The sequence below is a fragment of the Chlamydotis macqueenii genome, chromosome 6 (assembly GCF_036417535.1).
Source record: "Chlamydotis macqueenii isolate bChlMac1 chromosome 6, bChlMac1.mat, whole genome shotgun sequence".
NCBI lineage: Eukaryota > Metazoa > Chordata > Aves > Otidiformes > Otididae > Chlamydotis > Chlamydotis macqueenii.
In genome coordinates this window covers 28,913,064-28,983,347 of record NC_141561.1, presented here as the reverse complement: position 1 = coordinate 28,983,347, position 70,284 = coordinate 28,913,064, and the positions used below count along the sequence as shown (strand labels likewise).

Below are 70,284 nucleotides of genomic sequence, written 5' to 3'. Positions count from 1 at the left end.
CTTTTCCTTCGGGCAGCCGGCTTTAGCTGATGTGAAGTGTTGGTGGGCAAATCATCCAGAGAAGTGTCGCAATGCTTCTGGGCTGTTAGCAAGAGCGAGTGAAGAGCAGCAAGAGCTTTCCTTGCTGACCCTTTTCACGTGGGAGAGTAGCTGGACATTTGCCGGTTTAGTGCCTTGTTTCTTCTGCGCAGATTGCACAAAGCTCTTTGCGGCTTTCGCGGTTCGAGTTGTGCATCGCCGGAGCTCTGCGGGAAAGAGCGAGAGAAGAGCCGCCAAAGCTCTGAGTGCGGCCAGCTCGCGTGTAGCCGCGATGATGCGCTGTTCGCCGGTTGGAGGGCGACCGCCTTCTGCGCGGCTGGTTCGAAGTTGACCGTAACTGCCAGCGTGCTAGCTGTGTTAGGACATTGAAGAGGCTGACGCGTGTGTGTCCGTATAGCTGCTAGAAAGCGTACGTGAAGAGCAGGAAGGGCTTTCAGAGCAGCCGGTTCTCGTCTTGGACAGTCGCCACACATCCGCACTTTTAGTGCCTCACCGCCCCAGACAGCTTGAAAAACACGGCTGTAGCTATGCCAGCGCAAGCTGTTCAGGAAAGCACAGAGACGCCATGTTCGTGTGCCTTTAGCGCTGCTCGCAAGAAGCCTCCGGAGCAGGCACTTCTCGTGCGGCAACAACCGTGCCTTCTGCGATCTTTCCTAGCCTCTTTTCCTCCGGGCAGCCGGCTTGAGCTGATGTGAAGTGTTGGTGGGAAATCATCCAGAGAACCGAAGAGTCGCAATGCTTCTGGTCTTTTACCAAGAGCGAGTGAAGAGCAGCAAGAGCTTTCCTTGCTGACCCTTTTCACGTGGGAGATTAGCTAGACATTTGCCGGTTTAGTGCCTTGTTTCTTCTGCGCAGCTTGCACAAAGCTCATTGCGGCTTTCGCGGTTCGAGTTGTGCATCGCCGGAGCTCTGCGGGAAAGAGCGAGAGAAGAGCCGCGAAAGCTCCGAGTGCGGCCAGCTCGCGTGTGGCCGAATGATGCGCTGTTCGCCGGTTGGAGGGCGACTGCCTTCTGCGCGGCTGGTTCCAAGTTGACGGTAACTGCCAGCGTGCTAGCTGTGTAGGACAGTGAAGAGGCTGACACGTGTGTGTCCGTAGATTTGCTAGAAAGCGTACGTGAAGAGCAGGAAGGGCTTTCAGAGCAGCCGGTTCTCGTCTTGGACGGTCGCCACACATCCGCACTTTTAGTGCCTCACCGCCCCGGACAGCTTGGAAAACACGGCTGTAGCTGTCCCAGCGCAAGCTGTTCAGGAAAGCACAGAGACGCGATGTTCGTGTGCCTTTAGCGCTGCTCGCAAGAAGCCTCCGGAGCAGGCACTTCTCGTGCGGCAACAACCGTGCCTGCTACGATCTTTCCTAGCCTCTTTTCCTCCGGGCAGCCGGCTTGAGCTGATGTGAAGTGTTGGTGGGCAAATCATCCAGAGAAGCGAAGAGTCGCAATGCTTCTGGTCTTTTACCAAGAGCGAGTGAAGAGCAGCAAGAGCTTTCCTTGCTGACCCTTTTCACGTGGGAGAGTAGCTAGACATTTGCCGGTTTAGTGCCTTGTTTCGTCTGCGCAGCTTGCACAAAGCTCATTGCGGCTTTCGCGGTTCGAGTTGTGCATCGCTGGAGCTCTGCGGGAAAGAGCGAGAGAAGAGCCGCGAAAGCTCCGAGTGCGGCCAGCTCGCGTGTGGCCGCGATGATGCGCTGTTCGTCGGTTGGAGGGCGACTGCCTTCTGCGCGGCTGGTTCCAAGTTGACGGTAACTGCCAGCGTGCTAGCTGTGTAGGACAGTGAAGAGGCTGACGCGTATGTGTCCGTAGATCTGCTAGAAAGGGTACGTGAAGAGCAGGAAGGGCTTTCAGAGCAGCCGGTTCTCGTCTTGGACAGTCGCCACACATCCGCACTTTTATTGCCTTAGCGCCCCGGATAGCTTGGAAAACACGGCTGTAGCTGTCCCAGCGCAAGCTGTTCAGGAAAGCACAGAGACGCCATGTTCGTGTGCCTTTAGCGCTGCTCGCAAGAAGCCTCCGGAGCAGGCACTTCTCGTGCGGCAACAACCGTGCCTGCTACGATCTTTCCTAGCCTCTTTTCCTCCGGGCAGCCGGCTTGAGCTGATGTGAAGTGTTGGTGGGCAAATCATCCAGAGAAGCGAAGAGTCGCAATGCTTCTGGTCTTTTACCAAGAGCGAGTGAAGAGCAGCAAGAGCTTTCCTTGCTGACCCTTTTCACGTGGGAGATTAGCTAGACATTTGCCGGTTTAGTGCCTTGTTTCGTCTGCGCAGCTTGCACAAAGCTCATTGCGGCTTTCGCGGTTCGAGTTGTGCATCGCTGGAGCTCTGCGGGAAAGAGCGAGAGAAGAGCCGCGAAAGCTCCGAGTGCGGCCAGCTCGCGTGTGGCCGCGATGATGCGCTGTTCGTCGGTTGGAGGGCGACTGCCTTCTGCGCGGCTGGTTCCAAGTTGACCGTAACTGCCAGCGTGCTAGCTGTGTAGGACAGTGAAGAGGCTCGACGTGTGTTGTCCGTAGAGCTGCTAGAAAGCGTACGTGAAGAGCAGGAAGGTCTTTCAGAGCAGCCGGTTCTCGTCTTGGACAGTCGCTACACATCCGCACTTTTAGTGCCTCAGAACCCCGGACAGCTTGCAAAACACGGCTGTAACTGTCCCAGCGCAAGCTGTTCAGGAAAGCACAGAGACGCCATGTTTGTGTGCCTTTAGCGCTGCTCGCAAGAAGCCTCCGGAGCAGGCACTTCTCGTGCGGCAACAACCGTGCCTTCTGCGATCTTTCCTAGCCTCTTTTTCTCCGGGCATCCGGCTTGAGCTGATGTGAAGTGTTGGTGGGAAATCATCCAGAGAAGCGAAGAGTCGCAATGCTTCTGGTCTTTTACCAAGAGCGAGTGAAGAGCAGCAAGAGCTTTCCTTGCTGACCCTTTTCACGTGGGAGATTAGCTAGACATTTGCCGGTTTAGTGCCTTGTTTCTTCTGCGCAGCTTGCACAAAGCTCATTGCGGCTTTCGCGGTTCGAGTTGTGCATCCCCGGAGCTCTGCGGGAAAGAGCGAGAGAAGAGCCGCCAAAGCTCCGAGTGCGGCCAGCTCGCGTGTGGCCGCGATGATGCGCTGTTCGTCGGTTGGAGGGCGACTGCCTTCTGCGCGGCTGGTTCCAAGTTGACCGTAACTGCCAGCGTGCTAGCTGTGTAGGACAGTGAAGAGGCTCGACGTGTGTTGTCCGTAGAGCTGCTAGAAAGCGTACGTGAAGAGCAGGAAGGTCTTTCAGAGCAGCCGGTTCTCGTCTTGGACAGTCGCTACACATCCGCACTTTTAGTGCCTCAGAACCCCGGACAGCTTGCAAAACACGGCTGTAACTGTCCCAGCGCAAGCTGTTCAGGAAAGCACAGAGACGCCATGTTTGTGTGCCTTTAGCGCTGCTCGCAAGAAGCCTCCGGAGCAGGCACTTCTCGTGCGGCAACAACCGTGCCTTCTGCGATCTTTCCTAGCCTCTTTTCCTCCGGGCAGCCGGCTTGAGCTGATGTGAAGTGTTGGTGGGAAATCATCCAGAGAACCGAAGAGTCGCAATGCTTCTGGTCTTTTACCAAGAGCGAGTGAAGAGCAGCAAGAGCTTTCCTTGCTGACCCTTTTCACGTGGGAGATTAGCTAGACATTTGCCGGTTTAGTGCCTTGTTTCTTCTGCGCAGCTTGCACAAAGCTCATTGCGGCTTTCGCGGTTCGAGTTGTGCATCGCCGGAGCTCTGCGGGAAAGAGCGAGAGAAGAGCCGCGAAAGCTCCGAGTGCGGCCAGCTCGCGTGTGGCCGAATGATGCGCTGTTCGCCGGTTGGAGGGCGACTGCCTTCTGCGCGGCTGCTTCCAAGTTGACGGTAACTGCCAGCGTGCTAGCTGTGTAGGACAGTGAAGAGGCTGACACGTGTGTGTCCGTAGATTTGCTAGAAAGCGTACGTGAAGAGCAGGAAGGGCTTTCAGAGCAGCCGGTTCTCGTCTTGGACGGTCGCCACACATCCGCACTTTTAGTGCCTCACCGCCCCGGACAGCTTGGAAAACACGGCTGTAGCTGTCCCAGCGCAAGCTGTTCAGGAAAGCACAGAGACGCGATGTTCGTGTGCCTTTAGCGCTGCTCGCAAGAAGCCTCCGGAGCAGGCACTTCTCGTGCGGCAACAACCGTGCCTGCTACGATCTTTCCTAGCCTCTTTTCCTCCGGGCAGCCGGCTTGAGCTGATGTGAAGTGTTGGTGGGCAAATCATCCAGAGAAGCGAAGAGTCGCAATGCTTCTGGTCTTTTACCAAGAGCGAGTGAAGAGCAGCAAGAGCTTTCCTTGCTGACCCTTTTCACGTGGGAGAGTAGCTAGACATTTGCCGGTTTAGTGCCTTGTTTCGTCTGCGCAGCTTGCACAAAGCTCATTGCGGCTTTCGCGGTTCGAGTTGTGCATCGCTGGAGCTCTGCGGGAAAGAGCGAGAGAAGAGCCGCGAAAGCTCCGAGTGCGGCCAGCTCGCGTGTGGCCGCGATGATGCGCTGTTCGTCGGTTGGAGGGCGACTGCCTTCTGCGCGGCTGGTTCCAAGTTGACGGTAACTGCCAGCGTGCTAGCTGTGTAGGACAGTGAAGAGGCTGACGCGTATGTGTCCGTAGATCTGCTAGAAAGGGTACGTGAAGAGCAGGAAGGGCTTTCAGAGCAGCCGGTTCTCGTCTTGGACAGTCGCCACACATCCGCACTTTTATTGCCTTAGCGCCCCGGATAGCTTGGAAAACACGGCTGTAGCTGTCCCAGCGCAAGCTGTTCAGGAAAGCACAGAGACGCCATGTTCGTGTGCCTTTAGCGCTGCTCGCAAGAAGCCTCCGGAGCAGGCACTTCTCGTGCGGCAACAACCGTGCCTGCTACGATCTTTCCTAGCCTCTTTTCCTCCGGGCAGCCGGCTTGAGCTGATGTGAAGTGTTGGTGGGCAAATCATCCAGAGAAGCGAAGAGTCGCAATGCTTCTGGTCTTTTACCAAGAGCGAGTGAAGAGCAGCAAGAGCTTTCCTTGCTGACCCTTTTCACGTGGGAGATTAGCTAGACATTTGCCGGTTTAGTGCCTTGTTTCGTCTGCGCAGCTTGCACAAAGCTCATTGCGGCTTTCGCGGTTCGAGTTGTGCATCGCTGGAGCTCTGCGGGAAAGAGCGAGAGAAGAGCCGCGAAAGCTCCGAGTGCGGCCAGCTCGCGTGTGGCCGCGATGATGCGCTGTTCGTCGGTTGGAGGGCGACTGCCTTCTGCGCGGCTGGTTCCAAGTTGACCGTAACTGCCAGCGTGCTAGCTGTGTAGGACAGTGAAGAGGCTCGACGTGTGTTGTCCGTAGAGCTGCTAGAAAGCGTACGTGAAGAGCAGGAAGGTCTTTCAGAGCAGCCGGTTCTCGTCTTGGACAGTCGCTACACATCCGCACTTTTAGTGCCTCAGAACCCCGGACAGCTTGCAAAACACGGCTGTAACTGTCCCAGCGCAAGCTGTTCAGGAAAGCACAGAGACGCCATGTTTGTGTGCCTTTAGCGCTGCTCGCAAGAAGCCTCCGGAGCAGGCACTTCTCGTGCGGCAACAACCGTGCCTTCTGCGATCTTTCCTAGCCTCTTTTCCTCCGGGCAGCCGGCTTGAGCTGATGTGAAGTGTTGGTGGGAAATCATCCAGAGAAGCGAAGAGTCGCAATGCTTCTGGTCTTTTACCAAGAGCGAGTGAAGAGCAGCAAGAGCTTTCCTTGCTGACCCTTTTCACGTGGGAGATTAGCTAGACATTTGCCGGTTTAGTGCCTTGTTTCTTCTGCGCAGCTTGCACAAAGCTCATTGCGGCTTTCGCGGTTCGAGTTGTGCATCCCCGGAGCTCTGCGGGAAAGAGCGAGAGAAGAGCCGCGAAAGCTCCGAGTGCGGCCAGCTCGCGTGTGGCCGCGATGATGCGCTGTTCGTCGGTTGGAGGGCGACTGCCTTCTGCGTGGCTGGTTTCAAGTTGACGGTAACTGCCAGCGTGCTAGCTGTGTAGGACAGTGAAGAGGCTGACGCGTGTGTGTCCGTAGAGCTGCTAGAAAGCGTACGTGAAGAGCAGGAAGGTCTTTCAGAGCAGCCGGTTCTCGTCTTGGACGGTCGCCACACATCCGCACTTTTAGTGCCTCACCGCCCCGGACAGCTTGGAAAACACGGCTGTAGCTGTCCCAGCGCAAGCTGTTCAGGAAAGCACAGAGACGCCATGTTCGTGTGCCTTTAGCGCTGCTCGCAAGAAGCCTCCGGAGCAGGCACTTCTCGTGCGGCAACAACCGTGCCTGCTACGATCTTTCCTAGCCTCTTTTCCTCCGGGCAGCCGGCTTGAGCTGATGTGAAGTGTTGGTGGGCAAATCATCCAGAGAAGCGAAGAGTCGCAATGCTTCTGGTCTTTTACCAAGAGCGAGTGAAGAGCAGCAAGAGCTTTCCTTGCTGACCCTTTTCACGTGGGAGAGTAGCTAGACATTTGCCGGTTTAGTGCCTTGTTTCGTCTGCGCAGCTTGCACAAAGCTCATTGCGGCTTTCGCGGTTCGAGTTGTGCATCGCTGGAGCTCTGCGGGAAAGAGCGAGAGAAGAGCCGCGAAAGCTCCGAGTGCGGCCAGCTCGCGTGTGGCCGCGATGATGCGCTGTTCGTCGGTTGGAGGGCGACTGCCTTCTGCGCGGCTGGTTCCAAGTTGACGGTAACTGCCAGCGTGCTAGCTGTGTAGGACAGTGAAGAGGCTGACGCGTATGTGTCCGTAGATCTGCTAGAAAGGGTACGTGAAGAGCAGGAAGGGCTTTCAGAGCAGCCGGTTCTCGTCTTGGACGGTCGCCACACATCCGCACTTTTAGTGCCTCACCGCCCCGGACAGCTTGGAAAACACGGCTGTAGCTGTCCCAGCGCAAGCTGTTCAGGAAAGCACAGAGACGCCATGTTCGTGTGCCTTTAGCGCTGCTCGCAAGAAGCCTCCGGAGCAGGCACTTCTCGTGCGGCAACAACCGTGCCTGCTACGATCTTTCCTAGCCTCTTTTCCTCCGGGCAGCCGGCTTGAGCTGATGTGAAGTGTTGGTGGGCAAATCATCCAGAGAAGCGAAGAGTCGCAATGCTTCTGGTCTTTTACCAAGAGCGAGTGAAGAGCAGCAAGAGCTTTCCTTGCTGACCCTTTTCACGTGGGAGATTAGCTAGACATTTGCCGGTTTAGTGCCTTGTTTCGTCTGCGCAGCTTGCACAAAGCTCATTGCGGCTTTCGCGGTTCGAGTTGTGCATCGCTGGAGCTCTGCGGGAAAGAGCGAGAGAAGAGCCGCGAAAGCTCCGAGTGCGGCCAGCTCGCGTGTGGCCGCGATGATGCGCTGTTCGTCGGTTGGAGGGCGACTGCCTTCTGCGCGGCTGGTTCCAAGTTGACCGTAACTGCCAGCGTGCTAGCTGTGTAGGACAGTGAAGAGGCTCGACGTGTGTTGTCCGTAGAGCTGCTAGAAAGCGTACGTGAAGAGCAGGAAGGTCTTTCAGAGCAGCCGGTTCTCGTCTTGGACAGTCGCTACACATCCGCACTTTTAGTGCCTCAGAACCCCGGACAGCTTGCAAAACACGGCTGTAACTGTCCCAGCGCAAGCTGTTCAGGAAAGCACAGAGACGCCATGTTTGTGTGCCTTTAGCGCTGCTCGCAAGAAGCCTCCGGAGCAGGCACTTCTCGTGCGGCAACAACCGTGCCTTCTGCGATCTTTCCTAGCCTCTTTTCCTCCGGGCAGCCGGCTTGAGCTGATGTGAAGTGTTGGTGGGAAATCATCCAGAGAAGCGAAGAGTCGCAATGCTTCTGGTCTTTTACCAAGAGCGAGTGAAGAGCAGCAAGAGCTTTCCTTGCTGACCCTTTTCACGTGGGAGATTAGCTAGACATTTGCCGGTTTAGTGCCTTGTTTCTTCTGCGCAGCTTGCACAAAGCTCATTGCGGCTTTCGCGGTTCGAGTTGTGCATCCCCGGAGCTCTGCGGGAAAGAGCGAGAGAAGAGCCGCGAAAGCTCCGAGTGCGGCCAGCTCGCGTGTGGCCGCGATGATGCGCTGTTCGTCGGTTGGAGGGCGACTGCCTTCTGCGTGGCTGGTTTCAAGTTGACGGTAACTGCCAGCGTGCTAGCTGTGTAGGACAGTGAAGAGGCTGACGCGTGTGTGTCCGTAGAGCTGCTAGAAAGCGTACGTGAAGAGCAGGAAGGTCTTTCAGAGCAGCCGGTTCTCGTCTTGGACGGTCGCCACACATCCGCACTTTTAGTGCCTCACCGCCCCGGACAGCTTGGAAAACACGGCTGTAGCTGTCCCAGCGCAAGCTGTTCAGGAAAGCACAGAGACGCCATGTTCGTGTGCCTTTAGCGCTGCTCGCAAGAAGCCTCCGGAGCAGGCACTTCTCGTGCGGCAACAACCGTGCCTGCTACGATCTTTCCTAGCCTCTTTTCCTCCGGGCAGCCGGCTTGAGCTGATGTGAAGTGTTGGTGGGCAAATCATCCAGAGAAGCGAAGAGTCGCAATGCTTCTGGGCTTTTACCAAGAGCGAGTGAAGAGCAGCAAGAGCTTTCCTTGCTGACCCTTTTCACGTGGGAGATTAGCTAGACATTTGCCGGTTTAGTGCCTTGTTTCGTCTGCGCAGCTTGCACAAAGCTCATTGCGGCTTTCGCGGTTCGAGTTGTGCATCGCTGGAGCTCTGCGGGAAAGAGCGAGAGAAGAGCCGCGAAAGCTCCGAGTGCGGCCAGCTCGCGTGTGGCCGCGATGATGCGCTGTTCGTCGGTTGGAGGGCGACTGCCTTCTGCGCGGCTGGTTCCAAGTTGACCGTAACTGCCAGCGTGCTAGCTGTGTAGGACAGTGAAGAGGCTCGACGTGTGTTGTCCGTAGAGCTGCTAGAAAGCGTACGTGAAGAGCAGGAAGGTCTTTCAGAGCAGCCGGTTCTCGTCTTGGACAGTCGCTACACATCCGCACTTTTAGTGCCTCAGAACCCCGGACAGCTTGCAAAACACGGCTGTAACTGTCCCAGCGCAAGCTGTTCAGGAAAGCACAGAGACGCCATGTTTGTGTGCCTTTAGCGCTGCTCGCAAGAAGCCTCCGGAGCAGGCACTTCTCGTGCGGCAACAACCGTGCCTTCTGCGATCTTTCCTAGCCTCTTTTCCTCCGGGCAGCCGGCTTTAGCTGATGTGAAGTGTTGGTGGGAAATCATCCAGAGAAGCGAAGAGTCGCAATGCTTCTGGTCTTTTACCAAGAGCGAGTGAAGAGCAGCAAGAGCTTTCCTTGCTGACCCTTTTCACGTGGGAGATTAGCTAGACATTTGCCGGTTTAGTGCCTTGTTTCTTCTGCGCAGCTTGCACAAAGCTCATTGCGGCTTTCGCGGTTCGAGTTGTGCATCGCCGGAGCTCTGCGGGAAAGAGCGAGAGAAGAGCCGCGAAAGCTCCGAGTGCGGCCAGCTCGCGTGTGGCCGAATGATGCGCTGTTCGTAGGTTGGAGGGCGACTGCCTTCTGCGCGGCTGCTTCCAAGTTGACGGTAACTGCCAGCGTGCTAGCTGTGTAGGACAGTGAAGAGGCTGACGCGTGTGTGTCCGTAGATTTGCTAGAAAGCGTACGTGAAGAGCAGGAAGGGCTTTCAGAGCAGCCGGTTCTCGTCTTGGACAGTCGCCACACATCCGCACTTTTAGTGCCTCAGCACCCCGGACAGCTTGGAAAACACGGCTGTAGCTGTCCCAGCGCAAGCTGTTCAGGAAAGCACAGAGACGCGATGTTCGTGTGCCTTTAGCGCTGCTCGCAAGAAGCCTCCGGAGCAGGCACTTCTCGTGCGGCAACAACCGTGCCTGCTACGATCTTTCCTAGCCTCTTTTCCTCCGGGCAGCCGGCTTGAGCTGATGTGAAGTGTTGGTGGGCAAATCATCCAGAGAAGAGTCGCAATGCTTCTGGGCCGTTACCAAGAGCGAGTGAAGAGCAGCAAGAGCTTTCCTTGTTGACCCTTTTCACGTGGGAGATTAGCTGGACATTTGCCGGTTTAGTGCCTTGTTTCTTCTGCGCAGCTTGCACAAAGCTCATTGCGGCTTTCGCGGTTCGAGTTGTGCATCCCCGGAGCTCTGCGGGAAAGAGCGAGAGAAGAGCCGCGAAAGCTCCGAGTGCGGCCAGCTCGCGTGTGGCCGCGATGATGCGCTGTTCGCCGGTTGGAGGGCGACTGCCTTCTGCGCGGCTGCTTCCAAGTTGACGGTAACTGCCAGCGTGTTAGCTGCGTAGGACAGTGAAGAGGCTGACGCGTATGTGTCCGTAGATCTGCTAGAAAGGGTACGTGAAGAGCAGGAAGGGCTTTCAGAGCAGCCGGTTCTCGTCTTGGACAGTCGCCACACATCCGCACTTTTATTGCCTTAGCGCCCCGGACAGCTTGGAAAACACGGCTGTAGCTGTCCCAGCGCAAGCTGTTCAGGAAAGCACAGAGACGCCATGTTCGTGTGCCTTTAGCGCTGCTCGCAAGAAGCCTCCGGAGCAGGCACTTCTCGTGCGGCAACAACCGTGCCTGCTACGATCTTTCCTAGCCTCTTTTCCTCCGGGCAGCCGGCTTGAGCTGATGTGAAGTGTTGGTGGGCAAATCATCCAGAGAAGCGAAGAGTCGCAATGCTTCTGGTCTTTTACCAAGAGCGAGTGAAGAGCAGCAAGAGCTTTCCTTGCTGACCCTTTTCACGTGGGAGATTAGCTAGACATTTGCCGGTTTAGTGCCTTGTTTCGTCTGCGCAGCTTGCACAAAGCTCATTGCGGCTTTCGCGGTTCGAGTTGTGCATCGCCGGAGCTCTGCGGGAAAGAGCGAGAGAAGAGCCGCGAAAGCTCCGAGTGCGGCCAGCTCGCGTGTGGCCGCGATGATGCGCTGTTCGTCGGTTGGAGGGCGACTGCCTTCTGCGCGGCTGGTTCCAAGTTGACCGTAACTGCCAGCGTGCTAGCTGTGTAGGACAGTGAAGAGGCTCGACGTGTGTTGTCCGTAGAGCTGCTAGAAAGCGTACGTGAAGAGCAGGAAGGTCTTTCAGAGCAGCCGGTTCTCGTCTTGGACAGTCGCTACACATCCGCACTTTTAGTGCCTCAGAACCCCGGACAGCTTGCAAAACACGGCTGTAACTGTCCCAGCGCAAGCTGTTCAGGAAAGCACAGAGACGCCATGTTTGTGTGCCTTTAGCGCTGCTCGCAAGAAGCCTCCGGAGCAGGCACTTCTCGTGCGGCAACAACCGTGCCTTCTGCGATCTTTCCTAGCCTCTTTTCCTCCGGGCAGCCGGCTTTAGCTGATGTGAAGTGTTGGTGGGAAATCATCCAGAGAAGCGAAGAGTCGCAATGCTTCTGGTCTTTTACCAAGAGCGAGTGAAGAGCAGCAAGAGCTTTCCTTGCTGACCCTTTTCACGTGGGAGATTAGCTAGACATTTGCCGGTTTAGTGCCTTGTTTCTTCTGCGCAGCTTGCACAAAGCTCATTGCGGCTTTCGCGGTTCGAGTTGTGCATCGCCGGAGCTCTGCGGGAAAGAGCGAGAGAAGAGCCGCGAAAGCTCCGAGTGCGGCCAGCTCGCGTGTGGCCGAATGATGCGCTGTTCGTAGGTTGGAGGGCGACTGCCTTCTGCGCGGCTGCTTCCAAGTTGACGGTAACTGCCAGCGTGCTAGCTGTGTAGGACAGTGAAGAGGCTGACACGTGTGTGTCCGTAGATTTGCTAGAAAGCGTACGTGAAGAGCAGGAAGGGCTTTCAGAGCAGCCGGTTCTCGTCTTGGACAGTCGCCACACATCCGCACTTTTAGTGCCTCAGCACCCCGGACAGCTTGGAAAACACGGCTGTAGCTGTCCCAGCGCAAGCTGTTCAGGAAAGCACAGAGACGCGATGTTCGTGTGCCTTTAGCGCTGCTCGCAAGAAGCCTCCGGAGCAGGCACTTCTCGTGCGGCAACAACCGTGCCTGCTACGATCTTTCCTAGCCTCTTTTCCTCCGGGCAGCCGGCTTGAGCTGATGTGAAGTGTTGGTGGGCAAATCATCCAGAGAAGAGTCGCAATGCTTCTGGGCCGTTACCAAGAGCGAGTGAAGAGCAGCAAGAGCTTTCCTTGTTGACCCTTTTCACGTGGGAGATTAGCTGGACATTTGCCGGTTTAGTGCCTTGTTTCTTCTGCGCAGCTTGCACAAAGCTCATTGCGGCTTTCGCGGTTCGAGTTGTGCATCCCCGGAGCTCTGCGGGAAAGAGCGAGAGAAGAGCCGCGAAAGCTCCGAGTGCGGCCAGCTCGCGTGTGGCCGCGATGATGCGCTGTTCGCCGGTTGGAGGGCGACTGCCTTCTGCGCGGCTGCTTCCAAGTTGACGGTAACTGCCAGCGTGTTAGCTGCGTAGGACAGTGAAGAGGCTGACGCGTATGTGTCCGTAGATCTGCTAGAAAGGGTACGTGAAGAGCAGGAAGGGCTTTCAGAGCAGCCGGTTCTCGTCTTGGACAGTCGCCACACATCCGCACTTTTATTGCCTTAGCGCCCCGGACAGCTTGGAAAACACGGCTGTAGCTGTCCCAGCGCAAGCTGTTCAGGAAAGCACAGAGACGCCATGTTCGTGTGCCTTTAGCGCTGCTCGCAAGAAGCCTCCGGAGCAGGCACTTCTCGTGCGGCAACAACCGTGCCTGCTACGATCTTTCCTAGCCTCTTTTCCTCCGGGCAGCCGGCTTGAGCTGATGTGAAGTGTTGGTGGGCAAATCATCCAGAGAAGCGAAGAGTCGCAATGCTTCTGGTCTTTTACCAAGAGCGAGTGAAGAGCAGCAAGAGCTTTCCTTGCTGACCCTTTTCACGTGGGAGATTAGCTAGACATTTGCCGGTTTAGTGCCTTGTTTCGTCTGCGCAGCTTGCACAAAGCTCATTGCGGCTTTCGCGGTTCGAGTTGTGCATCGCTGGAGCTCTGCGGGAAAGAGCGAGAGAAGAGCCGCGAAAGCTCCGAGTGCGGCCAGCTCGCGTGTGGCCGCGATGATGCGCTGTTCGTCGGTTGGAGGGCGACTGCCTTCTGCGCGGCTGGTTCCAAGTTGACCGTAACTGCCAGCGTGCTAGCTGTGTAGGACAGTGAAGAGGCTCGACGTGTGTTGTCCGTAGAGCTGCTAGAAAGCGTACGTGAAGAGCAGGAAGGTCTTTCAGAGCAGCCGGTTCTCGTCTTGGACAGTCGCTACACATCCGCACTTTTAGTGCCTCAGAACCCCGGACAGCTTGCAAAACACGGCTGTAACTGTCCCAGCGCAAGCTGTTCAGGAAAGCACAGAGACGCCATGTTTGTGTGCCTTTAGCGCTGCTCGCAAGAAGCCTCCGGAGCAGGCACTTCTCATGCAGCAACAACCGTGCCTGCTACGATCTTTCCTAGCCTCTTTTCCTCCGGGCAGCCGGCTTGAGCTGATGTGAAGTGTTGGTGGGCAAATCATCCAGAGAAGTGTCGCAATGCTTCTGGGCCGTTACCAAGAGCGAGTGAAGAGCAGCAAGAGCTTTCCTTGCTGACCCTTTTCACGTGGGAGATTAGCTAGACATTTGCCGGTTTAGTGCCTTGTTTCGTCTGCGCAGCTTGCACAAAGCTCATTGCGGCTTTCGCGGTTCGAGTTGTGCATCGCTGGAGCTCTGCGGGAAAGAGCGAGAGAAGAGCCGCGAAAGCTCCGAGTGCGGCCAGCTCGCGTGTGGCCGCGATGATGCGCTGTTCGTCGGTTGGAGGGCGACTGCCTTCTGCGCGGCTGGTTCCAAGTTGACGGTAACTGCCAGCGTGCTAGCTGTGTAGGACAGTGAAGAGGCTCGACGTGTGTTGTCCGTAGAGCTGCTAGAAAGCGTACGTGAAGAGCAGGAAGGTCTTTCAGAGCAGCCGGTTCTCGTCTTGGACAGTCGCTACACATCCGCACTTTTAGTGCCTCAGAACCCCGGACAGCTTGCAAAACACGGCTGTAACTGTCCCAGCGCAAGCTGTTCAGGAAAGCACAGAGACGCCATGTTTGTGTGCCTTTAGCGCTGCTCGGAAGAAGCCTCCGGAGCAGGCACTTCTCGTGCGGCAACAACCGTGCCTTCTGCGATCTTTCCTAGCCTCTTTTCCTCCGGGCAGCCGGCTTGAGCTGATGTGAAGTGTTGGTGGGAAATCATCCAGAGAAGCGAAGAGTCGCAATGCTTCTGGTCTTTTACCAAGAGCGAGTGAAGAGCAGCAAGAGCTTTCCTTGCTGACCCTTTTCACGTTGGAGATTAGCTAGACATTTGCCGGTTTAGTGCCTTGTTTCTTCTGCGCAGCTTGCACAAAGCTCATTGCGGCTTTCGCGGTTCGAGTTGTGCATCCCCGGAGCTCTGCGGGAAAGAGCGAGAGAAGAGCCGCGAAAGCTCCGAGTGCGGCCAGCTCGCGTGTGGCCGCGATGATGCGCTGTTCGTCGGTTGGAGGGCGACTGCCTTCTGCGTGGCTGGTTCCAAGTTGACGGTAACTGCCAGCGTGCTAGCTGTGTAGGACAGTGAAGAGGCTGACGCGTGTGTGTCCGTAGAGCTGCTAGAAAGCGTACGTGAAGAGCAGGAAGGTCTTTCAGAGCAGCCGGTTCTCGTCTTGGACGGTCGCCACACATCCGCACTTTTAGTGCCTCACCGCCCCGGACAGCTTGGAAAACACGGCTGTAGCTGTCCCAGCGCAAGCTGTTCAGGAAAGCACAGAGACGCCATGTTCGTGTGCCTTTAGCGCTGCTCGCAAGAAGCCTCCGGAGCAGGCACTTCTCGTGCGGCAACAACCGTGCCTGCTACGATCTTTCCTAGCCTCTTTTCCTCCGGGCAGCCGGCTTGAGCTGATGTGAAGTGTTGGTGGGCAAATCATCCAGAGAAGCGAAGAGTCGCAATGCTTCTGGTCTTTTACCAAGAGCGAGTGAAGAGCAGCAAGAGCTTTCCTTGCTGACCCTTTTCACGTGGGAGATTAGCTAGACATTTGCCGGTTTAGTGCCTTGTTTCGTCTGCGCAGCTTGCACAAAGCTCATTGCGGCTTTCGCGGTTCGAGTTGTGCATCGCTGGAGCTCTGCGGGAAAGAGCGAGAGAAGAGCCGCGAAAGCTCCGAGTGCGGCCAGCTCGCGTGTGGCCGCGATGATGCGCTGTTCGTCGGTTGGAGGGCGACTGCCTTCTGCGCGGCTGGTTCCAAGTTGACCGTAACTGCCAGCGTGCTAGCTGTGTAGGACAGTGAAGAGGCTCGACGTGTGTTGTCCGTAGAGCTGCTAGAAAGCGTACGTGAAGAGCAGGAAGGTCTTTCAGAGCAGCCGGTTCTCGTCTTGGACAGTCGCTACACATCCGCACTTTTAGTGCCTCAGAACCCCGGACAGCTTGCAAAACACGGCTGTAACTGTCCCAGCGCAAGCTGTTCAGGAAAGCACAGAGACGCCATGTTTGTGTGCCTTTAGCGCTGCTCGCAAGAAGCCTCCGGAGCAGGCACTTCTCGTGCGGCAACAACCGTGCCTTCTGCGATCTTTCCTAGCCTCTTTTCCTCCGGGCAGCCGGCTTTAGCTGATGTGAAGTGTTGGTGGGAAATCATCCAGAGAAGCGAAGAGTCGCAATGCTTCTGGTCTTTTACCAAGAGCGAGTGAAGAGCAGCAAGAGCTTTCCTTGCTGACCCTTTTCACGTGGGAGATTAGCTAGACATTTGCCGGTTTAGTGCCTTGTTTCTTCTGCGCAGCTTGCACAAAGCTCATTGCGGCTTTCGCGGTTCGAGTTGTGCATCGCCGGAGCTCTGCGGGAAAGAGCGAGAGAAGAGCCGCGAAAGCTCCGAGTGCGGCCAGCTCGCGTGTGGCCGAATGATGCGCTGTTCGTAGGTTGGAGGGCGACTGCCTTCTGCGCGGCTGCTTCCAAGTTGACGGTAACTGCCAGCGTGCTAGCTGTGTAGGACAGTGAAGAGGCTGACACGTGTGTGTCCGTAGATTTGCTAGAAAGCGTACGTGAAGAGCAGGAAGGGCTTTCAGAGCAGCCGGTTCTCGTCTTGGACAGTCGCCACACATCCGCACTTTTAGTGCCTCAGCACCCCGGACAGCTTGGAAAACACGGCTGTAGCTGTCCCAGCGCAAGCTGTTCAGGAAAGCACAGAGACGCGATGTTCGTGTGCCTTTAGCGCTGCTCGCAAGAAGCCTCCGGAGCAGGCACTTCTCGTGCGGCAACAACCGTGCCTGCTACGATCTTTCCTAGCCTCTTTTCCTCCGGGCAGCCGGCTTGAGCTGATGTGAAGTGTTGGTGGGCAAATCATCCAGAGAAGAGTCGCAATGCTTCTGGGCCGTTACCAAGAGCGAGTGAAGAGCAGCAAGAGCTTTCCTTGTTGACCCTTTTCACGTGGGAGATTAGCTGGACATTTGCCGGTTTAGTGCCTTGTTTCTTCTGCGCAGCTTGCACAAAGCTCATTGCGGCTTTCGCGGTTCGAGTTGTGCATCCCCGGAGCTCTGCGGGAAAGAGCGAGAGAAGAGCCGCGAAAGCTCCGAGTGCGGCCAGCTCGCGTGTGGCCGCGATGATGCGCTGTTCGCCGGTTGGAGGGCGACTGCCTTCTGCGCGGCTGCTTCCAAGTTGACGGTAACTGCCAGCGTGTTAGCTGCGTAGGACAGTGAAGAGGCTGACGCGTATGTGTCCGTAGATCTGCTAGAAAGGGTACGTGAAGAGCAGGAAGGGCTTTCAGAGCAGCCGGTTCTCGTCTTGGACAGTCGCCACACATCCGCACTTTTATTGCCTTAGCGCCCCGGACAGCTTGGAAAACACGGCTGTAGCTGTCCCAGCGCAAGCTGTTCAGGAAAGCACAGAGACGCCATGTTCGTGTGCCTTTAGCGCTGCTCGCAAGAAGCCTCCGGAGCAGGCACTTCTCGTGCGGCAACAACCGTGCCTGCTACGATCTTTCCTAGCCTATTTTCCTCCGGGCAGCCGGCTTTAGCTGATGTGAAGTGTTGGTGGGCAAATCATCCAGAGAAGCGAAGAGTCGCAATGCTTCTGGTCTTTTACCAAGAGCGAGTGAAGAGCAGCAAGAGCTTTCCTTGCTGACCCTTTTCACGTGGGAGATTAGCTAGACATTTGCCGGTTTAGTGCCTTGTTTCGTCTGCGCAGCTTGCACAAAGCTCATTGCGGCTTTCGCGGTTCGAGTTGTGCATCGCTGGAGCTCTGCGGGAAAGAGCGAGAGAAGAGCCGCGAAAGCTCCGAGTGCGGCCAGCTCGCGTGTGGCCGCGATGATGCGCTGTTCGTCGGTTGGAGGGCGACTGCCTTCTGCGCGGCTGGTTCCAAGTTGACCGTAACTGCCAGCGTGCTAGCTGTGTAGGACAGTGAAGAGGCTCGACGTGTGTTGTCCGTAGAGCTGCTAGAAAGCGTACGTGAAGAGCAGGAAGGTCTTTCAGAGCAGCCGGTTCTCGTCTTGGACAGTCGCTACACATCCGCACTTTTAGTGCCTCAGAACCCCGGACAGCTTGCAAAACACGGCTGTAACTGTCCCAGCGCAAGCTGTTCAGGAAAGCACAGAGACGCCATGTTTGTGTGCCTTTAGCGCTGCTCGCAAGAAGCCTCCGGAGCAGGCACTTCTCGTGCGGCAACAACCGTGCCTTCTGCGATCTTTCCTAGCCTCTTTTCCTCCGGGCAGCCGGCTTTAGCTGATGTGAAGTGTTGGTGGGAAATCATCCAGAGAACCGAAGAGTCGCAATGCTTCTGGTCTTTTACCAAGAGCGAGTGAAGAGCAGCAAGAGCTTTCCTTGCTGACCCTTTTCACGTGGGAGATTAGCTAGACATTTGCCGGTTTAGTGCCTTGTTTCGTCTGCGCAGCTTGCACAAAGCTCATTGCGGCTTTCGCGGTTCGAGTTGTGCATCCCCGGAGCTCTGCGGGAAAGAGCGAGAGAAGAGCCGCCAAAGCTCCGAGTGCGGCCAGCTCGCGTGTGGCCGCGATGATGCGCTGTTCGTCGGTTGGAGGGCGACTGCCTTCTGCGCGGCTGCTTCCAAGTTGACGGTAACTGCCAGCGTGCTAGCTGTGTAGGACAGTGAAGAGGCTGACGCGTGTGTGTCCGTAGAGCTGCTAGAAAGCGTACGTGAAGAGCAGGAAGGTCTTTCAGAGCAGCCGGTTCTCGTCTTGGACGGTCGCCACACATCCGCACTTTTAGTGCCTCACCGCCCCGGACAGCTTGGAAAACACGGCTGTAGCTGTCCCAGCGCAAGCTGTTCAGGAAAGCACAGAGACGCCATGTTCGTGTGCCTTTAGCGCTGCTCGCAAGAAGCCTCCGGAGCAGGCACTTCTCGTGCGGCAACAACCGTGCCTGCTACGATCTTTCCTAGCCTCTTTTCCTCCGGGCAGCCGGCTTGAGCTGATGTGAAGTGTTGGTGGGCAAATCATCCAGAGAAGCGAAGAGTCGCAATGCTTCTGGGCCTTTACCAAGAGCGAGTGAAGAGCAGCAAGAGCTTTCCTTGCTGACCCTTTTCACGTGGGAGGTTAGCTAGACATTTGCCGGTTTAGTGCCTTGTTTCTTCTGCGCAGCTTGCACAAAGCTCATTGCGGCTTTCGCGGTTCGAGCTGTGCATCCCCGGAGCTCTGCGGGAAAGAGCGAGAGAAGAGCCGCGAAAGCTCCGAGTGCGGCCAGCTCGCGTGTAGCCGCGATGATGCGCTGTTCGTCGGTTGGAGGGCGACTGCCTTCTGCGCGGCTGGTTCCAAGTTGACGGCAACTGCCAGCGTGCTAGCTGTGTAGGACAGTGAAGAGGCTCGACGTGTGTTGTCCGTAGAGCTGCTAGAAAGCGTACGTGAAGAGCAGGAAGGTCTTTCAGAGCAGCCGGTTCTCATCTTGGACAGTCGCTACACATCCGCACTTTTAGTGCCTCAGAACCCCGGACAGCTTGCAAAACACGGCTGTAACTGTCCCAGCGCAAGCTGTTCAGGAAAGCACAGAGACGCCATGTTTGTGTGCCTTTAGCGCTGCTCGGAAGAAGCCTCCGGAGCAGGCACTTCTCGTGCGGCAACAACCGTGCCTTCTGCGATCTTTCCTAGCCTCTTTTCCTCCGGGCAGCCGGCTTTAGCTGATGTGAAGTGTTGTGGGAAATCATCCAGAGAAGCGAAGAGGCGCAATGCTTCTGGGCTGTTACCAAGAGCGAGTGAAGAGCAGCAAGAGCTTTCCTTGCTGACCCTTTTCACGTGGGAGATTAGCTAGACATTTGCCGGTTTAGTGCCTTGTTTCTTCTGCGCAGCTTGCACAAAGCTCATTGCGGCTTTCGCGGTTCGAGTTGTGCATCCCCGGAGCTCTGCGGGAAAGAGCGAGAGAAGAGCCGCGAAAGCTCCGAGTGCGGCCAGCTCGCGTGTGGCCGCGATGATGCGCTGTTCGTCGGTTGGAGGGCGACTGCCTTCTGCGTGGCTGGTTCCAAGTTGACGGTAACTGCCAGCGTGCTAGCTGTGTAGGACAGTGAAGAGGCTGACGCGTGTGTGTCCGTAGAGCTGCTAGAAAGCGTACGTGAAGAGCAGGAAGGTCTTTCAGAGCAGCCGGTTCTCGTCTTGGACGGTCGCCACACATCCGCACTTTTAGTGCCTCACCGCCCCGGACAGCTTGGAAAACACGGCTGTAGCTCTCCCAGCGCAAGCTGTTCAGGAAAGCACAGAGACGCCATGTTCGTGTGCCTTTAGCGCTGCTCGCAAGAAGCCTCCGGAGCAGGCACTTCTCGTGCGGCAACAACCGTGCCTGCTACGATCTTTCCTAGCCTCTTTTCCTCCGGGCAGCCGGCTTGAGCTGATGTGAAGTGTTGGTGGGCAAATCATCCAGAGAAGCGAAGAGTCGCAATGCTTCTGGGCTTTTACCAAGAGCGAGTGAAGAGCAGCAAGAGCTTTCCTTGCTGACCCTTTTCACGTTGGAGATTAGTTGGACATTTGCCGGTTTAGTGCCTTGTTTCTTCTGCGCAGCTTGCACAAAGCTCTTTGCGGCTTTCGCGGTTCGAGTTGTGCTATCGCCGGAGCTCTGCGGGAAAGAGCGAGAGAAGAGCCGCGAAAGCTCCGAGTGCTGCCAGCTCGCGTGTGGCCACGATGATGCGCTGTTCGTCGGTTGGAGGGCGACTTCCTTCTGCGCGGCTGGTTCCAAGTTGACGGTAACTGCCAGCGTGCTAGCTGTGTAGGACAGTGAAGAGACTCGACCTGTGTGTTTCGTGTGTCTCTTTGTTAGTGAGAAATCCAGAATGGCTTTATGAGTTCGTGGCACAGCACGATGCCCGGCCGTCCACACCTGGGCAAGATTGGGCTCGGGATAACTGCACAAATTTGCCGAGCGTAGTAGATCGAATGACTTTCTTGTAGAAGGAGGCGAGGGTAAAATCTGGCAGAGGCAAAGCCATAGTTTGTGCTGTTCTGGGTGCCAGTCTGGCAGCAGCAGCAGAGGGCAGCCTTATCAGCTAGAGCAGTAGCAGATTATTGAGTCTCTCCAGCGTTTGGTGGAGGCCCTTCAGGGGACAGTATCCTACCTTGAAAAACAGCTGGGGGGAGAAAAGGAGCAAAACCTTTTGCTAAAATCTATCTTGAGGGAGGAATATCGAAAGAATTCAGAATTGGACAGTGAGACAGATCTGAAGCTTGAGGAGAGAGGTATTCAACAGATAAGTCCAATATACCCTCAGAAGAAATTGGAGAAAATGAGGGATCACTCTGGCGACCACCCTCGGGTAAGACCTTTGGTTAAAACAGAATTCTTTTATTTGAATGATGAGGATAGCAACCCACAGATAACAACTAAGGAGTCGCCGTATACCGCTACTGAGCTTGCCAAACTGAAGCGGGAGTACGGGCATCTTGCCAAAGAATCTGAGACGGAGTATGTGTGGCGTGTGTCTCTAACCGGGGGAGATCAAATCCAGCTGAGTGAAAAGGAGGCTGAGGGATATTGGCGTCCTGGAGTCTTTTTGACCACAGGAGATAATCGTGCCCCATGGTCCTTAACTCAGCGAGCTGCTTATTGGGCTGGGGGGTTAAACCCTTTGGAAAGAGGGGATCCTCTTGAAATCACTGGCACAGTTGATCAGCTGGTGGAAAGCGTCCAAAAAGCTGCTTGTTTGCAAATGATGAAAGAAAGAAAGTTAACTCCTAGATGTGAATCTCCAATGATGTTGCCGGTGGACCCTGAGAGCATGACTCCCTTGATAAAGGGACTTCCAGAGTCACTTAAACCTTTGGGGATTCAACTTCGAAAGACCATTGAGACACTCGGTCCCTTAGAAAGATTGGAGGGCTTTATGAGAGGCCATGGAAATGCAACCAATAGCTCTATGAATGTGTCTCCCTCCGATCTCAGCCCATCTCGACCCTCATCAGGTGATAAAGCAAAGGTGTGGACTTGGGGGGAGGTAGCACAGGAGCTGATAAATTATGGGAGAAAATATGGTCCAGCAAAACTCCCAGAGGACAGACCAAAAGGAATCCGTCAGATAGACATCAGGGACTCACCCACCCACATCAGTCAACCTAGCCCTCGTTTTAAAACAGCGGGGGGAGCACAGCCCATGACCCGACAACAGTGGTGGCTTTTGGGAATTAAAAAGGGTGTTCCAAGAGATGTAATGGATGGTTTACCCATTGAAAAGCTGAGCAAGGTGGTATCAAAATGGTGTAACCCGAAACAATACCCACCCAAAGGGAAAGAAATCTCACCCATCACACCCACAGCCCCACCTTTGGAAGACACAGGCAACAGAAACAGTGAGGTTTTTCCCCAGATGCAGGAAAACTAGAACCTCCATTCCCCATCGGTGAGCGAGGGAATGGAGGATGGATTTATATCCGACAGCTCACCAAGACTAGCAGGGGAGATTTGCTAATTACGGCTCTTGTGGGTCCAAAACGTGGACTGGTGACCTTTTTGATTGATACCAGTGCCCAAGTCTCCGCTTTGACTAAAGAAGATGCACAAAGGTGTGGTGTCTCTCCCTCGAGAAGACGTTTTTGTGTCCTGAATGCTTTAGGGTCAACAGAAGCCATGAGTGTTGCTCAGGTAAAGCTAACGTTGCCGGGAGAGGAAAACACGGTCACTGTTACAATGGTGATCGGGAATATTCCTACAAATTTATTAGGAATGGATGTCCTTAAAGGGAAAGGTTGGAAAGACCCAGAAGGCTTGTGGTGGACTTTTGGGACCCCGCAATTAAATATTAGGTTACTCCAAACTGCACCTGTTGGATACCTGGAGTATCAGGGGCACTTAGTGAACAATCCAGACCGAATGGAATTGTTATGTTTGTGAGCAGCAGGCCTCAAGGACATCACTGAAGCCGCTTGTGAGAAAGTAATGAAGCCGCCTGTAAGAAAGTACTGAAGCCACCTGTGAGAAAATAATGAGGCCGCCTGTGAGAAAGTAAACAACTCTGAGAAAGTGAAAACATGAAAAGTACGGGACTTTCAGGTTAACGGGACTTTCCAGATTAGCTAACTGCAAGTAGGAAGGATATGCAAATGTAACTATTAGAGCTTAAGCCAATCACGCAATGACTAGTAGGCATATTTTATCTTAGCAATATAAATATGTGCACCCGGGACTAATAAATCGAACTACGCTTATTACTCATATTGAGTCTTTTGTCGTACGTTCCTCCGTCTCTCGCAAATGGCGCCCGAACAGGGACCTACTAGAAGACACTGCTATCGGAGCGGTGGAGGCAGAGAAGCACCGGGAGCAGCGACCGGGGGGCAAGATCGACTACGCATTTGTCCTTCAGATGTGACGATCTGGAGCCTGAACCGTTGAAACAGGTTCGCCGTCTGCCAGGGCTACAGGACAAGCTGCAAAAAAGGGGTGCCTTAATCAGGGAGCACCAATTGTGAGTACTTAAACAGGGAAAAAGGGGTGCCTTAATCAGGGAGCACCAATTGTGAGTACTTAAACAGGGAAAAAGGGGTGCCTTAATCAGGGAGCACCAATAGTGAAACTGCCGGCAATAATGGAAAAGGAGGTAGCCCTAGAATTATTATGCTCTCTATGAGAGGACTGAGTTATGACTTGGCCGTCCTAGAAGCTTTGCTGCAGTGGGCAAAGAAAAGGGAATTAATCCCCACAGTTGATGATGCTTTTGAACTCCCGATATGGGAAAAGATAGGAAAAAAGCTGTGGGATGAAATAAGTAAGGGATCTCCACCGTGTGGAAGCTAATTAACGAAACATTGATAAGCATGAAAGCCGAGCGTTCAGTTGCCGCATCCGCTTTTGCGGCCTTAACTCCAGCCGACGGGTCCACCTCCGCTACCAGCATGCTGTTCTCGGGTTTAACGACCCCTGCTGCCGCCCCAGCTCGTGCTGGGGGGGGTGGGTTCGAGCCCCAGCAGGACTCCAGGAAATGCAGCCACAGCCCCTATAACTATAGATATGCGGGCACCAGAGGGAAAAATTGCCAAAGGCTTTTCACCACCATCGGAAGTACCACCGCCAGGCACCCCGCCACGCTGCGCCAGTGCAGGCTCAGAGTCACGAGCCTTTTTGCCGGCACCAACAGCTCCGGTTTATCCCCCGTTACCACCTTCTTCCCTGCCACCACGGCGTGAGGAAGAGGGGGATGAACATTCATCCGTCTTGAAGGACGCACAGCTGCAAGAGACACTAAAAAGGCTGGAAGCCCTAGAGGTTCGCCTAGAAGCATCGCTGGGAAACTTGTCAACTCCTTCGCCTGTGCCACATCGAGACCTGCCAGCGTCCAACCTATTCGTTCCGAACGGAGCATCGGGTGAGATCAGTCTTTTTGCACCTTTGCAAGGGACGCCGGCGGGAGGGGCCGGGGTTTTGAATCCGATAGTGCAGTGGGAAGAGGTGATTCGAGATGCGTTGATAGAAGGAGAGCCTTTGCCCATGGCATTTCCAGTTGTGACTGATAATACTGGGAGAAGTGTGTGGCAAGCATTAGACTGGAAAATATTGAAGGAAGCTAAAAATGCAGTTACTCAGTATGGGCTAAAATCATCATATACTCAATCTGTGTTGCAGCATATTTTTTTTGTCACAGTTGTTAGCCCCTTATGATATTAGAATGATTGTCCAGATGCTTTTGCTACTGTCACAGCAGCTGCAGTTCTTTCAGTACTGGCAGGCTGCTTGTGATAGGGCAGCTGCATCGCCTCGACAACAGGGTGATCCATTATTCGGGGTGCAAACTCAAATGCTGATGGGAGCAGGACCCTACACACGATCTGATTGGCAAGCGCAATTTGCTACCAAAGTGTTACAACTGGGCCAAGATTTGGCTTATAGAGCGCTTGCTAGGGTGCACGATGAAAAGTCCGGACCTGCCTTTACGTCAGTAAGGCAAGGTCCCACAGAACCATGTGGGAAATTTACTGATCAGTTTCACACTGCAATTATGGCTCACCCTGATCTGGATGATGACATGAAAGCAAAGTTTTTAGATATGCTTGCCTTTAATAATGCTAATGATAAAAAAAAAAAAAAAAAACCACAAACCCAAAAAACTAAAAGAGCCCTTAGTGTGCTGCCAAAAGGATCTAGTACAGGGCAACTGCTGGAAGCTGTCGAGCGAATGTTAGAACAAGAAAAGGCTCCGGTCATGGTTGCTGCTGTAGGTGCAGCCGTTAAACCGTTGATATCAATAAAGCAGTGCGTGATTAACTGTCTGTAACCCCCATTCCCTCTTCCCGCCCCCCATCCCTGTCCCGCTCAGGGCGCAGGGGAGGGAGGTAGAGATGGTGCCCGGGAAGAGGGAGGGTTGGGGGGAGGTTGTCTTGTTCCTTTTTTCATTATCCTGCTTTGGTTTTAGTGATGGTCTGTTTTGCTTGTAGCGGTGGCTTTAAGGATCTCTCCCTATTCTTGTCTTAAACCTTGGGTTTTAGTTTTCTTTCCTCCTATATGCCCGGGGCCACAGCCGCCGCCAGGTGCCCCCACCCCCCCGCCCCTGACATGGTTAACAGATACTCCTGTCTGAGTCGAGCTTTGTATAAGTGGAAGGACCGTTCCCTCTTATAACATGGGGGAAGGGATACGCTCATGTCTTTACAGGAGCAGTAAACAAGTGGATCCCTGTCTGTATCATCTGTGGGTAAGCCTTTCAGAACATGTTTGGTTGACCTGCCAGATACCGGTAGAACGGCAGCTCTGTGTAAAACAGCAGCAACCACGAGTGCTGTGTGCTAAAACTACAAAAGATGGAACTTTTTTGGGATCAGTAAAGATGGGCTTCTGTCTATTTTCTTTAACTATTCAAGAGCTAATGTTTCTAGAGGGGTAATGATTGTAAATGCTTTAAGATCTATACATTGTAACGACACAGCATGACGTAATTATGCGAGCACATATCAAAATCCAGACAGCATAAAAGACCTAAATGAAGCATACATAGCATTGAATCTGGTTGCCAAGATAATACAGAGTTTTGGAAACTAAGTAAAATTATTGCTGCTTCAGTCTTTACACCTGGTGTGGCAAGTGCCTAGGCATTAACTATGCTAAATAAATTGGACTGTTGGCTTGCTAAGCAAATAAATACAACTGTATCGGCACTATCAACGCTGTTAACTGATGTAGATTCTATACACTATGCTACTTTACAAAACAGAACCGCTGTTAGCCTGCAGAGCACATATTTTGACAGGCCTTGTTGCATGTGCTGGCCACACATGCAGCAACGTCTGGTCAGGCCTTGTTGTATGTGCTGGCCACGCATGTAGCAACACCTAGTCAGGACTCTTTCACTGAATCTGCTGAGGGTATAAACAGAGGTGGCTCGGAGCGGAGGGGAGAGGACAGACCCAGAGCACACTTTATTTACAACAGGGGACGCCCTGAAGGTGCTGCGCCTGTCTCCCTTCTCTGCTCTGACCCGGCTGATAAACAGCCTCTTGCTCAGCGGTGTCTTTCGCATAGTTGGGTTAGTAACAGAATAGATCAGCAATAGATTTTTTATTATTAGCACAAAATCATGATTGTCAGGATTTTGATGGGCTTTGCTGCATGAATCTGTTTGATCATTCGGAATCTATTAACAAAAGTATTCAAAACTTGCAAAAAGGAGTACAAAAACAGCAACAAAGTGATGGTTTTGATATATTCAGAAATCTTTTGGTGAATTGATATAAGCTTGTTACTGATAGCTGTAGGATGCTTATTCATTCCTTTTATATATGTATTTTGATCTATAATTCTGTGTCTTAAAATGTGTGCAGACTTTAATAGATAAAGCATTGAAACAAACCTCTTCTCATAAACAAAGGGGAGAGGTGGTATTTCGCTGAGCCAGTATGGTATCAGTGAAAGCACACCGACCTTCGGGGAGGAATGCAATCATGCTCTCAGGAAGAAAGCCATGGAATGAGAAGGGAAACTTTAAGGTACAAAACATTGTTAGCAGAATTTATGGCTTGTTTCAACAGAGGCCTGCAGAAAACTAGTCATTGCTCTTGTAGATAAGAAAGTTACTGGAGTTGTTATATCCATAATAGTAGAAAAATGTTATAGTAGAAAATTACTAGAAGGTACTGAAACTTAGCTTTGCTTTGTAATCATGAATATGCATAACATGTGATCAGTAATTTTATTAACTAAGCTTGTGTGTGGCATAACTGGGTGGTTGCTGTCCTTGGTTAAAATTGGAATTATGATACTAGGCATCATACTAGGCATAACATACCATGCTTGCAAAAAATGATTAACAACTCAATACAGACAATCTGGCTCATAAAAAAAAAAAAAAAAAAAAAAAAAAAAAAAAAAAAGAAGAAAAGGGAGATTCAGTAGAGGCCTACATGAACCTAGTTGATATTGTAGTAAAATAAGGTCAGGAGTACCAAAAAGGGCCATAGGAGGACCATGTTATTTTGGAAAATTGATAATGGTTGCTCCACCTATGAGAACATTACGGAATCACACTCGAGCAAGAAGATCGCTAAAAGTATTGACTCCCCATTGTGACGGCAATTTAACCCTGTTGGGTACGGCTGAGCGGATAGCATTATCTTTATTTGTTCCTTGGGCAGCAACTGCAAAAACTTTAGCTAACTTAAATAAATTAGCTTGTTGGGCACAAAAGCAAATGAATTTAACCTCTAGCATGTTATCAGGATTATTAGAAGACATGGATAGCATGCGTCATGATATTTTTGCAGAATCTAGCAGCCATTGATTTTTTGTTATTAGTGCATAAGTGGGTCTGGATTGTTCAAAACAAAAAGGGGGATTTGTTGGATACCTGGAGTATCAGGGACACTTAGTGAACAATCCAGACCGAATGGAATTGTTATGTTTGTGAGCAGCAGGCCTCAAGGACATCACTGAAGCCGCTTGTGAGAAAGTACTGAAGCTGCCTGTAAGAAAGTACTGAAGCCACCTGTGAGAAAATAATGAGGCCGCCTGTGAGAAAGTAAACAACTCTGAGAAAGTGAAAACATGAAAAGTACGGGACTTTCAGGTTAACGGGACTTTCCAGATTAGCTAACTGCAAGTAGGAAGGATATGCAAATGTAACTATTAGAGCTTAAGCCAATCACGCAATGACTAGTAGGCATATTTTATCTTAGCAATATAAATATGTGCACCCGGGACTAATAAATCGAACTACGCTTATTACTCATATTGAGTCTTTTGTCGTACGTTCCTCCGTCGCTCCCATGCACCCTCTCTGCCGTTTAGCAAAGCAACTAATGTCAAACAATATCCCCTTCCCCTGGGAGCAAAAGAAGGTATCAGACCTGTTATGCAGGAACTTTGGGAGCAAGGGGTTGTGATAAATACACATTCTCCTTTTAACTTTCCGGTGTGGCCACTGCGAAAACCAAATGGAAAGTGGCGACTCACAGTGGATTTTAGGAGACTGAAGGCCAACACCGAACCTTTGACTGCCGCAGTGCCCAATTTGGCGGAATTGGTAACAATAATTCAGGAGAAAGCTCACCGAATTATGGCAACTATAGATGTTAAAGACATGTTTTTTATGGTACCTTTGCAACCAGAGGACAGAGACCGTTTTGCCTTTATGTGGGAAGGGCAACAATATACTTTCACCCGGCTACCCCAGGGGTATAAGCACTCTCCTACATTGGCTCATCATGCTTTAGCCCAAGAATTGGAAAAAATACCAAAACCTGAAGCTGTAGATGTTTACCAATATATTTATGACATCCTTGTGGGGGGGGGAAGAAATAAAGGAGGTGGAAACAACCCACCAGAATATAATTTCTCACTTGGAGAATCTGGGTTTGCAAATCCCCCCCGAAAAGGTCCAAAAGCCATCACAAGAAGTAAAGTTTTTGGGAATTTGGTGGAAAGGGGGAATGATGTGTATCCCACCGGACACCCTCACTTCTTTAGGTCAGATTAAAATGCCTGAGTCAAAAAAGGATTTACAACATACTTTAGGACTATTGGTGTTCTGGAGAAAACATATTCCGGACTTCTCCATTATTGCTAGACCTCTTTATGATTTGCTGAGGAAAGGGGTCAAATGGGAATGGACCCCATCTCAGGAAGAAGCTGTGCAATTGTTAATTTTTGAAGCAATGGCTCACCAGGCTCTCGGTCCTATCCACCCTACAGACCCTTTTCAGGTGGAATGGGGATTTGCCATATCAGGATTATCAGTACATATATGGCAACGGGGCTCTGAGGGTCCAACTTGGCCTGTGGGATTTTATTCTCGCAGCTTTAAAGATGCCGAGAGGAGATACACTGCTTGGGAGAAAGGGTTGTTTGTGGTTAGCCTGGCTCTCATAGAAGTAGAGAAAATTGCATGCCAACAACCAATTGTACTGAGAGGCCCGTTTAAAGTGATAAAGGCAGTTACCAGTGGGACCCCTCCCCCTGACGGGGTGGCTCAGAAAGCCTCAGTACGAAAATGGTATGCCCAGATTGAACACTACTGTAACATTTTCTCAGTGACTGAAGGAGCTTTAAAACACCTGGCTATACAAGAAACAGAAAGCTCGGATGGCAGCCAAGATAAACCCTGCCTCTGTCATCCAAGCAGCTTCTCTTTTCTCTCCCGACCAAGCAGTGAGTGCCTGGTTTACCGATGCTTCCGCAAAAAGAGAAGGGAAAGTATGGAAATATCGAGCAGTAGCACTCCATACCTCCTCTGATGAACAAATTATTACAGAGGGAGTGGGCAGCGCCCAAGTAGGAGATTTAATTGCAGTGTGGAGTGTTTTCCAGCATGAAGCTCAAGCCACTTCTCCCATCCACATCTATACTGATTCCTATGCTGTGTTTAAGGGTTGTACTGAATGGCTGCCTTTTTGGGAGCAAAATGAATGGGAGGTTAACAGAATCCCAGTGTGGCAAAAGGAAAAATGGCAAGATATCTTAAACATTGCTAAACAGGGGAACTTTGCCGTGGGATGGGTAGCTTCTCATCAGGCAGATGGGGGCTCAGCGGGTAAATGGAATAACAGAGTGGATGAGTTAGCAAGGCTAGCCCCTGTACAAAAGGACCAAGTCACAGAAGATTGGAAACGCCTGCTAGAATGGTTGCATGTAAAGCGTAAACACACAGGAGCTAAGGACCTGTATCGTGAAGCCCTTGCTCGAGGCTGGCCTGTCACCAGAGCAACATGCGAAACTTGCATATCTGCCTGTGAGCAATGTCGTAGGCGACTGGAAAGACACCCTTTAGAAGATGATCCCCTGCATCTAAGAGAGGGTAAAGGTTTGTGGGATGCGTGGCAGGTAGATTATATTGGACCCTTTAAGAAATCAGGAGGGAAACATTTTGTGTTGGTGGGAGTGGAAATAATATCAGGACTAGTCCAAGCAGAAGCCTTTAACAGGGCTACGGGAGAAAGCACTGTGAGAGCATTGCGACAATGGTTTGAAACTTTTCCAAAACCACAAGAAATACAGTCTGATAACGGTTCCCACTTCACTGCCAGAATAGTACAGGATTGGGCACGAAGTGAAGGGATTAAATGGATTTTTCACACTCCTTATTACCCACAAGCTAATGGTATTGTAGAAAGAACCATTGTTTTGCTGAAACAACTTTTGAAACCACAGGAAGGCAATTGGGATGCTCGCCTGTGGGAAGCTGTCAAAGGTGTAAATGACAGATGGGGGTAAATGGATGCCCTAAAATCACTGCCTTCTGTCCAAAAGCCCCTACTTTAATCCCTTCTTTAAAAGGACCGAATGACTCTAAAAATCCAGCTCACCTCCCAGGACAACCTGTTTTAGTGGAGCTTCCCACTGCGGGAACAGTACCATTGGTCCTAAAAACCCCTCTAAATGCATATGCGTGGGTAGCCTCTGATGCCCTGGGAAAGGAACATCGGATAAATACCCGTTGGATAGTTCCGTCATTTTAACTGTGCCTCAAGGAGGCAAGCTCTGTTATTTTATCTTGCAGAAGAACTCCGAGGGACAACAGTGAGTGGGAAAAGCTGCACATGGATGATAATTTGGAAGCATAAATTCTAAAAATGACCAATTTTTTAATTGGACCTGTGATTGGGCTTACAATATTCTTCTGCATCTTACCACTAACCTGTAATCAAAAGAACACCGAATGGCCATGGTCTCACGCCTACCTTAGGTTTACAGGAAGCATGGGACCACCTTTTAAACGGTTGGACTTAAACTTGGCCACTGTGGTTAAGCATGAAATGGAAGTGTACTCAGAGCATGAGTGGGGCTGGGACAGAGACAGCAGGGCTCCCCTCTTGATGGGAACAATTGGAGAAAAAATTCAAATAGGTTGCCGAATGGTCAATGGATCTATCCATGAAAAAGCAACCCAAATTATTGTAAGAAGAACTAATGAATCTGTACTCACAAAGAGTCTTTGTGTCCTTGAAAAGGAAAAATTGGAATGCTGGAGTAATTTTACACTAACCCAACCTGTCTTTGTAATCTGTCTCTGGAATAACCAGAAAGGTGACGTGGCACTGACATTCAAATTTAAAATGGCCATTATTGAGCCAACAACAACTACTACTCCCAGCCCCAACATGACAAGATACACAGCACCTCTTACCACTGAACCAGTTATTGTACTAAACCCGAAAATTTTTGAGATTGGACCATATGTAATTAGAAATATGGGCCAGCAACAGATGTTATTCAATCCATCATGGTCCCTGAAACAAGTTGAATTGTCAATGCAAAATAATGCTTCAGAAATTCAGCCAGCTTGCTCACCTTTCCTAAAAACCTCTTACGAGGGATGGACAACCTGGCTGCAAAAACAGACCCCTTCCGAGAAACGAATAAAGAGAGACCTAACTGGTGTTCTGGGAACAGGATTGGGAGTTCTAAATAGTATTGATTCAGAGGTATTGATGAACAAATTGGCTACCACAACTAGTGACCTGACTAAATTGCAACGTCCTTTACAATCTTCCCTATTGGCTTTGGGAACTAATCAATGGATGTTATCAAATATATTACCAAAATGGGAGAAGGTGAATGAAAAAGACCATGAATTGGTTATAGATGCACTCGGTGTGGTCCAAAACAACCTCTCCCTGGCTCTCAGTTGTATCCAAGCTCAACTGTGGATGCAATCAGTAGCCGCATCAATTATAAGAGAAGGTGAAGAAGGCACTTTCCCCACTGAAATTCGGAAAATAGTTTGGGACAGTGCCACTGACTTTGAAAGGAAATTCCAGTCCTGGTGGTATCTGGTTAATTTTACCTATAACCCCATCGACAACGTGGCCACAGCTTTTGTGTTAACCATACACAATGCTTCGGTAGATACAATATACCCAATCATTGCACTAGGACTGAACCACAACAGAACTATACTCTATCCTCTGGAGCATAGAGTATGGGCCCGGAAAAAAGGAGATAAATGGCAAAGTATTGATGTTGATGCATGTATTGTGTGGGAACAACAAGGATTCATTTGTGAAAGCAATACCATCAGAGCCCAAGACATTTGTCTTGACACTGAACAAAACATTTGCCATTTCGAGATTCGTCCTGACGAAAACCCTGAGACAATACTCGTATATATTGGCAAAGGTTGTGCATGCTTACGGACTGTTTGCGATTCCATAGCTGTAAGTGATGTAGTTGTAGATACTAGGAACCACTCAAATTTTTGTGTTTGTAATTTTACTAAAATCACTGGATGTGACTTTTCTTACTTAGCACCGGTGACCTCTCACAAACTCTTGCAATCTAATTACACACTGATTCATGAACTGCTACCTGCACCAATTGGAATGAATCTCACTTTGGTAAAAAAATTATTACAACACCAGGATTTGATCAAGATCCTGGGAAAGATCAGGGAAAACGGACAAAAAACCTTAGTAACAGTTCATCATGATGTGGATGAAATCCACCGTGTTTTGGAAAGGGTAGAAAAAGATTCAGAACATAGATGGTGGGACACAGTTTTTGGGTGGTCACCTACTGCAACAGGCATGTTGAACAAATTGTGTCACCCCATTATTGTTCTCTTAATACTGGTCTTAATAAGTTTTGTTTTATCAGCAATACTGTATGTCAGAATTTGGAAAATGATGAATCAGTTGACACATTTGACTTCTATACTTAATGCACACAGTCTGCTAAATGTTCCAACCTACATAGATATTCCAAAACCTGCTAGTGCAAGGCAGATTGCCTAGAGAAAAACATGATATAGAATTAGAAGATTTTTAGTGTATGTTAGAGAAACAGCTTAACTTTTTGCAAATTGTATGGTAATTATGCTGCTGTTACTTTTCTCTTTCTCTTTCTCTCTTCTTTCCTGTCTCCCTTTGAGGGTTATGCTACCACCATGCGGTCCTGACGACAATGTTGAGCCACGGGGTGGTGTAAGGGTCGGTCAGAAAATCAGTATTGTCTCAACCTTGTCATCGAGGACTTCCAGGTGGACTATGGACTTGATCTGGCCTAAAAGTTAGGCTCACAACTTGACATGAGTTGCTGTGAGCAGCCTGCCTGAGATGCAGTTGTGTTTTTTTTTTCCTCCCGGGAACAGAACGGAACTGTTATGGACAAGGCCGACTCTGGCCTAAGAACAAAATGTACAACATCCTTGAAACGCCGGACAGAGGGGTGCAGAGGTGCCACGGCTCATCCCTGTTGTCAAAACTGGCAGAGATAACCGTGCAGCTGCTATCGAGGAGGATGAATCACAACTGCTGTTTCAAAAACAACGGTGAGAAAGTGCCCTTTAACGGAACTTTGCTAATTATAATGTACAAAACCCACACTTCTATCCTAAGGGCCGAGAGCAGGCGGAGATCCCCACAGTAAGGAGAAGCAAGGTTTGCCACTTGGCATAAAAGGTCGACCCCTAACAATGAGACCTCCGAAGAGCTCTCCCCACCAAGGATCGACATCGATCGTGAGGACCGGCAGGACTCTGCCTGGACCTGGGACCGTAGGGACGCCTTGGACCCGTGGTGGTAGCTATTATCTTCTTTTTTTCCTTCCCTATCTTTACTTTTCCTTTTCACTCCCTTTCACCTATTGCACGCCGCTTTACGGGCAAAATAATAAAGTTTGTGCTGTTTGATTGAAACCAACCCCTTTGGCGTGTTCGCCGTAATTTTGCACTTTGAGATCGCATTAAAAGAACCATCACGAGTCCCCAGTGGGCCGTGACACCCCCACTCCTCAACAGTGTAGGTGCCCACAGAGAGAGCAAACCCTGCTCTCACCAGATCCAGAGGGAAGAAGGCCTGGGCTGCACAGCGCTGGCAGGAGGCCGTGAGGCATTATGGTCAGTGGGGATCTGACAAATAAAGGTGGTTGAGAAGGGAAAGAGAGAATCCCAGCTCTCTGTGTGCAAAATAACTCCAGCGGGGCAGATGGACACCTCTACAGGTTTCCTTGCATGTCCTGAGTAGGAAGAGGTTTCGTTATCCTAAACGTGGGCACCTGCTGTCATTTCCGTTTGCCAAAGGAATTTCCCAACAGCCTCCAAGGTGAAGCCCCAGACACTGCCCTGTCCCTAACTGCTCCACCTGAGCCTGCAGTCTCCTGCACAAAGCTTGGGCCACCTCGGGCACCTCAGCTGTCACCAGGGCTTTGCATCTAAAGAACTCCCTGCTGCCCTCCATCTCCAGTAAGGAGGAGGGGAGCTGAGAGAAAGAGCTCACAGGCAAATGCCCTTTTGTGCTCAGCTGAACAGGGGCAAGAGGAATCCCAGCTCCTGTGGGTTTGTGGTGTGCATGGAAGGGAGCGGAGTCCTCTTCTAGTGCCAGGACTACAGACCCAGGGTGAGATGCCTGCACTGACTGCGCTGAATCCCTTCCCTCAGCAGGGGTAGAGGACATCCCTCACTTCGGGTATTCTGCCTGCTGACCGGACAAGAACAGGTGATATTTAGAGCTGACTCTGTCTGTGAGCAGGAAAATGGCAGTGCTTGAAAAGACATGACTCTTCTCTCCCAGCTGAGGAGCAAAACCCCAGTGGTGGCTGCAGGCTGTTTGGCAGCAGGTTCCCCTGCAGCCCCAGGGACACCTGGAGGGAGCCCCGAGGCGACAGAGAAAGTGCCGCCTTGGGCTGGGCCTCTGCTGCTGAGCTGGGCTGGGCTCCTGGGATGGAGGGAGCTGATGGCAAGCGGGCACCGCTGCAGAGAGACAGCTCTGCTCAGGAGCAGCTCCTCTGCCAAGCGCAGCAGGGCTGAGGGCTCTGCCTGCAGGCAGCGAGGGGAGAGGGCTGGTGCAGAGAGAGGGGAAAGGCAGCCTGGGCTGGGACGGTGCTGAGAGCTCACTGGGGAGGAATCTTCACAGCTCTGGACAAGGTAAGTCTCTGCGTGCAGGGCAGTGAAGTTGAGGTTCCTGGAGCGAACTCTGAAAGCTCGTGCATCCCACAGCCGGTAGGATCTTTCTGAAGGACTCTCACAGTTTCCATTTTGTAGAGGAGGACAGGCTCCAGAGCAGGGCTTGTCTGCTGCACTCTCAGAAGGACAGAGCATGACAGTTGTCTTTGCTCAGGAACGGCTGCAGGGCTGTGCAGGCGGGTGTGCAGGCAGGGGTGCCCAGGGCTGTCCTTTAGAGCAGGGTCCCTGCAGCCCAGGGGCTGTGTGCTGGGGCAGGGACTCTGCCGCCTGCCAGGGTCAGCACTCAGCCTGCCCGGGGAGCTGCCAGCGCTGCTGTGGGGAGAAGCCGTGGGGGGGAGGAGCGACCCCCAGGATGGTAGGGTCCTTCTGCTTATGAGAGGGTGCTGTGAGGGTCAAGGCTGCTCAGAGCTTCAGCTCACTCTAAGAATATTTGCAATAGGAGGTTTGAAGGAGAAGACAAAGATAAGGATTGCTACAAAGATAAGAAACTTACCAGAGCCTGTGTTTTCCATTGCCTACTCTTTGGAAATGGGAGGGGATTAATAATAACAGCCATAAATGTTGACAAGTCACTCAGACCCCTGAACTCCAGCTGAGTGATCAGGACATCTTCGAGGATCTCCTAATGCACTTCCAGCCTCTCCTCTGCCTGTGGACAGTACCAGCATCATCTCTGCTGGAACCATCAGGCTTAGTCTGACCTCTGCTTTTTTTCTAACTGCAAACAGGCAGATGTGCCAGGCTACACCCCGTGGCAGGTTGCTATAGGGCAAAGTTCAATGTGCAGAGGTTGGGATGGAGTTTGTGAGTGCTGACTGGGAAAAGTCACGGGACACTGAAACATCTCTCAGGACAAGAATCTTCAGGTGAGAGGGATATTATCAGAGAATTAGAGGAAACTAAAATTAGAAATGTGGTAGGGAGAATCCAGAAAACTCTGCATATGATCCCCTGCAATGCAGTCCCCTTCCTCGAGCAAGCCCCCTGGCCTCCTCTCCCACCCACCAGAGCCTCTGCCCCCAGGGCTGGGGGGTCCCAGACATGAACCCCCTCCTGTGAGGCCGGAGCTCCAGCAGAGCCGTGGTGCAGCTCTCCAGCCACGTGTCCATGTCCCTCTGCAGAGCACAGGGGCTGAGAGCAGCTGCCCGGCGATGGTGGTGTTGGGGAGGGGGCACGCACAGCTGGGGGAGGGGGACGCTGTCCTGAGTGCCCGCCTGCCTCTGCCCTGCCTGCTGGCAGCCAGACCCTCGCTCTGTGTTTGCTTCTCTCTCCACTTGTCTCTGTTATTGCTGCTGTTATTTTGTTCTTGCTGCCAGGCTCGCTGGGGAGGTGCAGTTTCAGCTGCAGGGTCCCACCCGGATCTTGTGGGTCCTTCCATGCAGCCGTGTCCATGGGAACAAGTGTCACAGCTTTCCTCTCAGCTGTGGGGCTGTGGGCAGTGCAGTCTGTGGGGCTGGAGAAGCAGCTGGTTTCCCCTGAATCAGATGATATACTTCAGACATTTGGCCATGTCCTTGAGGTGTCCTCCCAAGCTATGACACGCCCTCCAGAATGTGAAGCTGTCCCCTTGCACAATTTGTTATCTGGAAGCCCCATGGAGAAGCGCTGTGGGGTTGGTGAAATGAGCCCTGTGTGTCCTTGGCTTGAAGTGGGGTGCTGAGACCTTGAGAAGGGGTGAGACGTTCAGTGGTCAGCACAGCATCCTTCTGCTCTCAGCAGTGTCTGGTTGTTTTTCAGGGTAACGCATGAGTGTGATCACCCTCCACCTCATGAAGAACAAGCCCAGGGCAGCTAGGAACAAGTCGGCGGCACAGACCAGCTCCCCTCCCTCTGCACTAAGCCACAGGCAATCCTCTTGCCTCACAGGACTGGCTCTGTTCTCCCTGAGGGCGGCAGAAATGCTGTCTGACATCCACGGACACTCTCCAGGTGAGATGGGGGAGCTTTAAGAACCCCAGACCTCTCAAACTGCCTTCTGCCATCTCAATTTCTTTAACTCTGGGAGTGCAGATGGTGAAAAGCTCTTCTGAGCTAGGAGCAGTTTGTTCTGAACACCAGGACCGGACTTTGTCCCCCACCATTTCCATGAACCCACTGCTGCAGAGCAGGGCTGACTCCTCAGCAGCCAGTGTGCAGAGGCCTTCTCCTCAGGGCACACTCAGGAGCACCAACCAGAGCTCCAGGCACAGTGGTGAAGGAAGGTCGGCTGGAAAAGGAACGGGTGCAAGGGCATGGGGGGTTGTGTGTAGCAGGGTGAGGGTCAAGGAGAAAGACTGACTTTTGTCAGAGAAGTCTCCCCTAACTCTTTATTGATTCTTCCTCTCATGACAGGACGCCGTGCACGGAGGCAACAACTGTCCAACACCAGCGGCCTGACCGAGTTCCCCCTCCTGGCATTCGCAGACACACGGGAGCTGCAGCTCTTGCACTTCTGGCTCTTCCTGGGCATCTACCTGGCTGCCCTCCTGGCCAATGGCCTCATCGTCACTGCCATAGCCTGCGACCACCGCCTCCACACCACCATGTACTTCTTCCTCCTCAACCTCTCCATCATTGACTTTGGTTGCATCTCAACCACTCTACCCAAAGCCATGGCCAATTCCCACTGGGACACCAGAGCCATCTCTTTCTCTGAATGTGCTGCTCAAGTCTTTTGGTTTCTCTTTTTCATTGTAGCAGAGTACTATCTTCTCACCGTCATGGCCTACGACCGCTATGTTGCCATCTGCAAACCCCTGCACTACGGGACCCTCCTGGGCAGCAGAGCTTGTGTCCACATGGCAGCAGCTGCCTGGGGTGGTGTGTTTCTTACTGCTGTCCTGCACACGGCCAGTACATTTGGCATACCACTCTGCCAGGGCAATGCTGTGGACCAGTTCTTCTGTGAAGTTCCCCAGATCCTCAAGCTCTCCTGCTCACACTACTACCTCAGGGAAGCTGGGCTTCTTGGTGTTAGTTTTTCTGTAGCTGTTGGGTGTTTTGTGTTCATTGTTGTGTCCTATGTGCAGATCTTCAGGGCCGTGCTGAGGATCCCCTCTGAGCAGGGACGGCACAAAGCCTTTTCCACGTGCCTCCCTCACCTGATTGTGGTCTCCCTGTTCATCAACACTGCCATGTTTGCTTATCTGAAGCCTCCCTCCATTTCCTCCCCATCCTTGGATCTGGGGGTGGCTCTTTTTTATTCGGTGGTGCCTCCAGCAGTGAACCCCCTCATCTACAGCATGAGGAACCAGGAGCTCAAGGATGCCCTGAAGAAGCTCATTCAATCAGTAATTTTTCAGCAGGTATAAGCTGCCCACATCTTCTTACAAGTGATTTCCAATGTATCTGGGGAACCTCCTCTGTGTTGGGCACTTTATCTGTGACACTTCTGTTTCTGCAGGAATTTCTGCATCCACTCCACTTCTCCAGAGACATGAACCCACTCTATGTGACCCAGAGGTCTTTGCACATGTGTCTGGCACAGCGGTATAGATGGCCTCCCAGGTCACATCTCAGTAACAAAAAGGGATTTTCTCAGTGCCGGTGTCTGAAGGTTCTGGTTTTTCTCCAAAGCTGTGGTCAGGAAAAGGCTGTAGAAATTGCCGCCACAAAGCCGTGCTGCTGTGCTGGGGTTCTCCGTGGGCCGAGGGGAGAAGGGCATGGGGCGATGAACTAGGGAAGGAAACTTGGGCTGAGCTTCCACTTGTGGGTGCCCAGTGGACCCGGAGATGGTGAGTGATGAGCAGGGATCTGCCAGGGACTCTCTCCCTGTGGCTCCCACGCACCACAGCCTGCTCGCTCTGCAGAGCAGCACCACCACCTTGGGTCCCCACAGGGACCACAGGAAGAGGGCAGAAGCACCTGATCAGGCCAGGACAGACACAGGCCCTTGGGGAAAGACTCTCTAGAGGCACGCACATCCCTGGAGAAGAGCAAAGGAACAACTCTCTAGTTCCCAGGAGAAATTAACGACACCTGGACACCCAGGGGATGCTCTCCCAAAACAACTGTCCCAGACTGGTCCCGCACACCAGCCATTTCCATCTCTGGCCGTACATTCCAGTCCTGAGGAGCGGCCTTTGCTGCATGGCCACCTCTGGCCTTCTCTGGGGCTCAGTGATGCCCAACTCCATGCTGTTATTCACAAAAAGGAAACGAGTTTGACACGGACACTCATCACGTCCCACTGCTTTTGGCACAGCTGGGCTGTCAGCCAAGCCCATTCTCAGACAACTCCAGCTAGATGAAGTACTCATGGCCCTGTTTCAACAAATTTTAAAAATCTCCATTGATTGAGATCCCACATACAGTCCTGGGTCCGTACTCAGACCTTTGGCTCTCAAGATTTATCAAACACCCAGCATGTGCAGCTTCTCTTTGTGGGCAAAGAAGAGGTGACTTGGGGAAGATCAATTTAATTTATTGCCAATTAAAATAGATTTAGATGGTGAGAAACTCTGACAAAATATTAAAGACCATTCCCCAACCTCCACTCCCCTTTTTCCCAGGCTCAAATTGCTCCATTCCTTGTTCTTCTATCCATCCAGACCCAGAGAGGACCAGGGGGGATTGCGAATGGGGGCTCATGATAATTTCTGCCACTCTACCCTCCCTACATTTTCCCTCTGTTCCAGTATGGGTTCTCTCCACAGGATCCCACTGTATTTCCAATCAAGGTAACATGTCGGTCATTTCTTTCTGCCTCACTTTTATTCTTTACAAACACAGAATCACAGAACAGTTGAGAATGACAGTCTGATGCCCACCTGCACCACCTGATACTCCAGGAAGAGGAAGAGCTCACCAGGGATGTGCAGAACAGTGCCAGCCTTGGCTGTAGCGACCATGCAATTGTGGTCTCTCAGATGGCCAGGGTCAAGGAGAGGGAGACTGTCAGTGACACGCGGATCAAACTCTACAACTCGGAAAGAGTTATAAAGCAGGCATGTTTATTCAGCGCCAGGTGCGTGGGGGATCGCTCCTCCAAAAGCACGCACACCGACAGCACATTTTGCCAAAAATTTATACGGTGCAGGTACACATATCCATAGGATTGCACAATACAGACATACATGTGCATGAGTGAGGTGGGGTGTCGTAATTCAGCCCCGATCGGGACCGGACTACGCAGTCTCACTCTCGCTCCCCCACCCTCCGAGAGAATAGGAGGAGATGATATAAGGAAAATGGCTCGAGGTTTGAGATAAGGACGGGGAGAAATTCTTAAAGTTACCATTACGGGCAAAACAGACTCGACTTGGGGAAAAACACTCATTTATTTCTAAAACTAGCAGGAGAATGAGACAGGGAACAAGATAGTTCCTTGGGCAGCAAGGAAACTACATGGCAAGCTCTCTGCCCTAGACTTCAGGAAGGCGGACTTCGGCCTCTTCAGGGACCTGATGGGCCAAGTGCCATGGGAGGCAGCCCTGGAGGGAAGAGGGGCCCAGGAAAGTTGGTCCATATTCAAGAAGCACCTCCTCCAAGCTCAGCAGAGGTGCATCCCGATGAAAAACAAGTTGGGCAAAAAGGCCAGGAGGCCGGCGTGGATGAGCAAGGAGCTCCTGGACCAACTGAAAGTGAAAAAGGAAGCCTATAGAGGGTGGAAGTGGGGACAGGTAGCCTGGGAGGACTACAAAGAGGCTGCGCGAGTGGCCAGGGGTAAGGTAAGGAAGGCCAAAGCCCTGGCAGAACTGAATCTGGCCAGGGATATAAAATGCAACAGGAAGAGCTTTTATAGGTACGTAGGGGACAAAAGAAAGTCCAGGGTAAATGTAGGCCCCCTCCAGAAGGGAACTGGTGTCCTGGTTACCCAGGACATGGAGAAGGCTGAGGTACTCAATGACTTCTTTGCCTCAGTCTTCACCGACAAGAGTTCCTGTCCCACTGCCCAAGCTGTAGAAGGTGCAAGCAGGGACTGTGAGAATGAAGAACCGCCCATTGTACTCGAAGAGCAGGTTCGGGATCATCTGAGGAACCTGAAGGTGCACAAGTCCATGGGACCTGATGAGATCCATCCGTGGTCCTGAGGGAACTGGCAGATGAAGTTGCCAAGCCACTGGCTATCGTATTTGAGAAGTTGTGGCGGTCTGGTGAGGTTCCTGATGACTGGAAGAGAGGGAACATAACCCCAATTTTTAGAAAGGAGAATAAGGAAGACCCAGGTAACTCCAGGCCGGTCAGCCTCACCTCTGTGCCTGGCAAGGTCATGGAGCAGATTCTCCTGGAAACCATGCTAAGGCACATGGAGAGCAAGGAGGTGGTTGGTGACAGCCAACATGGCTTCACCAACGGCAGATCGTGCCTGACCCATTTGGTGGCCTTCTATGACGGGGTTACGGAATTGGTGGACAAGGGACGAGCAACTGACATCATCTACCTGGACTTGTGCAAAGCTCTTGACACTGTCCCGCACGACATCCTTCTCTCTAAACTGGAGAGACATGGGTTTGATGGACGGACCACTCGGTGGATAAGGAGTTGGCTGGATGGCCGCACTCAGAGAGTGGTGGTCAACGGCTCAATGTCCATGTGGAGACCGGTCATGAGTGGTGTCCCTCAGGGGTCCGTGCTGGGCCCGGCCCTGTTCAACATCTTTGTCGGCCACATGGACAGTGGGATAGAGTGCACCCTCAGCAAGTTGGCCAACGACACCAAGTTGTGTGGTGCCGTCGACATGCTGGAAGGGAGGGATGCCATCCAGAGGGACCTTGACAGGCTGGAGAGGTGGGCCCGTGCCAACCTCATGAAGTTCAACCAGGCCAAGTGCAAGGTCCTGCACCTGGGTCAGGGCAATCCCAGGCACAAATACAGGCTGGGCGGGGAATGGATTGAGAACAGCCCTGAGGAGAAGGACTTGGGAGTGCTGGTGGATGAGAAGCTTAACATGAGCAGGCAGTGCGCCCTTGCGGCCCAGAAGGCCAACCGCATCCTGGGCTGCATCAGGAGAAGCGTGGCCAGCAGGTGGAGGGAGGTGATTGTCCCCCTCTACTCTGCCCTGGTGAGACCCCACCTGGAGTACTGTGTCCAGTTCTGGAGCCCCCAAGACAAGAAGGACGTGGACCAGTTGGAGAAGGTCCAGTGAAGGCCACGAAGATGATAAAAGGGCTGGAGCACCTCTCTTATGAGGACAGGCTGAGAGAGTTGGGGCTGTTCAGCCTGGAGAAGAGGAGGCTCTGGGGAGACCTGATAGCGGTCTTCCAGTACCTCAAGGGGCCTACAAGAAAGATGGGGAGAGGCTGTTCAGTAGGGCCTGTTGCGATAGGACGAGAGGTAATGGTTTTAAAATAGAGGGGGGTAGATTTAGATTAGAAATTAGGAAAAAATGTTTTACGATGAGAGTTTTGGAACACTGGAACAGGTTGCCCAGAGAGGTGGTGGAGGCCCCATTCGTGGAAACGTTCAAGGCCAGGCTGGATGAGGCTCTGAGCAACCTGACCTAGTCAGGGATGTCCCTGCTCCTTGCAGGGGGGTTGGACTAGATGACCTTTGAAGGTCCCTTCCAACCTTAACCATTCTATGATTCTATAACCTACCCCCACCCCTCCCTCTTCCCGGGCTTAACATTATCTCTACTACCTCCCCTCCCGAGCGGCACAGGGGTGGTGGAAAAAGGGAATGGAGGTTGCAGTCAGTACATCACGCGTTGTTTTACGCCCCTGTGTCATCGTTGGGAGAAGGACGCCTCGCATTCCTCCTCTGCTCCAGCGTGGGGTCCCTCCCACGGGCCACAGTCCTCCGTGAAACTGCTCCGGCGTGGGTCATCTCTTCCACGGGGTGCAGTCCCTCTAGAACAGCTGTCCCAGCGGGCCCTCCACAGGCCACAGACTCCTTCAGGCCTCCACCTGCTCCAGCGTGGGGTCCTCCACGGGCTGCAGGTGGATCTCTGCCCCTCTGTGGACCTCCATGGGCTGCAGGGAGACAACCTGCTCCACCACGGTCGTCACCACGAGTTGCAGAGGAATCTTGGCCAGGAGCCGCGTTACTCCTCCCCCTCCTTCTTCACTGACCTTGGCGTCTGCAGCCGTTCCTCACAACAGGCTGGCAGACACCTCTCAGGATCCTTTTTACATCTTATTCACTTCAACTGCTCATCTCCTCTCCACTTCTTGCAGCCAGGCCGGGCCGAGTTGGGCCCAGTTGGCTGCCCGGCGGGAGGCCAGAGGGTGAGGCCTGCAAGGCCCATGAGGCTCGTGCCTCCCCCTCTCTGCCCCCCGCTCAGCTGCTTCACATATTCTCTCCCTCTTTTCCTGTTTTTCCTCTACTTAAATATGCTATCCCAGAGGCGTTATCACGGGACATTCTGCTACCAATTGGCTCGGCCTTGGCCAGCAGCAGGTCCGCCCTAGGCCCGGCCCAGTCCACGAAACAAAGGGGAGCAACTTCTAGCAGTTTCCTACAGAAGCTACCACCTTAGGCCCCCCCTCACTAACAAAACCAGAACATGGGGTTATTAAAAAATCACTTATGTTAGCATTTCAGATCTGTCTCTGGTGGGCGTTTACTTCTTCAGGGGTCTGATCTTCCTCTAGATGAACTTCAGTCATTCACCCATGCTCTCCTTTCCCTTGGCGATTTCAGCAGTTTCCCGACTTCTGACTGAATTTGTGGTGGAACTAACATTCCATCCTTTGCTAGACATGTTAGTCCTCGACACATACCAGCCCCTGATAAACTTAAGTGAGTTTCAAGGCAAACAGGATTGTTGGGCATTCTCTAGCAGACAGTCAGTCTCCTAAATCAAGCGATATTTAGCAGACCGTTAATTCCCTGTATCAGCAGAACACAGAGCCTGGATCTCAGGGAATGAACCCGGCCTTTTGAGGGCACTGGCAGGAGGGGTCCCACGGAGGCAGTGCCAGGGCCCTGAGAGCATCCATAGAATTCATGGCCCTGACCAGCCTCAGCTGGGGCCTTCTCCCACACCTCTGTCTGTGGGCCCACCCACTGGACAAGGGGAAACATAACCCCCATTTTTAAGAAGGGGAACAAGAAAGACCCAGGGAACTACGGGCTAGTTAGTCTCATCTCTGTGTCTGGCATGGTTGTGGAGCAGATTGTCCTGGAAACTCTGCTAAGGCACATGGAAAAGAAGGACATGGAAAAGAAATACGTGGAAAAGAAGACATGTCCAAGAGGAGACTGGTGACAAGTGGTATTCCTAAGGGGTCAATATTGAGACTGACGCTGTACAGTATCTTTGTTGATGACAGGGACAGTGGGACAGAGTGCACCCTCAGCAAGTTCATCAACAACACGAAGCTCTGTGGTGCGTCAGCACACTGAAGGGTAGGGATGCCATCCAGAGGGACCTTGAAAGGTTTTAAACACACGCCTCAGTAAACATTGGTCCAGACAGAGCACGTCCACTCCACTGCCAGGGGATTCCCCTGTGTCTCTCAGGATCCTGCAGCCTGCAAATCTCACACCCTCGAAGGGTCCCACGTGCTGGTCCAACCCAAAGCATTCATGCAGTTGGTTTTGTGAAATCTGGAGTCATTGCCTGCAGCCTACAAAGGCCAATGCTGCCACCGCTGAGGGAGTCATGACCCCAGGCAGTTGCCAGTGGCTACACCAAAGCAAGAGGTGGCTATTTCAGAGGGAGGACGGAAAATGGCAAGCCCGTGGCTTGCCCCAGCTTGCTCCCAGTATCGTGCTTTAGCAATGGTAGCTAAACTCCAGCAAACCCCCCCAACTTCAGCAGAGGTATTTTTATTGGCTTAGCGCAGATCAGGACACCAACGTCTCGCCAGTTTCCTCTGGCAGAAGGCAGAAGGAACTCCAGCACCACCACCAGTTTGAAAGGACAACAGGACCCAGTCGCCGAGGCACTGAGAGAAGCTGGAGGCAAGCCTGTCACGAGCACGCACCCTCTTCACATGGCACGTCAAACAGCAAGGAAAGGGCATGAAAAGGCTACCTTTTGATGGGAGGTTTCGCTCATGTCTGGAAGCTCGATAGTGCGGAGCCGCCTCATCTCCCGAGTGCTGGCCAGCCTCTGCTTGCTGCTGAGAGACATCTCCTTCAGGAAGGCAGCGGGAGTCAGCTGAAACGCAAAACACCAGCAAGAGCTACAGAAACGCCTTGGCTCAGAAAGGCTTTTCTTGTTCAAGGGCCACCAATTTGTGGTCACGGCCTCTCAGATAGTTCTGGACGTCCCCTCAGCTACCTGCTGAAGTACTTAACACCAGTCAATTAATGACACAGCCTGGAATACACACGCTCCAAGCAAGCGGCTCTGTCCCATTAGCTGCTCCTTCATGATGTGATGGGACCTGTTTGGGGATTTCTGCGCTTCGGGCAGCGGTTTCCTCTTTAGCTTTGCTGGATGGAGCCAGTGACCCTTGAAGGGAGTGGGCAGGAGTTCTGAGAAATCCCCTAACTCCATCCCTGCGCAACGCTCACAACCAGCGGGCGTGTGGAGATGTCACCGCTGGGCGAGTCAGAGGAAGGCAGAACAGCAGCGTTGTGCCAAGGCTGATGGGGAAAGGAACGGCTCCAAGGTTTAGTCATCTCTTTGTAATGAGCACCAGCAGCACGGCAGCAGAGATGGGGAGGCGGCGTCTGGCTTCCCAGTGCTGCTGGACAACAGGAGGGGAAGGCAGAGGAGGGATGCAGGGGGAGTTTCCAGCCTCAACGGCTCCTGCCTGGCCGCAGCAGGTACTTACAGGGACAGGCTCCTCTGCCTCTCGCTCCGGCTTCGCAGTGCGAGGTGCTACCCCCCGTGCTCCGGGATCCATCAGCCGCCAGTGGAGGGAGCTTGCCAGCGGCCATGTCTCCGATCACCTGGAAGGGGCAACAGTGGGACTTTTAAAATCCAAATTCCCGTTCACAGCAGACCCAAAGGACACACCTGTCTGTCCAGGCTGTGGCGCGCTTCATACGTGGAGAGCACAAGCACCGCCTGCCATTTCGTTACTAGATCAGAGTTAAGCGGCAGAGTTAAGGCCCAGAGAAGTAAAACCCCAGAACAAACATTCCCTGAGCCGACACAGAGCCAAACCAGCCTTTTGCTGCGGGTGCAGTTCCACGTGCCACAAACGCGCACCAGGGCCTGCTCAGCGGCAATCACCTTGTCGACAGCATCTCAAGGAAGCCAGGCCAGGAGCAGAATTCCCAGGACCAGCCTCTTGCCCCTCCAGCCCACTGCTGAGTGGCTGAGTGCTTTCTAAACCAGGCCTTGGTGCCCAGGAAGCCCCACCCGGCACCTTTTATTCCAGTCCCGCTGTCCTCCATCACTTTGGTACTGTCATCCTGCAGTTTAATGCAAACCTCCACCATAGCTGAGATAATTGATAGGAGCCTGGCGTCATACTTCTCTGTTATTTCTTGGAATAAACTTCGGCTCTCAGCTGACAGTGAGGCGGACCAAGCTCCCTTCCAGGAGTCCGCTGGAGATCCCACAGCTCCACACGCTCTCATTTACCACCGTGGCTCCCGCCTGAAGCATTTGCAGGACTGTTTTCCCTTTTCCCAACTGCCTCTCCCAGCATTTGACCTCTGCTCTCCTGCCTTTGCCGCTTTTGATATTTCACAGTTGTAACATTGGAAGATGTGGAGAAGGCTCTGTCCTGGTGTTTTGACTCAACTTTTTTCAGCTGTCTAGTACAGCGAGCGGTCCCCAAGCTCAACGTTAACGAATAAAACACATCTCAAAAAACATTAGTAGGTTCCAGTTCTGAGGGTTTTATCCAGCTCTCCCGTGGAGAAGAATGTGCATTAAATGCCTGACTATCCATTGGTTGCAGACCACAGGAAATCACCAGAGCTGGCTACAGAATTCTGTATGAGAGAACGGGCTGTGGACAAGCTCAATGCTTTCAAGATCTCACGCTGTAATCACCTGCACAGTTCCGCACTCTCCTCACACTCATCTTTCCACATGTAAAGAGGATTTAACAACAGGTAAAAAGGGAAAAAAGCTTTCTGCCTTTTTTCCTTTATACAAGAAGAGACCTTTCCTAGTCACAGTGTACTTCAGTGTGAAACAGAACTGGTCTCCAAGGACATCCGTTATCTCCTGTATCTGCTTTCAGAAGGTCAGATGTGATCTTTTGAATCAACAAACATGGGAGTAACACTCACATTCATCACAGTAACTGCTTCCACAGCAGGGAATCACAGCTGCGTCAGTCATGATCTCTTTGCACATGGCACACAACAGCTCCTCTGGAACGGGATCTGAGGAGGAGGAGGGTGGCTGCTCTGACAGAAAAGGAGACTTCTCCTTCTTTCCTCTAGCATAAGCTTCCCTGGAGGGGGTTGGGGAAGGAAAATGGTAAAGATGGGTAAAGGAAAACATTTCCAAGCTTTGGATTTTACCACAGCAAGATCATGGAGTCATAGAATCTTTAAGGCTGGAAAGATCTCCAAGATCATAAAGGCCAACTGTCAACCTAACACCACCATGCCTACTAAACCATGTCCTGAATAACAGATGGAATTCTTCTCCCTGCACATTCCCCTTCCAAAACACAGGCTTAGTTGTTCAAAATACTTTTCTACAGCGACAGCACTACAAGAGGAAGGGAGGAACAATTTTCCTTCTGCAGAATTCTCCTGTTGACGCGGAAGTAACGGACACTGCTGACGACCAATATGATCAAGCAAATGCCAATTTATTGTTGATACATCCCGGTTAATATAGCCCTTCTAATTCCGTATCATGCGCAAGCTCTCTACTAATTGGTTAACTATATCATGCACACGCTCCTAGCTAAAATATGATTCGTTAAGTCTCTATGTTCACGTGCACGGCTCTCTCCACCTGCACCCTGCTTCACGTTCAGCCCCCAGTCATGTATGCCAGCTGTTTTCCTTCTTCTCAAGGTTGCTTCGTTTACTTTCTCACAGGAAGCTTCATTACTTTCTCACAGGCGGCCTCATTATTTTCTCACAGGTGGCTTCAGTACTTTCTCACAAGCGGCTTCAGTGATGTCCTTGAGGCCTGCTGCTCACACACATAACAATTCCATTCAGTCTGGATTGTTCACTAAGTGCCCCTGGTACTCCAGGTATCCAACAAATCCCCCTTTTTGTTTTGAACAATCCAGACCCAGTTTCATCATAAGTTCCATAGCTTTCACAAAGCATTTTAAAATATACCCCAAAATCATCAGTGTCAACAGCAAACCCGTCAATAATACCAACCCATAAAATATCAAATCTTTTAGCCAGCCTGTGACCCCCAAGGATTTCAACCAGTCTGTTAACCTGCTTTCCACTTGTATTGCATGCATGTTGCATCATAACTCTGCCAACTGATAGCGTATCGACTTAGAGTGATCAGAAACATTCATGCAACACATACCTTCAAAATCTTCACATCCATGTCCATGCGCTAATAACAAAAAATCAATGGCTGCTAGATTCTGCAAAAATATCATGACGCATGCTATCCATGTCTTCTAATAATCCTGATAACATGCTAGAGGTTAAATTCATTTGCTTTTGTGCCCAACAAGCTAATTTATTTAAGTTAGCTAAAGTTTTTGCAGTTGCTGCCCAAGGAACAAATAAAGATAATGCTATCTGCTCAGCGTACCCAACAGGGTTAAATTGCTGTCACAATGGGGAGTCAATACTTTTAGCGATCTTCTTGCTCGAGTACGATATTGTAATGTTCTCATAGGTGGAGCAAACACTATCAATTTTCCAAAATAACATGGTCCTCCTATAGCCCTTTTTGGTACTCCTGACCTTATTTTACTGCAATATCAACTAGGTTCATGGTTGTTTGGGTTTTGGGGTTTTTTTTTTTTTTTTTTTTTTTAGCCAGATTGTCTGTATTGAGTTGTTAATCATTTTTTGCAAGCATGGTATGTTAATGATTATGCCTAGTATGATGCCTAGTATCACAATTCCGATTTTAACCAAGGACAGCAACCACCCAGTTATGCCACACACAAGCTTAGTTAATAAAATTACTGATCACACGTTATACATATTCATGATTACGAAGCAAAGCTAAGTTTCACTACCTTCTAGTAATTTTCTACTATAACATTTTTCTACTATTATAGATATAACAACTGCAGTAACTTTCTTATCTATAAGAGCAATTACTAGTTTTCTGCAGGCCTCTGTTGAAACAAGCCATAAATTCTGCTAACAATGTTTTGGATCTTAAAGCTTCCCTTCTCATTCCATGGCTTTCTTCCTGAGAGCATGATTGCATTCCTCCCCAAAGGTCGGTGTGCTTTCACTGATACCATACTGGCTCAGCGAAATACCACATCTCCCCCTTCTTTGTTTATGAGAAGAGGCTTGTTTCAACGCTTTATCTGTTAAAGTCTGCACACATTTTAAGACACAGAATATAGATCAAAATACATATATAAAAGGAATGAATAAGCATCCTACAACTATTAGTAACAAGCTTATATCAAGTCACCAAAAGATTTCTGAATATATCAAAACCATCACTTTGTTGCTGTTTTTGTACTCCTTTTTGCAAGTTTGGAATACTTTTGTGAATAGATTCCGAATTATCAGACAGATTCATGCAGCAAAGCCCATCAAAATCCTGACAATCATGATTTTGTGCTAATAATAAAAAAAAAAATCTATTGCTGATCTATTCTGTTACTAACCCAACTATGCGAAAGACACCGCTGAGCAAGAGGATGTTTATCAGTCGGGTCAGAGCAGAGAAGGGAGACAGGCGCAGCACCTTCAGGGCGTCCCCTGTTGTAAATAAAGTGTGCTCTGGGTCTGTCCTCTCCCCTCCGCTCCGAGCCACCTCTGTTTATACCCTCAGCAGATTCAGTGAAAGAGTCCTGACCAGGTGTTGCTGCATGTGTGGCCAGCACATGCAACAAGGCCTGTCAAAATATGTGCTCTGCAGGCTAACAGCGGTTCTGTTTTGTAAAGTAGCATAGTATATAGAATCTACATCAGTTAACAGCATTAATAGTGCCGATGAAGTTATATTTATTTGCTTAGCAAGCCAACAGTCCAATTTATTTAGCATAGTTAATGCCTAGGCACTTGCCACACCAGGTGTAAAGATTGAAGCAGCAATAATTTCACCTGGTTTCCAAAACTCTGTATTATCTTGGCAACCAGATTCAATGCTATGTATGCTTCGTTTAGGTCTTTTATGCTGTCTGGATTTTGATATGTGCTCGCATGATTACGTGAAGCTGTGTCGTTGCAATGTATAGATCTTAAAGCATTTACAATCATTACCCCTCTAGAAACATTAGCTCTTGAATAGTTAAAAAATAGACAGAAGTCCATCTTTACTGATCCCAAAAAGTTCCATCTTTTGTAGTTTTAGCACTCAGCACTCATGGTTGCTGCTGTTTTACACAGAGTTGCTGTCCTACCGGTATCTGGCAGGTCAAACAAACATGTTCTGAAATACCCGCAGACGATACAGACAGGGATCCACTTGTTTACTGCTCCTGTAAAGACATGAGCGTATCCCTTCCCCCATGTTATAAGAGGGAACGGTCCTTCCACTTATACAAAGCTCGACTCAGACAGGAGTATCTGTTAACCATGTCAGGGCCGGGGGGGGTGGGGGTGCCTGGCGGCGGCTGTGGCCCCGGGCATATAGAAGGAAAGAAAACCAAAACCCGAGGTTTAAGACAAAAATAGGGAGGGATCCTTAAAGCCACCGCTACAGGCAAAACAGACCATCACTAAAACCAAAGCAGGATAATGAAAAAAGGAACAAGACAACCTCCCCCCAACCCTCCCTCTTCCCGGGCTTAACACCATCTCCACCTCCCTCCCCTGCCCCCTGAGCGGGACAGGGATGGGGGGCGGGCGGGAAGAGGGAATGGGGGTTACAGACAGTTAATCACACGCCACTTTATTGATATCAACGGTTTAACTGCTGCACCTACAGCAGCAGCCATGACTGTAGCTTTTTCTTGTTCTAACATTCGCTCGACAGCTTCCAGCAGTTGCCCTGTACTAGATCCTTTTGGCAGCACACTAAGGGCTCTCTTAGTTTTTTGGGGTTTTTTTTTTTTGGTTTTTTTTTTCATTAGCATTATTAAAGGCAAGCATATCTAAGAACTTTGCTTTCATGTCATCATCCAAATCAGGGTGAGCCATAATTGCGGTGTGCAACTGATCAATAAATTTCCCATATGGTTCTGTGGGACCTTGCCTTACTGACGTAACGGCAGGTCCGGACTTTTCATCATACACCCTAGCAAGCGCTCTATAAGCCAAATCTTGGCCCAGTTGTAACACTTCAGTAGCAAATTGCGCTTGCCAATCAGATCGTGTGTAGGGTCCCGCTCCCATCAGCATTTGAGTTTGCACCCCGAATAATGGATCACCCTGTTGTCGAGGAGTTGCAGTCTGCCAGTCTGCTGAAAGAACTGCAGCTGCTGTGACGGTAGCAAAAGCATCTGGACAATCATTCTAATATCATGAGGAGTTAACAACTGTGACAAAAAAATATGCTGCAACACAGATTGAGTGTATGATGATTTTAGTCTATACTGAGTAACTGCATTTTTAGCTTCCTTCAATATTTTCCAGTCTAATGCTTGCCACACACCTCTCCCAGTATTATCAGTCACAACTGGAAATGCCATGGGCAAAGGCTCTCCTTCTATCAACGCATCTCGAATCACCTCTTTCCACTGCACTATCGGATTCAAAACCCCGGCCCCTCCCGCCGGCGTCCCTTGCAAAGGTGCAAAAAGACTGATCTCACCCGATGCTCCGTTCGGAACGAATAGGTTGGATGCTGGCAGGTCTCGATGTGGCACAGGCGAAGGAGTTGACAAGTTTCCCAGCGACGCTTCTAGGCGAACCTCTAGGGCTTCCAGCCTTTTTAGCGTCTCTTGCAGCTGTGCATCCTTCAAGACGGATGAATGTTCATCCCCCTCTTCCTCATGCCGTGGTGACAGGGAAGAAGGTGGTAACGGGGGATAAACCGGAGCTGCTGGCGCCGGCGAAAAGGCTCGTGACTCTGAGCCTGCACTGGCGCAGTGTGGCGGGGTGCCTGGCGGTGGTACACCTGATGGTGGTGAAAAGCCTTTGGCAGTTTTTCCCTCTGGTGCCCACATATCTATAGTTATAGGGGCTGTGGCTGCATTTCCTGGAGTCCTTGCTGGGGCTCGAACCCCCCCACCCTCAGCACCAGCCGGGGCAGCGGCAGGGCTCGTTAAACCCGAGAACAGCATGCTAGTAGCGGAGGTGGACCTGCCGGCTGGAGTTAAGGCCGCAAAAGCAGATGTGGCAACTGAACGTTCGGCTTTCATGCTTATCAATGTTTCATTAATTAGCCTCCACACGGTGGAGAGTTTGCTCGCCTCCTTTGATACTTTACTTATTTCATCCCACAGCTCTTTTCCTATCTTTTCCCATATCGGGAGTTCAAAAGCATCATCAACTGTGGAGATTAATTCCCTTTTCTTTGCCCACTGCAGCAAAGCTTCTAGGATGGCCGAGTCATAAATCAGTCCTCTCATAGAGAGCATATGTTGGAGGAGCTTAACCACTGCTGACTCCTCTTTGGTCAGTGTGGACCCCATCTCCTCCCCGGCCGCTCGCCTGGCCAAGACGAGATTCCCTCCGTACCTTTTGTACCTTTTTGCGCTATAGCGACTTCCCGAGTGCCGGGGCAGCACTCGCCTGCGACCGGCTTCCGCCCCCTCTTCTTTTCCTATTTCGGTTCCGTCGGGATGTCCAACGCCTATCTGAGGGTCCCTGTTCGGGTGCCACCTGTTGACGCGGAAGTAACGGACACTGCTGACGACCAATATGATCAAGCAAATGCCAATTTATTGTTGATACATCCCGGTTAATATAGCCCTTCTAATTCCGTATCATGCGCAAGCTCTCTACTAATTGGTTAACTATATCATGCACACGCTCCTAGCTAAAATATGATTCGTTAAGTCTCTATGTTCACGCGCACGGCTCTCTCCACCTGCACCCTGCTTCACGTTCAGCCCCCAGTCATGTATGCCAGCTGTTTTCCTTCTTCTCAAGGTTGCTTCGTTTACTTTCTCACAGGAAGCTTCATTACTTTCTCACAGGCGGCCTCATTATTTTCTCACAGGTGGCTTCAGTACTTTCTCACAAGCGGCTTCAGTGATGTCCTTGAGGCCTGCTGCTCACACACATAACAATTCCATTCAGTCTGGATTGTTCACTAAGTGCCCCTGGTACTCCAGGTATCCAACATTCTCCCATTCATTGGATCAACTAAGAGATTAGCTCAGACTAGGAAAATAACTTTTGGACAGCTAGGAATCAGGTGAAACACACCCCCTCTCCTTTGCCAGAGGGGAAATGTGAACTGCAGGCTCAGGATAAAGTTATCTCTGTGCAACTACATTTTATAAATGACAGAAGTCTATGTCACAGCTTCCACTAAAGGAGATCCGTGACAGAAGAACGGAAGTGCTGCCACGTGCATTGTCAAACAGTCACTCTTGTCAGCACACAGCAGGATTTTCTTAGTTTAGAGCCACAGGAAAACCTCAGTCTGCTTCACACATCTTAACACCCACACGCAAAATGACATTTCGATGATGATTTTAGGCGGCAAAGCCTTTACTCCTCTCCTTTCACCTGTCGTAGGGGCTGCTCGGCTGAAATACTTATTTCCTAAATGACTATAGCCAGGATGACCCAAAGCCTTGAGCAGTGCTTTGAACTCAGTCGACGTTCTTTGGCTTAACTTCAGGTTCCTAAGGGTGAGATATCCCTTGGCTCCTTCCACTCAGAGAAGAGACACAAACTCGCTCCTCCTGCAAAGCGCAGTTCAGAGGGAGAGCTCAGTTCAGTGCTCTGAACCAGTCACTGGGGAAACTGACATTCACTGTCTCTGTAGGAAGGCTGCATTCACACCTCATGCATATCCATTCAGTGCCCAACGCTAAATGGCAGGAATGCTCAACCAGAGGCTGTGCAATTCACATCAGCAAATATTCCACAGATGGGGTCAACAGAAACATCTTGTGTTTACACAAAATACTAAAAACTGTGAACTGTCTTTGAAAAAGAGCTAAAACCAGAATATTGAAATATACAAAAATAAGCCTGAAAGTTCACAGAGAAAGATCTGTGGACGTATTTAATGTCCATGACATAGAAAAAACAAAAAAGTTACCTTGATAATTCCAGGTTTCCCTTGCATTTTGAAGGCCTTTGCAGCATTGCCGTATAACCTGTGTATTTCACCCCAGGAGAAGCAACGTGAGCATTCACATATGAAAACAAACCCATGAGTGGCTGATCTGAACGACAGGACCAGATAATTTATGGTCACTCCCTTAGACCCTGCTGGTATCTGGACTTGTGTCATCAAACCGTTTGAACAAATACTACTTAAAAAAAACCAACTGTCTTCAGTAATTTGAAGATGTCGTTCTGTGTAAGGCTGATGTTACAATTTGAATGTTGAAAGGACACAGTCAACTGCAAAAACCTGCAGGTTGTGCTAACTGTCGTTAAATCACTGAATGTGAAGACGTTAGTGGGGGGGAACGCGCAGTTTGGCCTGCCTACAGCACACGATGGCCAGATTTCTACTGAAAAGAGTATTTTGTCCTGACGAGGGATTATAAAAAACCTGATTCCTTTTAATGCTTCTGTGTCCGAGGCTGAATTTCAGCAAGCAAAAGCAAATTTCCCAGCTCAGAAGTTGTCCTTTTAGTGCTGCAAAATGAAATGATGATACTTGTCTTTCTCAGTTCAAGGTACAGTGGATAGCTTCTCCTTCAAATCTTCCGCAGCTTAAAGACCAGTTTAAAAATGCTGGTGAGTATAAATTGTTCTACGCACAGCTTCTCTTTGAAGAAGGCTGGATGGGTCACACACGTCTGTATGTAAGGGGCAAACAGAGCCCAGGGTTCTGAGTGCCCCAGAGCGCTCTTTTCCAGGGGGTTCACAGACACAGAAACACCATGTAACGGTGTAAGGACCTCCAGAACACCATCGGGACACCTGTGTTTTGTATGAGCAGCTGTTTCTGCGCAAGCGCAGCCAGCGCCGTGCTGCTCTTTACAGCAGTGGGTGAGTGCTGGTGTCGTTGGCTGTGTGGGCTGAAGGGTGTTTCTAATGTGTGTCAAATAATTCCCCATTACACAGACTGCCAACCTGGCTGAAACCAGTGCCACCGAAGAAGAGAAGATAAAAGCTACGATGACGCAGTCTTGCCGTGAATATGATCCAGTCAAGTAGGTGTTGATAATGTCAAATGTATTTTTTGGAGCCTGTGGACAAATTGTAGAGGTGTTTGTTCTAACAAGAGAGACACATGCATACCTTTTTCTTTTTTTCTCCAGAAACTTCTAGTTACGTGAAGAATCCCTTGGCTGCCCCTCCACCATCATATACTTGCTTCCATTGTGGGAAACCTGGCCACTACATAAAGAACTGCCCAGCACATGGGGTAAGACTGTGGGGGACTTGTGGTGTTACTGAGCTTTTAATTTTTGTGCCGTGGCACTTACGCAACAAATCCGTGAATGCTCACGTTAAGAGTTGTTTCTCCTGGGGTGAAATTCAGAGATATATAAGAAATAAGAATTTCAGTCGAGCAGCCCCTACGACAGGTGAAAGGAGAGGAGTAAAGGCTTTGCCGCCTAAAATCATCATCGAAATGTCATTTTGCGTGTGGGTGTTAAGATGAGAGACGTCTGCGTTTCTTTTCTTAACAGGACAAAAAGCTGGGGTCTGTTCCCAGACTGAGAACGAGCACAGGAATTCCAAGGAGTTTCATGATGGAGGCGAAAGATCCCAGCGCAAAGGGCGCGATGATAACCACCAGTGGAAAATATGTCATACCATTTGTTAATGCGTAAGTATGGAATTAACTGGGCTGACCAAGAGGCGAACGAGGGAAAGCATGCGTAGATGTCCGAGTGGCAGTGCAAGCCAGCTGGCCAGGCTGTGTCATTTCGAGGGAGGAAACACTGTCGTTGTGTCTATACCTTCAAATCCGGGATCCTTTCCCATATGGAAATAGGGTGGTGCCACTGCTCGTGCCCCTGGAAGTTGGTTAAACTGCGGGTGTGCTAAGGATCTGTTTTTCTGCAGAACATTTCAGTAGAGTTTCCAGGCGAGTCTTTCTTATTGGGAGCTCGTTTTGCTTCTGGTTGATGTTTCAAAGGCTTCTTGCAAAATGTAACCAGTTGCTGTTGGATGGAGATTTCCTCCCGCTCTGACTTTGATCAGACCTCATGTGCAAATCAGACTGCAACCAAGGGATAGTCAGGCATTTAATCCACATTCTTCTCCACGGGAGAGCTGGATAAAACCTTCAGAACTGGAACCTACTACTTTTTTTTGAGATGTGTTTTATTCACTTACCTTGAGCTTGGGGACCGCTTGCTGTACTAGACAGCGGAAAAAAGTCGAGTCAAAATATCAGGACAGAGCCTTCTCCAGATCTTCCAGTGTAACAACAGTGAAATATCAAAACTGTACAGGTATTTGCTTCGTACTAGACATTTTGTACACTGTTGGACAATTAGAGCTCCATGCTCTCCATTCAAGACCGCATTCACCCATTAATGATGTCTTTTTAGCATTGCTTAGAACTCTCAAAATGTTGGGCTAAAATCTGTGTTGATGATTCTGATTCTTCACAGGCATTAGAACAGCACTGCTGGAATCTGAGGAACAACACTCTGCTACATCATTGAAAAGCGGCTCAACCAGAGGCTTGTGCAATTCACATCAGCAAATATTCTACAGATGGAGTCAACAGAAACATCTTGTGTTTACACAAAATACTAAAAACTGTGAACTGTCTTTGAAAAAGAGCTAAAACCAGAATATTGAAATATACAAAAATAAGCCTGAAAGTTCACAGAGAAAGTTCTGTGGCCATATTTCATGTCCATGACGTAGAAAATCCAAAAAAGTTACACTGATAATTCCAGGTTTCCCTTGCATTTTGAAGGGCTTTGCAGCATTGCCATATAAGCTCTGTTATTTCACCCCAGGAGAAACAACTCTTAACGTGAGCATTCACGGATTTGTTGCGTAAGTGCCACGGCACAAAAATTAAAAGCTCAGTAACACCACAAGTCCCCCACAGTCTTACCCCATGTGCTGGGCAGTTCTTTATGTAGTGGCCAGGTTTCCCACAACGGAAGCAAGTATATGATGGTGGAGGGGCAGCCAAGGGATTCTTCACGTAACTAGAAGTTTCTGGAGAAAAAAAGAAAAAGGTATGCATGTGTCTCTCTTGTTAGAACAAACACCTCTACAATTTGTCCACAGGCTCCAAAAAATACATTTGACATTATCAACACCTACTTGACTGGATCATATTCACGGCAAGACTGCGTCATCGTAGCTTTTATCTTCTCTTCTTCGGTGGCACTGGTTTCAGCCAGGTTGGCAGTCTGTGTAATGGGGAATTATTTGACACACATTAGAAACACCCTTCAGCCCACACAGCCAACGACACCAGCACTCACCCACTGCTGTAAAGAGCAGCACGGCGCTGGCTGCGCTTGCGCAGAAACAGCTGCTCATACAAAACACAGGTGTCCTAACGGCCTTTGCAGCATGGCCGTATAACCAGAACGTGGTGGCACGCCTTCCTTCTAAACAGGTATCTATAAGCAGCAAAATTAAAATTAGTTACAACTTTTTTTAAAATCATGCAAAAAAGCCTATACTTTGTTCATAAATGTCTGTATTAGGTGACCCTAACATGTTATCCATGATCAGATCCAATGATCCAGGGTTAGAGGAACACCTCTCACCATTCCAGTGAAGAAAAAGGAGTTTTCCTTAAAAGAAAGGTGAAAAATACAAACCACCACCTAGTAACTTTTCTGCTATCAGGACTATTTTGAAATGCATACTTACCCATACTATTTGACCCGAGTGACAAATCAAGATCTTGGCCATCACCAGTCAAGTATCTCCTTCTGTTACTTATTTATATTTCAGCAGCCGAATGGCAGTGCTGTCAACTCTGAAGAAAAATGCTGTCCCTTCTCCACGGGTAAATTCCAAGTGGCAGTACACTAAAGAAAGGCGTCACCTTTGGGAAATTAAAGCAGCATCAACCCTGAAGTCACCCAGATCCAAAAATGTACTGCAGGCAGAAGTTCAGGAAAGCGACGGGGATTTTACCCCCAGGTGCACCAGGCTCTAACCCTGCAGCAAGATCTCCACACTGGGTTTTAGATATTTTCATTTGCAGACAAACTGCTAAACTGAACTGCTTCATCAGATAAAGTGGAAAGATCAAATGCAGAGCTGTAGAAGACCACTTTGTGTCGCAGCGAGAGTTAAATCCACCGCAATCTATTAAAGACGTTTAAGCCCTCACAGGGGCCCAACCAACATCACTTCAATTATCCAGTTCTAGGAATAAGGACCCAAGTATTGAAGGTCATGAAAAGGAATCAGTTAGCCTCACAGAACTGTTCTCAACATGGATGGGATGTGTTGGGTTTGGTATTTGTTGGAACCTCAAGTCCCATGTAAGGAACAGCACCAACTTTAACAAGAGTGGTTTCTCAGTGGTTTTTGATAACGTGTGTAAAGTGCATTAGGCAAAAAAAGAAGTATTTAAAACAAAAGCGAAGTGACACAAAGTGAAAATGGCAAAAATGACACAGGTGTGTGTGTGTTTTATATAAAGTGCACAAGTATGTGTGTATGTGGGTATGGAATCAAGCGCGGTGTGTAGGAACAAGTGTGAGAGTGTGTTTTTACATACTGCTTTTGGTGTTCCGCTCACTGGCTCAGCTGGACTTTTAGAAAAAGAAAGAAAGAAAGGTGATCAGAACTTGAAATAAAGCACTTGTACCCCACAGAAAGCAGTGAAAACAGATTATAAAGCCTCAACATCAGCACCTTATGTACTGATAGCCCAGCCAATGTGGGAATTTATTCATATACATAAACTGTTCTCTCCTGGAACATCCAGTGCCACTAAAAACAACCACAAACATCCCAGTTCTACTCTGTCACAAATTATTCCAAGACTTCCAGGGACAGAACACAGCAGGGCAAGAGGAAGTCCTCAGCTATTTTGCCTCTGCTCTCTAAGTATCAAAACCAGGAAATCTGTGCTACAGTGTCGTGTTCTTAAATAACCAGCCATCAAACCAGGAAGGTAACTGTAGCCAAGCTGTAGATCCCTGGTGTTACAAACAGGCACCAGGTACAGAACTGAGTTTCTAAGAAAGAACAGTGATGGCCTAGACACTGCGAAGGGCAAGTGTACTTAGCACAAAAAGATCAGTCACCTGACCATATTTAGCCATGGCAGCGCCAAAAATACCAAATGTGTTACATCTGCTGTATGGGCTGAAAACAGGAGTAGAAATGTCACCTGACAGCAGTTCCTAGGATCTGGTGTGATTTAGGAGTCCTGTGACAAACGTACTGTCCCAGCAGGCTTAAAAATGTCCGTCTGCTTTGGGACATCAAACCTACCCCATCACAACAAAAATTAACAGCAGCTTTAACAGGAAAGAGAAATCTGAATGCCTCTGTACGCCAATATCCAGGAAAAAGTGAACAGACTGCACCCGCTACCAAAGAATACAATGCTTTAGGGACACTCACGGGACAGAGGTTTTGCTGGGAGCTTTAACTCCTCCAGCAGGGATTCGTCTCACAATTACCGAGCAGTTCTTCGGAATCAAGGCATCATCATCTGTGTATTCTGAAAGCAATACAGAAATAAAAAATCAGTCAATTTGTAAGAATGTACATTAATACGCAATTCCGTAGCATTCAGAGGATCCCTGTACAGATTGAAAAGCCAAATGTTATATGTAAGATCCCGCTTTTATCGTCTCAACACACTAACAGGACATCTCAAGAAATCTGCAGGTTTGAGAATCAAACACAAGCAGCGATTTCTGTTTGATTCTTTCAAAAGAGTTTGAATGCCAACAGCAACATGGTCTGAAAGGTCACTAAAGGACAGTCTGCCAGTGCATGAGGTTCTTTCCTGATCTAGCTGAAGTTGCTTTTGCCCATTTGCCTTTGTCCATTTTGCCTTCCTAGTGTCTTAACACGAGTCCATCATACCATTCTTCCCACTGGCTCTTAAAACCCCGCTTGCTTTGAGCTTACCTTAGCATTGCTTCTGTCACTAGGTTGCCATTATGGAAAGCAACAGTGACTGAGCTGGAAAGGGTTCGAGTTCTCTGAACAAGCAGGCCATCTTCACTCAAGTGTCACTTTGCTCTTTCCGAGATCGTTTCCACATTTAGTCAGGACTCCTGCACAGACAAAGTGACACAAAAACCATACTTGATGTCCACATGTAAGAGCGCCAAACATCCCATTTAGGCAGAAGATCCTGGTCTAGATTTTCCCTTCCTCTTCTGAAGGTGAGTTTAGGCATCTGCAGCTGATTAAGAAAACCTGAAAGTCACCGTTATGCACACAGACCAACAGTTTGGCACACAGACCTGTTACACTGAAATGTATTCCCTAGCTTGGCCCTGAAAACCACTGGGGGATTTTTGCGTTTTCCCATGAAAACACCCTTACGAAAGCTTCCGGAAGCATCTGTGTCACTAAGAGACCAACTTTAACATTTGACACTCATGCAACACACCCTGCCTAGAGGAGGATGTTGCCGCTGTTAAACAGCAGGGATGCTCTGTAAAGTACAAAGAAGATTCCTCCTTCAACTTCACCCTTAGGCAGCACCACACTTAACAGAACCCAGTGAAGCAGAGACTTTTTCTTCTCTGCAGGCTGATTACGTACAGAAACAATGCAACACACCTTGGACAATTGGTGCGATGTCTGTTGGAGGAACAGATGATGGGGTAACATACTGATGAGCATCAACTTTTCTCCTAAAACTTGACCTTCTGTTCCTCACCTGCTATAACAGAGTCTACCTCTTTGCCCCATTTCAAAACATTTCTTCTTTTGGAGCGAATCATTGGGCTCCGTCGCGGGCTATGAGCATCCAACATTCTGGTTTTAAGGCTCCGTTTGAGACAGACCCAGCTGTTACAGGAGTGGTGTCAGCCAGCTGGCCATTCAGCCTGCTTGCGTTTGTGAAGCTGAAAGTACCTTAGCAAATAAAGACAAAAGACAAAAACAAAGACAAACAAAGACAAAATTCCTGGCAGTTGTGTGATACTGTTACGTTGTACAAAAATACAAAGATTTATTAATTGGCCCTCTGACAGTGAATGATGTAGCAGACAGCATGTGCTTACTCTTCCCAGGGCTTGGATACCACCAAACGGCTCTCTACTCTGGGAGGACAGTTCAAGCAATCCCTGGAAAAACTAATGAAAATCCTTGAGCAACGCCAGCCATGCTTCATCCGCTGCATCAAGCCAAATGACTACAAGAACCCACTGGTAATGTTTTAACAAAATGAGGTCTTGTCTTCAGTAAACTTTTTAATTATGAAAAGCTGCTAGGGCAGAAAAGCCCTTAAAGCAAAACAGACATTTTTCAAAAGCTCTTGACAGTTTTATTCAACACCACAGGAAAACCAAAGCCTTCTGAAATGTGTCCCCACCTACATATGTCATGGCATCCAATGGCCTCCTGAGACCCCTAACACTGTGCTGTTGAGTCTCCTCACAAACATTCTCCTGAAAATGGTTTCACTGCCTGTTGATCAACAGCGAGCTTTATGTCCAACCACTGTAAAGGCTGGGGCTGAACTTACACTTCCCGCAGCAAACATACGATTCTGTTTAAGTTTAAACACAAAAATCAGGAAGAGGAAAAAAACAGTAGAACACATTCTAAAGAAAAGACTGTTGTAAGGGTGCCAGGGAACTAAAGGAAAAAAATAATGTTTAAAAAGTGAAAACAATTTACAAGTCTCTTTATTTCTGAAAAGTCCCATCCCAAAGTCTCCAATTACATTTAACCTCCTCAAGATGGCAGATCACCAAACAGAAACATCATACTAAGTAATACAAACCCATTATCAGCTCCAAGAATTTAGCAGATTTAAATGAATTTATGACTTCTCTAAGAATCCTTCTTGCTTCTATTCACCATAAATGTTCTGCCGCAAAACTTCAGTACCGGCCTGACACCGTTAACGTGCACTATCAGGGAAAAAACCACCCACGGTTAGAAATGAATGATGAACTGATGCTCCATAGCATCTGCGTGGCAGTGTCCCTGGTGTACAGCAGCAGTTCTATTAACAAGAAATGCCAAACTGTCCTTCAGAGGCAGCCAACACTCTGTTACATGACATAAACGTTGAAAATTAAATATCAATATGAGGTGATTCTTGCTAACTGTAGAACTGTAGTCACATAGGTTAAATTTTATACGAAATCTATTTGTCCTTAGAGGGAACGGGAATCTTAGAGCTATTACAATATCTCATTTGTTAGAAGTTAGTCTAGCACGTCTGGGGTAGTTAGGAGGAGTGGTAGAACAATGGTAGGTCCCAAAGACCACCTGTAAAAATAGGCGCTGAGCCATCATTTTGGAGCCAGAAATCTCAAGGACAACGAGACCTTGTGCTCAAGACCAGAGATGGAGATTTCAAGGAGGAGTTTGACCAGAGAATTTGAGGAGGGGGCGCTCTGATGACCCCCAAGACCACCAGAAGACCCTCGACTCAAAAGACTGAGCATGCGCAAGTGGGTGGGGAAATATTATAATGATGTCTTGGAAAGTTAATGTTTATGTACAATATTTCTCGGAAATCTGGTGAATATGTATAACAAGTGTGTATTTAACCTGCGCTGTTAATCAAGCAGTTGTGCATGCTGAGTGGAGCGATCCCCCGTGCGCCCAGCGCTGCAATAAAGGAGTGCCTGCTTCTTCACTTCTCATTGCTGTTAAGGAGTTTTATTCCGGATTTCGGTAACAGCTTTGGCGACCCAGATGGGACCTTGCGAGTGAGACTTGATGAGATCGAGTGTTGATCAAACTCCGGCCGGCACCGAGGGATTCTTGGGGAGACCCATCACTCTCGACTCACAAAGCTCCTCGCAACGTTCCCTGGAGAAAAGGGTAAGGCACTTTTTCTTTGAAATCTGTCTGCTCTGGATAGCCTGCCCGTAAGGCGCGGCGAAAGCTTCGCAGAGCTGGCGCTCAGAGGGTACCCGTCTGTTCTGGAAGCCTAGGCGTCTGCCCGTAAGTCATAAGCGAAAGCTACTGCTGGGTTGGACATTTGCGTATTTGGGACTGTGGGGTAACGTTAGAAGGGATGCAGGTACGCTGGAGGGGCGGTCCGTGGCGACTCACGCACTGGACGCGGATGAATCCATCAGTGCAGGGGTTAGGTGTGTCCCTGTATGTGGTGGGCACGGATAAGTCCAGGAGTGCAGGGGGCAGGTGCGTCCACGTACGTGGTAGGCACGGATAAGTCCATGAGTGTAGGGGTAGGTGCGTGGCGGGCATGGATGGGTCTATGGTTGCAGGGGGGCGGGTGCGTTCGCGTGCGTAGCGGGTGTACGGGTATTTAACCCTGTGTTGCGCAGCATTAAATTGAAGGCTTGGCTTGACGATATCCGTGTGATGCCCTGCTTTCCCCGGAGCAGGGCTCCGGTGCGTGCGGGGTAAGTTAGCTGGCAAGAGAAGCCTGCAGGGACAATTGTCATTTGCATTGGTTTGGTTTTTGTATTTGGGACAATTGTCATTTACATTTGTCTGGTGTTTGGCATTTGGTCTAAATTGTTTACGAGTATGGGAAGTATTGGTAAGGTTTGTACACAGCTTGGAAAGGGGCCCCAGGGTGTTTTAGGAGTGATTTACAAGCTGGTAATTGTTGCTTCAATGCTGGTTTTTGGTGTTTTTTTTTATTTTTTTTTAAGTCTGTATGCATGTGTTGTGGTGTACGGGACTTGAATAATATACAGTATTGCATTTGGGGTTTTAAACTTTTCTTGGTGATGGGATTGAATTTGTCTGTAGAACAGTATTATTGTCTTTATGGTACCAAAAACTCTTTTGTAAAATATGGGAAAACACATAACTTCTATGTCTACCTCAATGGGAGGGGAAACATTAATGAAGTCTCTACTGGGATGTGTTCTTAAACAGTGGGAGGATATAAGGGGAGACCCAATGACTAGGAAAAATTGATACAATATTTTACAGTTGATGTTATCTTGTAGAAGGGAAAGAAAGTGAGATGTGGTCCCCTATGTTGATTTGTTCTTTGCTTTGAGAAATCACCCCGAGTGGCAGAAAGATTGCGGATATGTCCCCAAGGATCTGATGGCTTTGGCATTAGAGGAAAAAAAAAAAAAAAAAAAAAAACGAAAAAAGGTTGAAAAGATCTTGTTTGGCTTGTAGCATAAAAAGTGGTGTTTAAATTGTGGAACTGAAGAGGAAGACATAGAATTCATGTGTTAAATTCATGTGTTAAATTCATGTGTTAAATTTCTGTGTTGTCTCTAAGTGTTGATGCAGGTTTAACAAATGAAACAGTAGAAAAAGGGGGCAGAACACCGAACCGCTGGTGGGAGCTGTAGAGAGGGGCAGTTGGATGATGAGGGATTCAGTCCTATTGCAGGGAGAACTGGAAGCCGACAAGACCAGACAGAACAAGGAGCGGCTTGAGCCCTGCCCCGCACTTCGACAAGCGGTAGGGGAACAAACCGGGGATGAGGTCGGGGTGTGGTAGAGGAATGGATAAAATAACCGCAATAGGAGAGAGATTGGGAAAATCAGTGTGCAAAGTGTGAAGAATGGTGGCACTGGAAAAATGAATGTCCTTATTCTGAAAAAGAAACAAAAAACTGGCAGCACAGCAGATGCCTGTGTCAGAGGTGCAAAGAGGACTGGGGGAGAATTCCCCAGCAGAACCCCTGGTTACAATCCAGCTGGGGACCCAAACCAAGGATTTTCTATTTTGATACTGGAGCTATTCAGTTTTAAGTACTTGTAGAAGAAAATTGAGTAAAAAGCACGTAGACAAAATTGGTGCCACAGGGAAAGCTGAACAGAAATTTTTCTTTCAATCCTTAACTTTAAGCTGGGTAAGCAATGGGAACTGGCCAATTTTTATATATACCAGAGTGTCCTGTTGCCTTACTGGGGAGAGATTTATTGAGCAAATTGCAAGCAAAAGTTAATTTTTAAAACTGTGAAATGCAATTAAATATACCCTAATCAAAAGCCACAGAGTCAAGAATTTTTGTGTTACAGACAACTTCAGAGCCATATGAAATCCCTCAAGAAGTGGACAATGCAGTAACTCCTTTGGTGCGGGCTGGCGAAGTTCCCGGACATTCAAAAGCAGCAGAACCGGTAAAGATTCTTCTAATGGAAAGCACCAAACCGGTAAGACAAAACCAGTACCCTTTAAAATTAGAAGCTAGAAGAGGCCTTGAGAAAATAATTGAAATTTAAAAAAAAATATCGACTATTAGTCGAATGTGAACCAGAATTCAATACTCCCATTTTACCCGTGAAAAAAGCCAAAAAGTGAGGAATATAGGTTAGAACAAGATTTTAATAGCAATAAATTTATTAGTCCAAGATATTCACCCCTTAGTGGCAAACCCATATACCTTGTTGACAGCTTTAAAAGAAAATCACAAGTGGTTCACAGTATTGGACTTGAAGGATGCCTTTTTCTGTATTCCCCTTGACAAAAATAGTCAGGCGTATTTTGCCTTTGAACTGGAAAATCCCACAACTGGGCAGAAGACTCAGCTCAGCTGGGCAGTGCTACCTCAAGGATTTAAAAATAGCCCAACGATCCTTGGAAATCAATTGGCTAAGGAATTAGAAACATGCAAAATAATTTATCCTGAAAGACTGGTGTTGCAATATGTAGATGACATTTTAGTAGCCACAGAAACCAGAGAAGAATATTTCAACTTGACTACTAACCTGCTAAATTTCTTGGGCCAAAGTGATAACAGAGTTTCCAAGACGAAAGCACAGATTGGAAAAGAGACTGTCATGCATTTGGGATTTGAAATCACACAGGGACAAAGACGACTTGGAAATGAGAGAAAAGAGGCGATTTGCCAAATGCCGGAGCCAAAAGGAGCTAAGGAGCTGCGAACATTTCTGGGAATGGCTGGCTGGTGTCACCTGTGGATTAAAGGAATCGAAGGAGGGACCCCTTGTGTGGGACCTGGAGCTCGAAAGGCATTCCAGAATGTGAAGGCAGCTCTGATGTCCACTCCTGCTCCAGGGTTGCCCGATTTAACCAAACCCTTTGAACTGTTTGTTCGTGAAAGACAGCACTCAGCTCTCAGAAGAATCCTTTCTCAGAAAAATGGAGAATGAAGAAGACCGGTTGGTTATTTCTCCAAACAATTGGACAATGTTAGCCAAGGATGACCAGGTTGTCTACGAGCTGTAGCAGCAACTGTCCTCCTGATTTAAGAAGCTCGTAAGCTGACAACTGGACAGTCAAGAACAGTTTATGTACCGCATACGGTGCTTTCTGTTCTGGAACAGAAAGAAGGACACTGGTTATCGCCAAGCAGGATGCTCAAACATCACATTGTCCTGTTGGAACAAGATGATGTCAAATTGAAAACAACTACAACAATAAATCCTGCCATCTTTTTAAATTCAATAGAAGAAGAAGAAGTTCTAAGTCATGACTGCCTACAGACCATCAAACAAGTTTATTCCAGCAGAAGTAACAGAAGAGTGAACATATACCTGACCCAGAATTCAAGATATGCACTGATGGAAGCAGCTTCGTGAGAAACAGAAGAAGATTGGCTGGATATGCAATAACAACAACAAACTCTGTTATTGACGCAAAGCCGCTCTCAGTGAACACCTGAGCACAAAAGGCGGAATTGATAACTAGCCCTCATAAAAGCCCGAAAAAGGACAGAAGAGAAAAAGTGAATATCTGGACTGATTTAAAGTGTGCTTTTGGAGCAGTACATGCCCATGGAGCCACGTTGAAAGAAAGAGGAACGCTGACAGCACAAGGAACTGTGGGATATTTGGAAAGCAATGGACACATAGTGAACAATCCAGACACAATGGGACTGTTTCAGAGGCCTCTGCAGGCAGTAGGCCCTCGATGTAGTAGATGGGAATATGAGCAAGTGTATCAATGTACGCGAATGTAGCGAAGTGAGCTATGCGGATGGGAATATGGGCGAATGTATCGAAGTGAACAGGACCTGAGCACAATGGACAAAGCGAGTATACATGCTGAGAAGCAACGGTACAATAGACAAAGTAAGAAATACGTGACTATATCCAGTATACATCTTTAACCAATCAAATTAGGACTTTAGGAGTACGGACAGCACATACTAACCAATCAATGAATGACTTGCTATGTCTATATAATCTGAGCTATCTAGGCAATAAAGTGGCATTTGCTTGATCATATTGGTCGTCAGCAGTGTCCGTTACTTCCGCGTCAACAAGGAACATCCATTAAACACCAAGAAGAAATTCTGCACTTGCTCCAAGTGGTGCAGAAACCCAAAGAAGTTGCAGTAATGCATTGCAAAGCCCACCAATTTGGGAATTCCCCAGTGAATATTGGAAATAAATTAGTCAATCAAAAGGCAAAGGAGAGAGCAGAAAAAGGCATCATGACAATAATACCAGGTAAAGAAATGAAATTTGAACAACAAACCCCAAATTACAGTAAGGTTGATTTGGAATTAGACAAAAAGTGTGAAATTTGTTTAAAGAATAACCCTAGAAATATTAAATAACCACCCCCAGGAACCACATATACGGGAAACTTGCCTGAAAATTATTGGCAGATTGATTTTCCGGAATTGCCACAACAAAATGGATATACATATCTATTGGTATTACTAGATATGGCCAAAAGTTTTTTTTTCCCTGTCGCACCAATAGGCAAGAGAAGTGGCAAAAAAAAAAAAATCTGTTAAAAGAAATAATATCATGGTTTAGAATCCCCAAAAGAATGTAATCAAACAGAGGTCCTCATTTTGTAGCTGAAATTATTCAAATATTGAGCAAAATTCTGGGAATTAAATTGAATTTACACACTCTTTTTGGCTATAATCTAATAGATAAGTAAAATTTGTCAGAAAATATCTTTAAAATGGCCTCACGGTCTTCCTTAAGCACTTCTGAGAATCACGATTCAATCCAGATCTAGGACTAAAATTAGTACATATGTTAATGTATGGAAAATCTTATCAGACTCCAACCCTTGTTCAAAATGGGACTGTTCCTGGGGATAATGAAATGGAATTGTATTTGATATCCCTTGGAAGAACTCTGAATGCTTTAAAAGGGTATGGAACTGCCATGGAGCCTCTTTCTTTAGATTCCCCAGTTCACTATTTTTAACCAGGAGATTATGTGTACCTGAAAACTTGGGAATCAGAATCTCTTCAATAAAAATTGAAAGAACCATATCAGGTGCTTCGAACACCATGCAGCCCCTAAATTTGAAGATAGTGATTCTTGGATTCATTATTTGAGAGACAAGAAGCACCGCCTCCAAAACAGAAACAATGGATTTCTAAAGAAACATGTCATTTAAAGTTAACAGTCTCTCATCTGTACTGAATTAGACAAAATCATACCAAAATAATGAAATCTATCAACGGAATTTTAGTAGTAATGTTAATAATACTTTTTGATTTACTGATTATGGAGATTAGTTATAAGTAAAAGAGACATTTAAAAAATAAAATAAGTCTCAAAGGGGGGAAACGTTACATGACATAAACGTTGAAAATTAAATATCAATATGAGGTGATTCTTTCTAACTGTAGAACTGTAGTCACATAGGTTAAAAAATTTTATTCCGGATTTCGGTAACAACCCAAGTGCACGATGGCTTTAAGGGCTCTGCTGAGATTCCAACTCACAGCTGCACTCTTGACCCAAAATGTTGCTGGGGAGCAGTTTCTGCAACAGCCACAGAACCAGTTTTCCAGTGCCGCGGCATACAAGAAGTTGAAGGCAAAGTTAAGTGACCAAACCCGCTTTTTTTCTTTAAGTCAGCCACCTGTTCCATTGCCATCCCCTTCAGCTCTCTCCAGCAGATTTCAAAGAAATCTGGCAAGCCTGTTCTTATCAGATATCCTCCCACATTTCCGTATCATTTTCCCTGAAGAATTCCCGGAAAGCAAAACCTTAGTGAGCTCTCCACGTTGCACATGAAGCGCGGGCACTTGTAGCCTGGCTGTGTGGCTGAAACACAGCTCTGGCGGTGGTTGTCAGAAGAGCCGCGAGGAAGGAACAGCTCTGTGGGGCTCCCAGCACAAGTCCCAGCTAGGGATGGAGGGCGAATCCCATTGTCGCTTCCCACCCCGCGCCCGCCACCCCCACGCACCTTCTTTGGTCTGGGCATTGGTGATCTGCAGGTTGCTGTTGGGTGCCTTCAGCTTCTCCCGGGCCATGATCTGGCACTTGAGGTCGCGCAGGGAGATGTGCAGGCCGTTGAAGATCAGCGTGTGGTTCTTGAGGCTGGAGGAGAACTTATAGTGCAGGCAGGACATGGTGAGGGCAAGGCGGTGTGTCCTCGGCAGCGGCGCCTACCGCAGCACACAGGGCGGTGGGCTCTGCTCTGAGTTGGGGCACGCAGCCCCGGCTCGGCCTCCGCTCCCTGTCTGGCACACAGCGCTGCCAGGCCGGTGTGTTTGGTGGCTACGGCGACTGCGGTGCCCCGGCCTCAGAGTCCTGCCAGGGCTTTAGGGGCACCAAGCAGAGGGGCTGGGCCAGCGGTGGTTCTAGGCCACGTTCCGTTGCCCCGACAAGACACTGCCTGGCGCCACGAGCGGAAGCAAACAGAACAGTCCGGCCATGCCTGGTCACCTGTCTGCTGGCTGTGCAGCCAGGGCCACTGGACTGGATCATCCTGACCGGGAGGAAGATGGAGGAGGCGCTGAAGCTGGGCCGCAGGGAGGCGGGCAAGGAAGGGGAGCTGGGTGGGCTGCTGGCTGCCTCGTTGGAGAAGCTGCAGGAGATGGAGTTGGAGCCCGCCAGCCGTGGCTCCTCCTGCCCATGGGAGCGGCTGCGGGACAAGTACCCGCTGCTCGGCCCCCAGGCTGAGGCCGCTGACGGCCAGTGCGGCCCCGAGGAGGGGCTGCCCGGCAAGCAGGGTAGGCAGAGAGGGTGAGGGGGAGCCTCCCCACACTCGCAGCCCTGCGGCTCACTGCCCCTCTCCCTGCAGGCAGCGGCCGTGAGTCGGGGAGCGTGGGAGATGGCATCCCCGCACCCCAGAAGGTGCTCTTCCCTGCGGAGCGCCTCTCCATGGAGTGGGAGCAGATGTACCCAGTCAGCGCCGGGCTGCACAACGTGGGGAACACCTGCTTCCTCAACGCCGGCCTGCAGTGCCTGACCCACACGCCGCCGCTCGCCAACTACCTGCTCTCCGGGAAGCACAGCCAGACCTGTGAGTGGGGAGGCCCGGCTTGGCGGGCGGCAGTGGAGGAGGAGCGCCCGCCTGTCCTGCTCCCGGCGCCGTGCTCAGCACCTCTATGTGTGGCTCTGGCCAGGGCCGTGCGGGTGTCGGGATGCGCCTGCTCTGCTCCCTCCTGCCTGTTTCTCCGTCCAGAGGTCATCCTTGTGTCCGGGGAGGCTTTGTCTCTGCTGGGCGTAGCCAGGACTGAGATGGGTCCAAGGGGGTCTGCTGGCTTCCTGGGGGCTGAGCTGGGGGTCCCACACAGCCCCTGCCTGTGGGGAGTGCGTGAGGGCAGGGCCCAAGGCTGCGTGCAGGCAGCAGCTGCTGTTGCTGGGGGGCTTTGAAAGGGAGTCCGGCAGGCACCGCTCCCAGCTGTGCCCAAGGGGAGCACGCGGGGCTCGC

The 70,284-nt window shown here is 49.9% G+C and overlaps 2 protein-coding genes and 1 pseudogene across 2 annotated transcripts in view; all 3 read left to right on the top strand.

The window, feature by feature from the left end:
* The first annotated feature begins 18,847 nt into the window (after positions 1-18,847).
* On the top strand, positions 18,848-30,269 carry LOC147600224 (uncharacterized; annotated as a pseudogene).
* Positions 30,270-30,801: 532 nt separating this feature from the next.
* LOC147600223 (uncharacterized) lies at positions 30,802-33,729 on the top strand. Its single transcript, XM_086750618.1, has 2 exons — positions 30,802-32,352; positions 33,709-33,729. The coding sequence occupies exons 1-2, from the start codon at positions 30,802-30,804 to the stop codon at positions 33,727-33,729; spliced, it is 1,572 nt and encodes a 523-aa protein (XP_086606744.1).
* A 35,622-nt stretch (positions 33,730-69,351) lies between these two features.
* The window catches only part of LOC147600222 (ubiquitin carboxyl-terminal hydrolase 36-like), a 10,860-nt gene continuing 9,927 nt past the window's right edge, over positions 69,352-70,284 (top strand). Inside the window, exons 1-2 of the mRNA XM_086750617.1 lie at positions 69,352-69,580; positions 69,652-69,885. Of these exons, the coding sequence (XP_086606743.1) occupies positions 69,352-69,580; positions 69,652-69,885 (463 nt within the window). The remainder of the gene's footprint in view (positions 69,581-69,651; positions 69,886-70,284) is intronic.

What these genes read in the sequence shown, in the direction of transcription:
- LOC147600223 (XM_086750618.1), top strand. Translation starts at nt 30,802, where the DNA reads ATGGCCATTATTGAGCCAACAACAACTACTACTCCCAGCCCCAACATG. An exon ending in TTTTATCAGCAATACTGTAT is followed by an intron (nt 32,353 to 33,708) that starts GTCAGAATTTGG and finishes TGTCCTGAGTAG; the next exon opens with GAAGAGGTTTCGTTATCCTA.